General features: G+C 43.8%; 3 protein-coding genes across 4 annotated transcripts; 2 read left to right on the top strand and 1 right to left on the bottom strand.

The window, feature by feature from the left end:
* Window positions 1-7,212: 7,212 nt before the first annotated feature.
* On the top strand, window positions 7,213-8,547 carry LOC133911147 (uncharacterized). Its single transcript, XM_062353347.1, has 3 exons — window positions 7,213-7,635; window positions 7,757-7,848; window positions 8,242-8,547. The coding sequence occupies exons 1-3, from the start codon at window positions 7,269-7,271 to the stop codon at window positions 8,524-8,526; spliced, it is 744 nt and encodes a 247-aa protein (XP_062209331.1). The 5' UTR covers window positions 7,213-7,268; the 3' UTR covers window positions 8,527-8,547.
* Window positions 8,548-44,315: 35,768 nt separating this feature from the next.
* Window positions 44,316-50,386, top strand: LOC133912845 (uncharacterized). The gene is made up of 14 exons (XM_062355778.1): window positions 44,316-44,583; window positions 44,686-44,820; window positions 45,028-45,166; window positions 45,664-45,746; window positions 45,838-45,897; window positions 46,544-46,717; window positions 47,048-47,176; window positions 47,428-48,081; window positions 48,209-48,401; window positions 48,493-48,686; window positions 48,987-49,091; window positions 49,166-49,308; window positions 49,389-49,667; window positions 49,802-50,386. Exons 1-14 carry the CDS (start codon window positions 44,344-44,346, stop codon window positions 50,070-50,072), a joined length of 2,799 nt encoding a protein of 932 aa, XP_062211762.1. The 5' UTR covers window positions 44,316-44,343; the 3' UTR covers window positions 50,073-50,386.
* Window positions 50,387-50,579: 193 nt separating this feature from the next.
* On the bottom strand, window positions 50,580-54,534 carry LOC133912846 (ACT domain-containing protein ACR4-like). Of its 2 annotated transcripts, XR_009908908.1 has the most exons (10): window positions 54,308-54,534; window positions 53,878-53,950; window positions 53,683-53,728; window positions 53,470-53,584; window positions 53,286-53,365; window positions 52,596-53,195; window positions 52,384-52,488; window positions 51,846-52,298; window positions 50,835-51,578; window positions 50,580-50,755 (listed from the first exon to the last, which is right to left on the bottom strand). XR_009908908.1 is itself a non-coding variant. In XM_062355779.1 (8 exons), the coding sequence occupies exons 1-8, from the start codon at window positions 54,315-54,317 to the stop codon at window positions 51,966-51,968; spliced, it is 1,362 nt and encodes a 453-aa protein (XP_062211763.1). In that variant the 5' UTR covers window positions 54,318-54,534; the 3' UTR covers window positions 51,678-51,965. The 2 variants fall into 2 exon arrangements, 1 of the variants encoding a protein (XP_062211763.1); XM_062355779.1 differs by lacking the exons at window positions 50,580-50,755; window positions 50,835-51,578 and having other exon boundaries at window positions 51,678-52,298.
* Between the last annotated feature and the right edge of the window lie 17,555 nt (window positions 54,535-72,089).

The raw sequence follows: 72,089 nt of genomic DNA, 5'->3' as shown, positions 1-72,089 counted from the left end.
CTAATATGTGCCTTTCATTTGATATATAGCTTTGTATATATAGCTTTGAATATATAGCTTTGTATATATAGCTTTGTCATAAATTGGTATGTCATATGTGTTTTCCTATCCGTTTTGGATGGTTGTAGAACAATGACTGATGGTTCGGCGTGGACCATCGAAAAGATTGATGATATAGTTGTAGACCTAAGGAAGATGGCTAAGGAAAGCTTCGATCCCTGTTCGTGCAAGTGCTCTATGGATGCGAACCGGCTTGTACTCCAAATTGAGGAGGTAGTGAGAAGGCTTCAGAAGTTGTCCATTCAATTGGCCGAGGTGCTGGACCGTCAAGATGTTGGCCACCTTGAGGGCGATGATGTTGGCCACATTGAGGGCGATGAGTACTGGTGGTTGCCGAGTGATGATAGCGATGAGTAATTTGAATGTATAATGCTTGTGTGGACCTGATTATTATGTGTATAGTACTCTGGTTATGAACACTTGCATAACTGAAACTGATGTATGTTGTACTTATGGACCTGATCAATATGTTGTACTTTTGCATTTCTGTATGCCTTATGCCCTTGCATTTTACGTCCCTTTCTCCTCATTTCTTCTATGTTCCAGTATAGCATTCAGTTTTAGATTATCTCTAAATCAAGTGCTTCTTGTGTGTACAATGTTGATATAGAAATGACACGTACAAAATCCAACCGCCGTGCATGGCCCCGTCCCGTCCCCCCTCCGATACAAGGTCCCTCAAGTCCGGCTCCAGCCTCAGTACATGATGAGCTTGCAAACATGGAGCCGGACCAGACATGGGGCGGTAGCCCGAGGTTGTACTTGAACATGGAACAGTTTGAGTTGGAGACAGCCGCTGAGGCTGCGCAGGGCACGGCCGAAGGTGATGCACCGGAGGGTCAGATCGACCCTGATGCTGATGCTCCGGGTGGTGACGAGATGACTGGAGAAGAGAGGAGTGGACGAGGTCCCAGCAGGATGCCTGAGGGACGTTTCATCATCGCGGAGGTCAATGCGGTTGGGGAGCCCACGAGACCAAAAGTTATCCTGGGCCCGTACAAGACAGCAATCGGGTGTCTGGTGAGGGACCATGTCGCAATCACATACAGAACTTGGAGAGGCAGACGGGATGACGTGTGGGTGGTTCCCGAAAATATCAAGGATCTTATGTGGGGCAAGTTGTTGGCAAAGTTTGAGTTCCCTGAAGGATGCAGCATGGCGAAAGCGAAGAGTCGTGCCCTATCAACAATGTCCATCGCGTTCAAGAATTTCAAGAGTAAGCTGTGGAGAAATTATGGCTTGGTGGGCCAGACACCAAAATGGGACCATTATCCGACGGTTCAACCGTTCTGGAACGATTTCATAGAGCACAAGCGTTCAGAGGAAGCACAAAGACTAAGTGAGATCAACAAAGCCAACTCCAAGAAGAACGTGTACCCCCACAGAACTGGCTTGTGTGGGTACGTGAGGAAATACGATGAGTGGGATGAGATGGAAGAATAGGTAACCCGCAGTGGTGCCACACCTCAGATGGCTCCCTGGATTGAACGGGCGAAGCACTATCTGTACGCGAGAGGGGTGACCTTGGCGACAGATGGCAATCTGAACTTCAAAAGCGACAGAGAACAGGAAGTGATGCAGAGAATTGCAGATGCCCACACTCAGTCTTCCCAAGGCTCTTTCAGGCCAGATAGGGAGAACGACCAATTAACCTTGGCACTAGGAACCAAGGAGCACCCAGGTCGCACCAGAGGCAAGGGTGTGGTGCCCTGGAAAGAGGGATTCCCAGAATTCGCCAAAAGTTATAGGAGTCGGAAGAGAAGGAGAGAAGAGCTGGAAGACCTGCTGGCTGTAGTGCGACAAGAACTTGTGCAAGAGCGTCAGATGACAGACGCCAAAATCAGAGAAATCAAAGAATCATTTCAGCAAGGAATCAGACAGCAGCAAGGCAAAGAAAATGTTGTGAGCCCTAGTGATCGTCGGAGCAGCTGCGCATCCGTGGGGTTTGGAGAAGAAGAATTAGCCCGTTACCCCATGGATGACATCACAGAAAGCAAGGTGTGCAGGTTTGTCGTGCCCACTATGAACATTACCATCACGGTGGCTATGGGGCAGGTCGACCAATGCGTCGAAGGGGCTCTCTTGAACGATCTTCCGATACCACGGGGATACGCTAAGGTCCACGTGGACTCCATGCGAAAGCTGTACTGTAAGCTTGACATGGATTACCCCAGAGAGACGGGTTCCAAGAGGCTCGGATCAAACGTGGGTGGTTTCGTTTTGTGGCACAAGCGCTACATATTGTTTGAAGATGAGACAGACGAGTCGTCTGATGCGGAGTCAGACCCAGCACACAGAAGAGATCCAACTCCTCCACGGTCGGCGCCAGTGCCACCGTCACCAGGAAGAGATCCAACTCCTCCACTGTCGCCGCCACTGCCACCATCACTGAGAAGAGAGCCGACTCCTCCCCCACGCAAGTCGCCAACAAGAGAGTCAACTCCTCCCATTCCAAAGTCCGCAACAGTGCCACCAAGGGAGCCAACACCTCCCCCTCCGAAGTCAGCATCAGTGCCTCCAAGTGAGCCGACTCCTCCTCCGAAGTCAGCAACACTGCCACCAAAATTGCCAACTCCTCCGAAGTTGACAACACGCTCTCAGTCTAAGAAGGTGGTAGCACCTGAGAAGTTGCCTTATGAAAGAACTGCAGAGGAAAACAGAGCGATAGTGAACGCCGAAGTCAAGAAATTTTTTAAGAAGCGAGAGCCTGAGAAGAAAAAACCACTCACTAAGGAAACAAAAAAATTTCTCTTAACGCTGAGCAAACCTGCTGTGGCTAAGCGTCAATCAGACTACGAGTGTATCAAAGGAAAGAAATCCTTGAGGCAGGCTTCTATTGATCAGGTACGGGAAGAACAACAACTAGAAAGATTCCTTAAGGATGCCAATATGACAAAAGAGTAATTTTTTAACGAGTCTGTGGCACCCAAAGCAGTCGAGAGATGGCAATTTTAGCTGGGCAAACTATTGGTCGCGCCGGACGAGTGGGCCAAACTGACATATCAACTTCGGAAATTTCATGCGTGGTACATGAATGAGTCGAAGGAGGGTAGGGAAAGTTTTGAGGCCAGATTCAAAGAACAAGATCTCCTCCACGGGGACGGCAGTATTTTTATATTCTTCGAGGAAATGTATCGATTGTACCAGTATGATGCCCTCGATGTGTCTATCTTGAGTTGTTGGACTCTGTAAGTGTCGTATACGTAAAATTCACAATATACATTTCTGTACCATTGTATTGAATCTCTTAACTTATTCCTTGTGTAGAATGGAGGTACAAAGATGCAGAAAGGAGTGCATCATGCATGTGGGATTTATCGACCCATATCTTGTTAACCCAACAATGATGAAATATACCGACCTAAAGAAAACCGAGGACTACGTATTGAAGTGTCTTCTGGAGCTACAATTGAAGAAATACATACTTTTACCCTACCACTGGGGGTACGTGTTTCTACTCTTTTTAGCAATACATCGTTAGAAATTAGGACCAACTAACCTATAGTCACCTATGTACAGTTTTCACTGGATCCTTCTTGTCATCCAGTCAGATATTAGCAAGATCTTTATTTTCGACTCACTTGATAATCCGAAAGAAACCTACCAACCCATCATTGACTTGCTACAAAGGTAAAAACCGACCATTTCGTTACTGCTCTTGTAATATTTGATTTGATTGAATCTAAGTCTACTTACGGTAATAATCACACACATACAGAGTGTACCCGCGATACACCAAGAAGAGCGTTAGATACAGGCCATACACGAAAAATGGACAGTCCGACATGGCTTTCCTTGTAGGAAGTAGGGTCCGGGCAATAATTTATGTGGTTTTTATGTAATGGAATTTATGCACAGCTTCAACACAGAGGATTCGATCCTGCCGAAAGATCCTGAGGTAGGCGGTATACACATTGATGACTAATTTTCAGGTTCGATACGCCAAAATCATATGTATTGATTTATTCAATTCTTCAAATTGCAGATCCTCGAGCTGTCCAAAGAACGTCTCATGCCTCATGAAATCAACGCGCTTCAAGAACAACTTGTCGGGTTTATCAATGACGAAATCATCAATCCAACCGGCGAGTTCCATGAAATTGGATCGTCTTTCTCGTTACCTTCAACCCATAAAAAAGGGCAGAGTTCAAATCCATCGATTCACAAGAAATCTTAAACTCCATAATATTATTGTAATGAAACTTGGTAAGTATGCGGTATATATATATTGTGATGAGACTTGATTTTTTATAAATAAAATTTATATGCGGTTGTGTATATATGCTGTGATGAAACTTGATATGTATGCGTGTCTATTTCCGGCAACGTCGAAAATTTGAAAATGGCACTGTACTGGCGGCAACCGCCACGTTTTTAAAAAAAGGTGGGAAACACTTATCAGTGCCGGTTGGAAACAAACAACTGGCACTAATAGCACTCATATCAGTGCCGGTTGATTATACTAACCGGCATTGATAGTGCACCTATCAGTGCCGGTTCTAAATTAGAACCGGCACTGATAGTGATTTTCAGTGCCAGTTCCATACCCGGCACTGATAGTCACTGACTATCAGTGCCGATTAATCAGTACCAGTTCATAAACCGACACTGATCACGTTTTTGAACCGGCACTAATCACCTGTTCTGCGGTAGTGAAGTGGGGAGGGACAATTCAATCTTGACCTTTGGATGAAATGACATGGAGTCAATCGAATCTGGGTTAATGGATGTGTAACATTATTTACAAATGTTTACAGATTTGAGGGAGTTGGTTATCCCATGTGTATTTTTTGGGTGGACATAGAATTGTTTGTGTTCACTCTTTATAGTACAGGTCTTGTGGCAATATTTTCAAAGCGGTTCCATTTAAAAATTTACACTTTCAAATAGAAAAGGAAAGTTAGATTTAATTGTGATTTTGATATTCCAACTCAATGACTCATCTTTCAATGGAAAATTTCTAACTTTCTACTCGAGTTACAAACTTCTAACTCAAAACCCATACTCAACATATAATTAAACTTGCACCTAACAATATTCCAACCAGATGATGCTTATGTAGAGATTGTGGTGGTTGTTGAATAGGGAAAGGAGAAGGGGAGTACAAATCTGGGTTGGATGTAAGGTGAAACCAGATGACTAGACTAGGGTAAGTGCTTGACCACTTACAGTGTGCTTGTGTGCCTAGAAAATCAGATAATGTATAAGTCCATATAAGCCCATATATGTTAATTATTACTCCCTCCAGTCACAAGTACATGTCATTTTGAACATCGATATAGTCCTCAAAATACATCTTTGACTACTACCTTTTGTATAATATGTTATAAAATATAGTAAAGTTATATATTATAAAACTACTTTTCGAGACAAGTCTATCCATCTCATTTTTAAATATTCAAGCTTAATATATAAAGAATAATTTGTAGCCAATATTTGAAAATATTGAGTGTACCTAAGCCAAAACGATATTTATTTGTGATTGGAGGAAGTAGCATATCTGACGGCCTTTTTCCCTCAATATATGAGTAGATCTAATTTGACATAGGAATTCAGGTAAATTTTGTCGTTTTGAGATTCTTCTTGCTGTGCAATGTGTTAGCAGTACTTGAGAGTTAATATATTGGGACACGATAAAATGCAACTACAACACTCTGTGGACTTGCTATAGTGGATACTGCCCCGATCTCCAAAATAGTAGAAACGCCATTTTAGTTGAATTATAATAAATTGGAAAAAGGCAAAATTTGCAGTGTATATACATTTTTCCTTAAATAAATGTATAATATATTCGTAAAGGCACTATTGATCTACCAGTAAAAATATATATTGTCGATGAATGTTAACATATTTTGGGAACAAATACAAAGTAGCAATCGCCAAAAAAAAATAGAGGTAATACAAGGAAATTGAATCCGTGATAAATGTGTTTGATATCTCGCTCAAGAGCCAGAAAAGAAATTATTTTGTGCCCTCTTGCTTTTTGTTTCCTTTACATGATTGGGGATATCATGGGGGGATGGTGGAACCATCGAGCGATTCTTCTCAGAGTAAAAAGGGAGTGCACTAGAGAAAGGAAATTAAAGAAATTAAAGGCCAGCATCCATCCGAAGATATCGAAATTAAGGTCAGTGCTTCCGTGATTACAGGGTACATGCTGCAAGCTTTGCTGCACCCTCGCATCTCGAACCATATATTGCTGCAACCATCTCCATGCAGCAATATTGTTTGTGCCACGTCAAAAGAGAATGTGGTTTTTTTTAACCAAAAATGTGGTACGGTTTGAGCATCAGCCAGGACGGCGCGCGGATCTTCTCCGATACGTGCAGCTAGAGTAATACTGTGCCAGGTATCATCCCTCACTGTTATCTGAAAGACTGCCACCATGACGTACATATGATATATGCAACAACTCGATCATCGATCATATATTCGGTCGTGCGATACGAAATTCATCCCGTGTGTCCGTGCGATACACGGTACTAGCTATAGTAGCCAGTAGTAGTGGTGCACGCTAACACGCACATCCGTGTGGACTGTTGACATATATTCACGATTTACGATCGTACGAATCAAGAACGAGCCAATCATTTCCAAGAATCGTGCCAATATATGCACGAGCACGTATATATGGTGTATCGACCATACACGTACGCGCGTACAGCTTGTTGGATAGATATATATAGAGATTGAATTCCGGAGTACGTATGTACGTATATTTAGCCGTTGGCAGCTGTTAGTTGCCCATCGATCGCTAGTTTATTTGGGTAAGAATTTGTTGCCGGCAACTGCAACATCCACCGATCTACGTACGTATGTACATGCATCGTCCGCTACTTGGGTGACGAAGTGATCGAGATCACAATTATATCCCGAGGACCGCAGATTTTCACGCGCGAAAAATCACGAATCATATCGATCAAAGCGTCAATCATGCAATTTGATTGGCGCCCTACCCGTACTTGCATGCGTACGTGTGCATGCAGGGAATCACTAGGACTTGCCTAACCACTCCTTCAGTTCATGGCCTGCACGTCTACTGAGCTACTGTTAGGGCGTTAGCCACACTATTAGTTGTAGCATCTGCACGATCCTTTCCTTTCCTTTATATATATACCACTGCGACGAACTGCCGCTCTGTAGGGGCCTCCGCATTCCAGTTTGCAGCAGTATTTGCATCGAAGAGTTCGTCCTTGGGCGCCGGGACGATGGGCAGAAGGCTCCCGGCGTTGTGCGGCGGCCGGGCGGCGTCGCGGGTGAGGAACAAGCGAGTGCAGCGGCTGAGCTATTCCTACTCCTCCCCCAAGCCTCCTGCGGCGGCGCTGGCTGGAGGCGGCAGCAAGACCTCCAAGAGTAGTGCAGGAGGAGGAGCAGGTGGGTGCTATGTCGAAGGCAACGGCGCGTTGATAGTCGAGGTGGGCAGCGGCAAGAAGGACGGCGCCGGGCGGCGGGTGATGGTGGTGGTCGACGGCCGGACCGAGGCAGCAGGCGCGCTGCAGTGGGCGCTTTCGCAGGCCGTCCGGAGCAACGACACCGTCGTGCTCCTTGCCGTCGTCAAGCCGGTCGCCCAAGACGGTTGGTTCTGTGCTAGCTGCTTAATTCTCTTAATTTCTTCACTCATAAATTTGTTGATATTGTTAGTTGCATTACGAGCACGCTGATTAAGATTTCACTCACTTCTCTAATGTTTTTGCAGCGGTCAGTGATTCTTGTGTGAAGATACTGGGGACGAGGAGCTCTCAACACCTCGAGGCGATGAGGAGCATGTGCGAATCAACGCGGCCAGAGGTACACATGAGTGAACAGTATAATTTCACTGTAAACAATTTAAATAATCTCCGTTTATGTAAACTACCTCAATTAGTATGCAATTTCATAATAAGAAAAGGAATATAATTTCCATATAAATCTCGTGAAATTAATTCCAATGTTCCAAACGAGACAAAATCGTTGATATAATGAAATTCGTGTGCGTTCCAAACGGGCGAAGAAGTCAACAAATAGCTAGTAAGGAAGCACAATGATCACCTGCTGTCCAGCACGATGGAAAGCAATTAGCCACTTAGCGGATTTCGTGGAGTTGTAAATGAAAAGAATGTAAGCATGAACACATAGGAGTATAATATATTAATATACGTACCAGCGTGATGTCCTGCGCCAATTGATAAAGTCGTAATGCAGGTGAAGGTGGAGACTTGCGCCGTGGAGGCGGAGGAGCGCGCGCCGGCGGTGGTGGAGGCGGCGAGGCGGCACGGCGCGTCGCTGCTCGTGCTGGGCCAGCACCGGCGGAGCGTGGTGCACCGGTGGCTGCAAGTGCTGTGGCGCCGGCGGCGCAGGAGCTCCGGGGGGATGCTGGAGTACTGCATCGAGCACGCGCCTTGCGTGGCGCTGGGCGTGCGGCGGAGGAGCTCCGGCGGCTACCTCGTCTCCAGCAAGCGCCACAAGGACTTCTGGCTCCTCGCTTAGCTAGTTAATCAATTACCTGGCTTAATGCCTTAATGTGTACTCATATTTAGTTTGGCTCGAGTCTGATCTAGCCGGTGATGCTGTAAAATTAAGGTGTCCAACGGCAAACGACCAATCTGCTGGTCATGTTGTGCCACTTGAGCTCACATAAATCCAACAAATTGTTTCACTTTGTACATGCCCACCCTTACCTCCAATCCCCTTCAAGCTAACTTCCCATCTGAACGGACCACAATCATGCTTGAAAAAAAAAATGCAAGTCTCACCAGCAGTCTGGCATCATACACACAAAATACAATAAAAATCGGTCATATCAATATTTTTATGATGATGTTAGTATTTCAGTTCCGAGACATTTTGTCCAGAATGATGACACCAATACCCCAGTTATCCCTAAACCGCGCCCACAGAACGTAATAAGTACGGCAAGGAAAACTTCAAATCATGCATTAATTTACCACTAAGAAAACTAAAACTAAAAGAGTTAGAGCAAAAGGTGGGGTAAAGTGAAACAATAATTTGACATATTTAATTACATGTTGGTTTTTGGAAATCGTGACACATCTTTATACGAGGCAGAATTTCAAGCCCGTACATGAGCATATTCAGGTGCCCGACATAACAGGGCATCCAAAAATTAGGTGGCCCAAAAAATTACAAAGTATTACTCCTTTCAGTTTCATATTAAATAGGAGTATCATTGGAGAGTTTTTACGAGGTGTTTGAAAAGCTATCGTATAAAGATTTTAAGACATCTAACCTGTTTTACCTTTATAATTACTCTAGTCTTACATGTACTATTAATTTCATTCAACTATTGTTTGCTCTTCTCAAATCACTATTAATAGACATGCATAGCACATTTTCTACTTAGCAGTGCGGTGCATGGTAGGACTAGTACTACTAGCAGTAGTACAGTAGTAGCCTTGCATTGCACATTTCGCTTGAACCAGATTTTGCCCAAGACTCGTTTGAACTTGAGATTGTTCCAGACTCCCTTGAATCAGATTTTGCCAAAGACTCGCTTGAACCTGTGGTTGCCTCGGAATCGCTTGAAGTGGAGTGTATCATCAACGAGAACTGTATTAAGTGCAACGATGAGAAAGAAAGGTGTTATCCTGATGGCTTTGATGAATTACCAGCTTGGCACCAGGAAACCGCTAAGGCTATGCATAAAATTTGTATGCCCAGATTCTTTTCAAACAAGAACCTGATGCTAGTGCCTTAGACTTGATGTTTTGACAAACTCATGCAATCATGGACTAATACTGCTGTTCAATATTTCAGGTTAGGACGTTGTTACGTGAGACTCCATTTAAACGGGTACTTAAAAAGATAGGTTCGATGGAAACATATGACAGCCTGATCCTACGGATAATGAGTACTCCGTTAGACGAAACAAATTAAAATCAAAACTTTCCAGCAGAACTGCGAAGGCTATGTCATAGCTAATATCCAACCAACATCGAGTCGCGACTTAATCATTGAGCATCAGTCGCAACTTATTCATTGAGCATCGTCATAACATCTTGTACCAGCGCCGAGTCACGACTAATCTGCAACGGAAGGTGCCCTTTACTTTCTAGCATCTCTTTTTTCATATGTGGAATCTTGAATCCATTTTCATCTCCACTACGAAACCAGTAAAGTAGATACCGTATTAGTGACGGCTGCTCAACACGCATTACTAATATATTATTAGTGACGGGTCTAATAAAGACACGTCACTAATATCTCTTCTGATCGAAACCAGATATAGACTCATCATTAGCGATGAATCGTAACATGATCCATCACTGATGATAATAGTGACGGGTTAAGTTGTGATCCGTCACTGATGACTGGTCATCAGTGACGCGTCGTCCTAGATCAGTCATTAGTGACGGGTCAATTTGTGATCCGTCAGTAATGATAAGATCATCAGTAACGAGTCGTCCTAGACTAGTCATGTCACAACTTGACCCGTCACTAATGATCCACTCTTTAGTGACGGGTCAATTTGTGATTCGTCACTAATGATAAGGTCATCAGTGACGGATCGTCCTAGATCAGTTATTAGTGGCAGATCACAATTTGACCCGTCACTAATGATCCGCTCATTAGTGACGAGTCGTCCTATACCGGTCATTAGTGACGGGTCAACTTGTAACTCGTCACTAATGACCAACTCCAATCACTAATGACGGTATTCGTATATATTTTTTATTATTTTATTTTACTCTTATTTTTTTCTCATCTCAGTAGCACTAGAGTAGGAACTATTGTACATTTCTGGTCAAGTTTGATGTAAGGTGTGGCGGTTATGGACACAAGCGCGCGTTCCAAAAATAGTGTAGAAGCTTTCAGAGGCGAGAACTCAATCGTCCAAGCTGTTTTTTGCCTCGAAAAATTCTCCAAACCGATCTCGTTGGGGAGAAATGAATGCAACTTTTTTTAATGTCAGTAGAGTCAAAAAAAACATCAAAATCGAAATCCATATGCAAAAGTTATACCCGTTTTACTGAATGCACTCCGGGTCACCTATCAAATTATAATCCTTGACAAAATTTAACAAAATTAGTAATTAGTGGCGGCCATGGTTATGACGCTTCACTAATGACCTTCAGCAAAGAAGGTTAAAAGGATAAAGTATCCGGTTTTTATCATAACTATGTGATAGCAGAGGAGGTAAGGTGGTTACACGCGCGAGTAGGAGGTTATGAGTTTGATTTCCATGGAACACAAACTTGAAAATAATATGAAAAAAGTGTGGATTATGAGGCATATGGGATGGGCCTGCGTTGGGATGACTCGGGTGAAAAAATATTTTTTAAATTTTTTTTCAAAAAATACGAAAAATATTCATCGGTCATTAGTGACAGATCAAGATTACAACCTGTCACTAATGTTTAGTCAATAGTAACAGGTCACAGTTACAACCGTCACTAATGCTCAGTCACGGTTATGACCCGTTATTAGTGACCTTATTAGTGACAGGCCATCACCTATCACTAATAATTAATCTATTGTTAGTGACACAATAAAAATAACAGGACAGAACCCATCACTAATATCAATTATTATCCGTTATTAGTGACTTTTGTTTTATGCTTCATAGTCTCCATCATGACGAGGGAGCGTCAAAAAAATTCGGTTCGTCTTGCGTACTGGAAACTAGAGGAAGGCCTGCTTTATGTAAAAAAGATTAGCTCCAAACAAAATGGGTAGATCGATCATGAGTAGTGAATGTAAAAAAGGTGACACACCTCTTCATCTATAGGAACAACTTCATTTATTGTGATTCAACAACACGAAAATACCCTAATCTAAAATATTTAAATCCGGCGAATTTGCTTGTTGACAAATAAGCTGAATATTAAATTCATTTTGCTTCGTAGCTTCACAAAACAATGGATCAGTAGGTGTGATATGTTAGCATTATCTTATTGTATACAAATAAGTTTATTTATATCTTCACGTGACCACTTAGCTCGAATAGTAGTCAATACTTTTTCAATCAAAAAAGTTCTAGTGACTTCCTTGTGACCGTGATAGGCTTCATTTCTATTGTCCATCTAGCCTTATTCACACTTGCTCTCTTTGCAGGATCATAGGAAACTTGAGAAAAATAAATTTTTCCATCAAATATGCAATTTTCATCGGAATCAACCTTGGACGATCAATTACACACAAAAATATGATTTTGTAAATCGCGATCTTACGAACTTGTAGATGAAGTAGATGATACCCTTGTAAACGAATCACACAACACATACATAAGTTTTTACAGGTTTAGACATCTCTTAGGATAATAGTTATATGTCATATTTGTCTTGTATTGATCTCATAGACCGTTTATAAGGGGATTTTTAGTTAGGCTAGATGGATCTAAATCTAGTCGATGGGCTCCTCGTACGTAGTTGTAGAGGGTTGTTAATGTAGATTTAAAGTACAAAAGGCTTGAGGGTTAAGAGCTCATGTAGGCTTGAATGGCTTGTCTAGATGCGCATTGGCTTGTCCTCTGTATGGTCTCCTAGCTCCGTATATATAGAGGGTCATTATACGACCTCTAGAGTCTTTTTTTTCGCCATTCTTAGAGATAAACTTCCTTATTTATGAGATATTCTAGGTACATGTAGGTAGTTTTCATATATCCAGGTCCAAGAATATAGTAAACCCTAGGATATCCGAATATGATACTTTTAGTGCGAAATAACCAATTATATTCCTGTTAATCCAGACTCTACAAGCAAATAAACACACATTACACGTCAGGAAAATACAATCAACATCGATTTAGTGCGATATGATTTTCTTTATATGTGTACTCGCTTCTGACTTGTGAGAACGTTAAATTTTACAATTGCAAAAAGGATCTCATTGTTTTAAGCTATACATTTCCCCTCCTGTGCTATTGTAACTGCCCAAAATCCAAAACAAAAAGAAATAAACACTATTTTATAAATGAAATAAAACTTTTGCAAATAGTAAACAAAATCATAAGTATATATATGTATACATGCTTATGTGCATACATATATGGGTATGTATATATGTGTATAAACATATAAATATATATATATATATGAAAAAGGCTATTTTCTTTATATGAGTGTATATATATAGGTATATATCTATATATATAAATGATCGGTTGCTTTTTATATAAGTGTATATGTTGTTTAAGTATATACATAGGCATATAATACATGTACGTATACATATACATAGAAACATAAAGGAAAAAAGGAAAGGAACAAAGAGAAAGCATTTTGGGTCGACCCAAAATCCTAGCCCAAACCCTCTCCTATCTTCCTATTAGCCTACCGGCTCGCAGTGGTCGAGCTTGGACCCAAATTCAGGGGGGGGGGGGGCAGTGAAGCCAAATGAGCTCCAAATGAATCATAGGGGGGCAAATCAATGAAATATGAGAGTTTGGGCTCAAAATACATTACAAATACATAAAATTTGTTGAATCGAGAAAAAAATACATTATAAAATACATAAAATTTGTTAGGCCAGGGGGGCCACGGCCCCCCTTGACCACAACTGTCCTCCGCCCCTGCCGGCTCAAGCGACCCGCCTTCTATCCCTCTCTCCCGCTCTATCTTTTCTTTCATGGGCCACGCGCGCCGTTCCCTTCTCTACCCAATTCCACCCACGCGTCCGAGCTAGCCCACCAACACCTCTCTCTTCCTCTAGCAGATCCCATCCCCTCTCTATCTCTACTGTTCACCAGCAAAAAAGGCAACGGGATCCAGATGAATCCGCCTCGGCTACGAGCTATCGACTATTAGAAATAACAACTTGTATTACATAGAAGCTCTAGGCCAATATATATACACATATACATGTGATAATATACAAAGAATCCCTTATAGTCTGATGACATTACACAAAGCAATATATATATATATATATATATATATATATATATATATAGAAAAACTTGTATGTACTCTGAAAGTACATACTCCCGGTTCTATCCATAGTTGATCCCGTTATAATTGAAACATATACTACTTTCTGATATGTATATACTATTTTCTGAGATGTACATACTCTTTTCTGAACATCCATTAGAACTCATGTATATATATCGCTCTAGGATATAATTATATAGATAGTCATCTTTCTCTGAAGGCCATTTTCTGATACTCTATATTGTCTCTCTATTTCTCCTTCATTTTTTGCCGGATCTTCATCATATCTTCTCATCTTTCCTTTTCCTATGTCTACTTCCATTGCATTATCTGGATTATGCAATCCTAAATCTAGCTGCATATGACCCCATTGATTGACCAAATATCATAGGCATATAGAAAGGTTTGATAGTTCAGAAATATATACAAAATGAACATATATCAGAAATAAAGTAGAAGATATGATAACTTATTTATAAACATTTTTAGAGAGTCAACGAATGTTTTATAGGAGCAATGGGTATAAAATAACTCTAACATTTATGAATAGTTAAAAAGAGTATGTAGCAATCCAAATAATTTTGCAAATATAATATCGAATATTATAATAGCAGAAGACCTAAAATTAGGTTATTCTACATTACAAAATGAAAGGCTAAGAGAAATAAAGAAGTTGATATTAACAAACTATAAATGAATAAAGAATTCTTGTAACATTATTTATATAATACTACTACCGCAAAACAAGGTTATAAAAAGGGATGAGATGGATATTATTTTAATAAATTACCGGATCCCTTAGAAAGCAAGATATTTGAAGAATATAAAAAAGAAATTAAAGGGGCCCTCATCAATATATCTCAAGCTATAACTTTTGTATTGAAACAACTAAAGAAAATATGCATAAATATATAAACACAAATATACATGAAACACTCAGATTATATTTTTTGCAATAAAATAGTCCAAATACCATTAACCTATGGAGAAGAAAGATACAAGAATAAAAAATATCATAGACCTCAACGAAAGAGTAATAATAATTACAAAACTAAGAAAAGATATTTTCTAAGAAGATCAAATAATAAAGCTCTATTTTTACATAAGAAAAATGTAAGACGTATATTCCTAGAAAAAAATTACAATAAGGCATGTAGATGTTTCATATGCAATTTATCTAATTAACTAAGTAGGACATGTCCTAATAAGGATAAAAAAGATATTCTAGTAAATATGAAGAGCAAGAAAGAGTTTTAATAATAGATAGTGTAAATAAAAATATAATAGTTTGCGATGATGAAATTAAAGATGATGAGTCAATATATTTAATCATAGAAAATGATGAGATACAAAACAACAAAACTGACTATGAATCAACTAATGATGAAATAGAGTAAATATCCAGCAAAGTAAGAACTTAAAAAATAGAGTAAATAAATTAGAAGACTTGAAAACTAAAATTGACAATACAAGTTTGAAAGAAGATAAATTCACAAAAACACTGAATGTCAGGAGCAAACTATAACATTAAAATATACTAAAGGTGACAAAATAGTTCAGTTAAAAGATGTTATAACAAACTTTAAAAATAAGTATATAATTTAAGTTACAATTTTAAAAAATAGAAATAAGAATTCTAGTTAAGGTAAAACTAAGACCAAACATCACATATAAAATATTGGCATTAGTAGATACAGGATGCATAAAAAATATTATTCATGATAAATACTTTGTAAAATGCCTTGAAATAGTACAAATGATAGATGATGATAAAGCAAAAACATCTATTGATATATCAGGAATAAGAAAGATACATAATAAGTTAGCATATAACATTAAGATATTTATAAATAGCACAAAGTACATAATAAATGAAAATAAAATACAAGACATATCTATGATAAATGTTGACATGATAATTGAATAAGATTTTTATAACATTCTTTACAAACCACAATTATACATTAACAAGGTATTACATTTATTCCATACTAAACAATGTTTCATACATCTTAGAAGTACGAAGTGTGATGATTACCAATCTAGATCTTGAATATAGTGTAGACAATGAACTCTTAAAAAACATAAACAAAATGAGCATAATACAAGCATAGAAGAATATTACCTAGCAAATTCCGATATAGAATGCATAGGGTTACAATCATTTGCACCAAATTAGTATAGAGATATAAAATCTAAAAAGGATATAGAGAAGATTGTATAAAGATTGAAGGATATTCAAATAATTAGAGAAATATCAATGAAATATTAGAATAAGAACTCTATTGTATATAAGATAAACATAATAAACTCATATTACATAATTAAAACATGTCATATAGGAGCCATTCAAGAGAAGAAAATATCATTTACCTCATTTCCAAATAAGTATTGTAATGTATCCTTTGCACATAATCTCTTAATGTACCAATAGATTTATATTGAAATCACCAAGACGGAAATCACATTTTAGATTAGTGTGCTTTGACATCAACTTTACCATTGTCACTCTTCATAACCTGCATGCACTGTACAATCCAGCATAGGTACTTCCCGACAGTAACAGATGTTGCATCAGTTGTGCTAGCCTCCTCCGCGTCCTTCCACATTTACATAGCTGCACAATCCATCAGCCACCATAACCAAATCAAGAAGATAAAAGGAAATTGTCTAAATGAGAATTATTTTATATCAAGCAAATCTATTCTTTTTGTTGTAAAAAATGCACATGATTTTTTTTCTCCTGAATCTACTACATAAGCACCGAATAATTGCAATACATATAACCTACTAATAACCAATTGTTTAACCATACTGTTAACAAATTGCTCATGATTCTCAATAGGCTAAAAAAAATCATATTTAGATGGCACGTGAAATCCTCTTTGCACCAAAGGTAAAGCAAATTAGTAGTTAATGGGGGAAGAAAATTTTCTCTTCTCTTAAGAAACAACTGCCATTGTATCAATATTTCTAGGTCACCAAATATCTTCCTGATAAATGAATGCAGGGTGCATAAGTACAAACATTACTAAAAGAGAACAGTGAAAAACTTTCGTAGATCTTGGTTCTGTAAACGAAATATAATAAACAGCAACTGGCATTTTGGGTTAAGTAAAATATTTGGAAAGTTTCTAATATGCACCTAGAGCCAATCGACATATCATACAAGGTGCAGCTTACACAAAAAGAGAACATATCCACAACTGACATTTTTAAGCAGTCGAAGTATAGAGATAATGTTCCTGGATTAACCAGAGATGACGAAATAGGAATGACCGCAAATTTGGACTCCTTCACAGTGCAAGTGTGATCGAAAATGGTGCTAGATTCAGAAAAGGAAATGAGCACACATCAGCATGATTGGTTAGCCAAGCATAAGTTAGGCATCCAAGCATCCATTAACCAAGGAGTGATGAGAAAAATAACAGGGGTTAATTAAAATACATGTGTTTTAGGCATTTAAGCATTCTATCGAACATGTTTTAGGCAAGAGAACACTAATACCTTTATAGCTAAAGAAGATGACAAATTCTAGGGCCTCGAGGCGAGCATGAGGGAGAACGCTGCTGCATTGTCAGACCCTTGATTTTGGCCCCTTCTCCTCTCTCTCTCTCTCTCCTTCACTTCTATCTTCCTTCTCTCCCTTCCCCTCCCTGTGATCCTGCTACCCTGCCAGCGCCGCGCTGGCCTGTCGCCGCGCGTCATAGGTGGTCCTCGCGCCCCGTGCCGCCACCTCGCGCCACCTCGCCCCACGCGCCTGCCCGTCGCCAGCCCTATTTAAAGGGTGAACAGTGCACGATTTTCCTCATCCTCACCTCCGCTCTCCCCTCTGAGCACCTCCACCCCTCCCCTCCGAGCACCTCCGCCGCCTCCCTCCGAACACTGCCGCCGCCGGTGAGCTCCCCCCTGTTCTTCTCTCTCTCCCTCTCTTCTTCCCCTCCCCCTGTGGGACGTACCTGGGCATCTCATCACCGTCGGCCGCCGCTTCCCGTCGTTGGCTGAAGCCCCCCCACCCCGCCAGCCAGATCCGGCTGCCATCGCTTCAGTCCACCGGCCGGCGAGGCCCACCGGTGGCCTTCGCCAGCGCACCGCCGCCGCCTCGCCCCTTCCCTCTTCCTCTATCGCCCCCACATTCTCCCCGTTAGAGCAGCCGGTCGGCTCCTCTCCTCTCTCTCTCTCTTTTATCCCTCTCTCTCTCCCCTGCGGCTGACAGCTGAGCCCCACAAAAACTGAGCCGCCGCCAAAAAACCGAGCCGCTGCCATAAACTAAGCCTAGCCGCCATAAACCGAGCCGAGCCGCAGATAAAACCAAGCCGAGCCATTGAGGCCAAGGCTGAGCCCGAGCCCGAGCCCCGAGCCGAGGCCAGCCTCGAGCCGACCCAAACAGAATATTCCAAGAATATTCCTCTCTTTCCTTTTTTTCTAATTTTCTCTCCCGGCAAAACTTCCGAAGCCTGTTTCTCCTCCGTCCTAACTCCGTTTTCAACGATTCTTCCACTGATATTCATCTAAATTCAAGATCATGTCAATATCTTAATTTTTGTAAATTGTTTAGTCATTGTTTTAATCGTTTGATTGATTGTGTGCGTCTTTATTGTTGTTGCGATTATTAGAGGAAGGAGCATTTGAGGAAGACCCCGAGGATTCGGAGTTTGAAGAAGGAGCAGACGAGGACTTCAACGAAGGCAAGTCCTACAACTGTTGATCATATTGATCCTATATTTTTAAATACTACTCGTAGAGTCATTGTTTCAAGCAATAGGAATATGCATGATTAAGTTAATAGCTGTGATTTTAGAGAAATGCTAGAATAGTTCTGACGTAGCTTGTTTATGACATGCCTTGATGTTGTTACCTTTATTCTGTTAAAACCCTAGAAGGTTCCCAACATCATCTATAATGATTGTTTGGATGAATGCTTGTTTACTAGTATGCTTAGGATTGCTTTGTTCAAAAGAAAGAACTAGATTATTTACATATGTTAGTCATGCTTTTAAAAAATGTGAAGTGATGTGTGCTTGGTACGTGTGCGTGTAAAACTTGTGTTCTTGGGAAAAATTATAGAGTATTGTTGACGAGAGTGAGTAAGGTACCCCACAAAGGTGGGAACTACCTTGGGGCAAGGTTCGCCTTTGTGGTGTTCTTGCTGCGAGACTCTTGCCTCGGTCGTTGTCGGAGGGTGAACTCCTATCGCAGGGATCCTGGGGGACCCCTTTTTAGAGATTCGACCGGGGGATGATCCTGAATATGTTCGTCGGAGAAATAAATGGGTATGAATGCGATGGCCGGCGGTGCAGAGTGATCTAATGCGGAAAGGAGCAAATGCGCTGGTGTTTAGACAGGTTTGGGCCGCACGAGGGCGTAACACCCTACTCCTGTATGGATACTATAAATGCCCTAAGAAAGTCCCTCAAGGATGTTGCTGGTTACAAGAATGTTTATCTATCTTAGAGCCTGGGGCTCTTTGTTCTTCGGCCTGTGAGCAATTGTTTCGTCTTCTCAGCCGTTGTTTCTTTTGTGTCGCCAGCTGCTTTAAATACCCGCCGGCAGCAGCGTGCCCCGAATGGAAGGAGGAGCATGAGTTCCGAGGCACCATAAATGGAAATGGCGTCATCATTTCCTCTGGGCAAAGTGATCGGGGGTGGAAAATATGTCCCACGCCCGGTCATCCGTCACCATAAATGCACTGGCAACGGGCGCCGTAGAGAGGGCCCACCGGGCAGCCACAGAGTAGCTCGACGTGCCCGCCTTGTCTTGTTCCCCTGCCACAGCAGCACGGCAGACGGAACGCCTCGGCCCTTACGACGTTATCCCGAGACGGCCCGGATGGCACGGGATGGGACCCGTGCATTCAATGACCCCACGCCCCTCTGCCAGAACGTGGCAGGAACTGACACCGTGCGGGGCAGGAGCAGTTGGAGGTGATAGGCCACGCACATTCTTTAAATACGGCCTTGGGCCTTTGACTGGCTGACACCTCATCGGTGGGCCCCTCGGGGGCCACTGTCAGTGGGCTCTCTGGGTCGTCGGGGAACCGAGTGCTCGAGGGTCACTGTTCACCTCCCCGAGCACTCTCTCCCGAGAATGTCCTTTCTTGTCCTTGGGGAACCAAGTGCTCGGGGGTACTGTTCACCTCCCCGAGCACTCTCTCCCGGGCACACTTGTACGGATCCTCGGGGAACCGAGTGCTCGGGGGCCGCTGCACGTAACCCCGAGCACTCTCTCCCGGAACTTCCTTCGGTGGGTCCTCGGGATACTTGGGTGCCCAGGGGGCCACCGCTAGCGGCCCCGGGCACGTTTCTCCCGGTACTTAGCTTTCCTGGTCGTCGGGGGACTTGGGTGCTCGGAGGTCACCGCACACCTTCCTGAGCATGTTCTTCCCAGCATTTAGACTTTGTGGATCATCGGGGAACTGGGGTACTCGGGGACCACCGACTGTGGCCCCGAGCGCCCTCTCCCGGGACTCGATTTTTTTTACTTGGCAGTGGAGACTCCGCGGGATGGTGTTATGTGGCGGATTGCTGGCCTGGCCTCGGGATTCGGGGACCCCGGTTCCTGATACACCGACAGCAGCCCCCGGGCCCATTGGCAGGCAATGGCCCAAAGACTGTGGATGGGCCCTTCGTCATCAACGAGGCCGAAGCCGGTACTGACGCCACGTGACGAGCTTTTAGACGGTGGTCCTTCCGGTCCGGGCCTTTGGTACGGCACAACGGGGAGCCGAACGGACGCGCGTCCAAACGACTCCCGAGGCGTGTGACAACGGGACGGGCGGCGCCTGATAACGAGGCAGGCGGCACGCATGGCAACTGCGCAAATCGAGGAAAATACGCCTGGCAACTGCTGACACCGCACGACCTGTGGGAGATTCGCCTGGCGGTTGCGCTGACCGAGGAAACCGTCCCGCGGCAGGCGACGTTTGAATTTTCCTGGGGTATAAAAGGAGGAGGGGAGCGAACCGCCCCCCTCTTTACGCCATCTTGCGATCAAGCTCTTGCCTTCTTTGCGCTCCTAAGCCCTAGACTTTCCTTAGGCGATCAGAGCACCTTTCTTCCCCCACCGTCCAGATCATCCCCCACCCTGACGAGATGTCGAGAGCAGGAGGAAGCTGCCGTGACCAGACCCCCGACAGCATACTGCCGGAGTCCCGGCTGGTGAACGAGGAGGCGGCGGACAAGGTTCGGAAGCTGATGGTTCCCGAGGGCCAGCGGGGGGCCTTGGTGGTGGCGCCGGCGAGCTTCCCGCCGGTGACGAACCGGCCGGGGCGCATTGTTCTTTTTACTTCCTTCGTGGCGGCCGAGCTGGTGCTGCCATTTTCGACGTTTTTTCTCCAGATCCTGGATACGTTCGGGATCCAGTTGGTGCATCTCAGCCCCAACTCCGTCGTCATCCTGGTGGTCTTCGCCCACCTCTGCGAGATGTTCGTGGGGGTGCCGCCGTCGGTGACGCTCTTCCGGCACTTCTTCATGCTACGGTCGACCGGGAAGAAGAGGGGCCTCTCCACCGTGGACGTCGCCGGCTGCTGCAACTTTCAGCTGTGGGACGGCTTGGGGGAGCAATACATTCCCCAGGTGCTGCGGAGCAAGTGGGAGGACTGGCGGAGTGACTAGTTCTACGTCGATGTCAGCCCCCACAACAGTCTGACTCTACCGGAGATGGCGGCGGAACCCCAGAAGGCGACCTGGGAGGTGCCGCCGCAGATGGACGGGCGGATGGCACCGGTCCTGGAGCGCATCGACTTCCTGCGCCAGGCCGGGCTTACTTCGGTGATGGTGGTGGCGGACTACCTGCGCCGCCGCCTGGTGCCCCTGCGGGAACGGGCCCGGCCCTGCTGGTTTTACACCGGCCCCCAGGACATCACCCGGACCCAAATCGGCGAGGAGTGGGACCTAGGCAGGCCGGCGCTGAGGGGCCTACTCCGGGTGGTGATCGGGGTGGACGACCTGAGCCGAGCGGAGCTCCCGTGGAAGGAGCTAGCGCTCTGCGCCGATCCTGACCGGGTGGTGCTGTAGACAAGGCTGCCAGAGTTCGGCTGGTCGACAGGCCAGGGCGCCGAAACCCCGGGACCATTCAGATCCCTGGGGTGGACAAGGCGGCCGGCGAGGAGGCCGCATCGATCCGGCGCAGACCGGTGGCCCGGGCACCGCAGGCGGCGAGCCGTAGGCCAGCGGTGGGGCTGCTGCGGGCAGCAGCTGCCAAGCCGGAGAAGGAGGCGGCGCTGACAGCGGGGCGGCGATAGCGCCGGGGGACAGAGGGAAGCGCCCCTGGACTTTCGTTCCTACTCCGGCGTCCCCACCGTCGCCGTTGCCTGGCGAGGAGGGAGGCCGGGGCAGTCAGTCGTCTAGCGTGGGGCCGTCGGCGGGGGCGGCATCTATGGTTCTGGAACCAGACTTTGATCTGCTTGGGCTTGGTCTGGAGCCTGGAGACCGCACGGCGGCCCCACAGTGCCCCCCGCGGAAGAGGAGGAGGGAGGACTCCGGGGCCATGCCATCGGGCCCGGGGTATAGGATCCTGGCATCGAGATGGAAATACCGAGGACAGAAAATCTGCGTAAGTTTCCCCCCTTTCTTCGTGAATATACCCCGCCCGGAGCGGCTTTGGAGACTAACCTTCGTTTTTCTTCTGCAGGCCGCCAGCGGGCGCCGTCGGAGACCGAGGACGGCCAGAGGCGCCGAGGCCGGCTCCAGCCCCCGAGCCGAGCGCGCCTGAGCCAAGCGCGCCGGTGGAGCCGGAGCCGCCGAGCGCGCCGGCCGAGTCGGAAACACAAGCGCCGCCCAGCCCCGAACGGGTGGCAGCGGCCGTGCTCGAGCCGCCGGTGCCGGCTGAGTCCGCCTCGAGCGCGTCGAGCGTGGGGCGGTCGACCTCGTCGTGGGTGTTGCCTGCATGGCAATTTTCGGGGACCCCGAGCCCCTCGGAGGAGGCTCGCAGGGGACCCAGCGCCCAGCCGTCGCCCAGCCAGCCCGCTGACCCCCTCCCAGTCGTGCTGAGGAGCGCCCGGGAGGTGATCGGGCGACTGGAAGCGGCCGTGGCGGGGGAGATGACGCAGCTTGAGGCGAACCGCGTCACCCTTGCTGCGTAAAGGGAGCGGCTTGTCACGGGCTAGCGCCTTTTTGAGGCCCGTGTTGCCGCGGCGCACGCCGCCAATGAGGGCGAGCGGCGCGCTCTGGAGGAGGAGCGGAAGGCCCTAGAGGGCACCCGCGCGGAGGCCGCGCGGGAACGGGAAGAAGCCGCCCGTTTGGCCGAGGCGTCGCAGCAGCAGGCTGCCGAGGCGCTCACCAGGGAGAGGCAGGCGCAGGCGCGGGAGGAGGTGGTACTGGCCCGCAGAGGGCGGCGGAAGCCTCCCAGGCTGAATTGGCCGGCCTAAAAGGCGAGGCTGACCAGGTCCGCGCCGAACTCCAACACCAGGAGGAGGAGCTCGAGAGCCGGGAGGAGGACGTCGTGATCAGGGAGACCGATGCCAGCATCACGACGGCGGACCTGGAAGCCCGAGAGGAACTGCTAATCCTCCGGGAGATGGAGGCTGCTGAGGTGGTGCTGGCCTCGGCCGCTCGGGAGGAGCGGGCTGCCAAGTGGGAGTCCGAGCTGACCACCCGCGAGCAGGCCCTCTCCGCCCTTGCGGAGTGGGTGAAGCAGGCTGAAGCCCAGGCGTCTGGCACGACCGGGGGACAGGGCCTCGAGGAGCGACTGCAGAGCGCGACGGAGGAGCTCGAGGCCGCCGAGACCGAACGGGCCAACGTGAAGCGGATGTTGGAAGACATCCTCCGGCAGACGTGGAGGTCCATGAGGGTGGCTGGGCTCGGGCGAGTCCACATGGAGGCGAAGGGGACTGGCCTTGGCCGGGTTGCCCTTGGCTTTTAGAGGATCAGCCAGCGCCTCGAGGCGCTATCCCAGGCCGTCCAGGAGCTCGCCACCCAGGAAGGGCGTGGTTTGGCCCAGGCAGTGGCCGAACATGTCCTGGCCTGCTACCGAAGCCGGGACCCGAACTTCCCGCTGGAACCAGCTCGCGAAGGGGTGGTCGAAGCCGAGGAGGAGGCCTGCTTTGCGCGAGAGGCGCCGCTGACTCCAGACCCGGGGAGCGGCGGCGAGGGCTCCGACTTAGAGTAGGCTTTTGTAGTTTTTCTTTTTCTTTGTCTTGATGTCAATATGGGAGTGATCCCTCAGAATAGCTGTCCTTTTTTGTGAATATAATGGAAGCCTTTCTTTGGGGTCGCACCTCCAGTATCCTTCTGAGTGCTTGATGAAGTTTCTGCTATTTTCACTTGATGCCCCGAGGAGTACTCAGTCGGACCGAGCCCGACCTTTCCTTCCCCGAGAACGAAATCGCCCCGATCGGCCTTCTCAGCGCGTTTAGCCCCCGAGCCCTCGCGAGTCCGCAATGGCTAAGTCAAAAGACAAAGGCACGAACTTCCTTGCTCGGGAGATAGATCGATCCAACACGGAGCACGCCATGACCAGTGAACACTTTCCCACTCTGCGACCACTCAAACAAGTAGGCTAGAGACACGTATGGGCGGGAATGCGACCAAGAGTCCCCACGGTTTGGTGGTGCCCGGGCTAGGATGGACCGGATCGAGCACCGACAGCCCACCCCCAGGGTCTAGGCTCCCGACCGCTCGAGCAGCTCGAGCCGTGAGATAACTCGAGAACCCTAGAGGCTCGGTAGTGCCCGGGGCCTTTTAAGCGGACCGAACACCACGACCACCATGAAAGACTTCGGTCAGACATTGCCGTACATACGGTACACCTTTCTACTGTCTGTTCTGTCGTTCTAGGGAAAAGTGGACACGTGGCAGGGTTTTGTGCGCGAGGAGACCATCTCGCCGAATAGATTAGAGTACGAGGGCCCCCGAGGATGACTCGGGAACAATATATTACTGAATGTAAATTCGTATGAATTAACCACTCACCGGACAGCTGTCAGTTTTTTGGCCAACCGATCCAGGAGGGGAATGCGTTCCGAGCTCGGGGTGCCCGGGAAACTTGGTTCCCATGGCTGGGGTGCCCGAGCAGGGGAGGGCGCAAGGGGGCCCGGATCAGGTGATCCCGACCACTCATGCCTGAGCAGTAGGACCACCCGAGGACCCTTAGGGCCAAGCAGCGACCTGGGCGCTGAGGCCTTCGCGGTCGAGCTGCTTTTACTTTTGATTGTCGATCTATGACTTGAGAAAAATAGAGAAATTCCTTGCTTGGTGCGCTCTGTTAGTGCAGTACTTATTATGGACTGCTCTCATTTTTGACCCGAGACCTCTTGAATGCCCAAACCGGCGGACAAGAGCAGGCAGAGGCATAACCCAGAGGTCCTATGGTTCGGTGGCGCCCGGGTATGACAGACCAGACCGAGCACCGACAGCCAGCCCCTGGGGCCTAGGCTCCGGACTACTCGAGCAGCTCGAGCGATAGGATTACCCGAGAACCCCAGGGGCTCGGTAGTGCACGGGAGACTGTCACGACACCGAACACCACAGCCTACCACAACAGACGTAAGTCAGCGGCAACTGCCCACGCGCATACCGATCGAGATTCTTTTATCAACGGGGAAAATGAGAGAGCGAATTTTTCTCGCACAATCGAGCATCTCACCAGACAGATTAAACATATGGAATCCAGAAAAATGAAATTTAACATAAGGATTGCACATTGATATACATATTGTATTGACAATTTTTTTACAAGGTTGGGTGACTTACCCAGTTAGTGGGACCTGAGGAGTGGCCGACACGTAGAGCAGTAGTGGCTCGCCTTCGGACAGGGCCACCAGCACAGGTGGTGAGGTGAGGTACTTCTTCAAATCGCGGAAGGCCTGCTCGGCCTCCGGTGTCCAGTCGAAACGACCGGTCTTCTTCAGAAGCTTGAAGAGGGGGAGTCCTCGCTCCCCAAGTTTGGAGATGAAGCACCCAAGGGCCGTCATGCAGCCGGCGAGACGCTGAACCTCCTTGAGTCGAGTCGGGGGTCGCATCTGCTCGATGGCCCGGATCTTCTCTGGATTGGCCTCAATCCCTCGGCTGGAAACCAAGAAACCGAGGAGCTTGCCCGCAGGTACCCCAAAGACGCACTTCTCGGGGTTGAGCTTCAGGCGGGTAGTACGGAGACTATTGAAAGTCTCGGCAAGATCTTCGAGCAGGGTGGCGCGGTCTCGGGATTTGACCACGAGATCATCGATGTAGGCCTCAACGTTGCGGCCAACCTGCGAATCAAGGGTGATAAGGATAGCGCGCTGGAAAGAAGACCCAGCGTTGCGCAAACCAAAAGGCATCGACATATAGCAATAAGTCTCCACCGGAGTGGTAAAAGCAGTTTTTTCTTCATCCTCTACGGCCATGCGAGTCCGGTGATAACCAGAGTTTGCATCTAAAAAACACAAAAGATCACATCCCGCGGTTGCATCTACAATTTGATCTATGCGGGGCAAAGGAAAAGGATCTTTGGGGCAAGCCTTGTTTAGATCGGTGTAGTCCACGCACATGAGCTTGCCGTTAGCCTTCGGGACAATAACTGAGTTTACCAACCACTCGGGGTGGAGGACCTCTTGGATAAATCCTGCTTCAAGGAGCTTGCTGACTTGCTCCCAGATGAACTCCTGGCGCTCGGGCGCCTGCCGCCGGACCTTTTGCTTCACCGGGCGTGCGTCCGGACGCACAGCCAGGTGGTGCTCGATCACCTTCCTAGGGATCTCGGGCATATCGGACGGCTGCCATGCAAACACGTCGACGTTAGCCCGGAGGAAGGCGATGAGCGCACTTTCCTATTTGCCGCCCAAGTCACCGCCGATTCGGACGACCTGGGAGGTGCGTTCACCCACCACCACCTCCTTCGTAGGAATGGAGGTGTCAGCAGCGAGTCAGGGTTTGGATGTAGAGGGTCCCGGGCCCCCTGGATGACCTTCGACCTCGGCTCGGGCTGAGACCAAGGTCGAGTATAACTGCTCGGCGCAGGAGACGGCGCTGCTGGTCTCGGCGAACACGAAGATGGGGCCCGCTGGGCCCGGCATCTTGACCGTGAGGTACGCGTAGTGCGTAACCACCATGAACCGAGCGAGCATCGGGCGCCCGAGATTGGTGTTGTATGGGAGGGGGAGCTCCACGACGTCGAAGATGACGTTCTCCGTTCGGAAGTTGTCCCGGCTCCCAAATGTCACGGGCAACTCGACCTGCCCGAGGGGCAGGGAGTGCCTGGGCGTCACCACGTAAAATGGGAGCGACGGCTTTAGACGCCTAGAGGGCACCTGCAGCTTCTCGAAAGCCTCCTTGGAGAGGAGGTTAAGGCCTGCTACCCCGTCGATCAGCACCCTGCTGACCTTCACGTTGCAGATGGTGGGGGACACTACCAGGGGTAGTCGCCCCACGCCTGCAGTACTGGCAGGGTGGTCGGGCAAGCTGAACGTGATCGGTGCATCCAACCACTTCAGAGGCCTCGCGGCCTCTTCACTCGGGGTCGCCGAGCACACCTCACGCCGCACGGTTTTGACACTGCGGCGGGAGGAGGGTGTGTACACACCTCCGTCGATGAAGGCGACGGTGTGCTCAGGTTCCTGGAAGCCGAGTTCTGCGTTGTTGGGGGCGGCTTCATCGTCACCACCCCCGCGAAGCTCGTCGCGGTCCCTTTGGCGCTGCTCGACGAGGCCCTTGACCGTGCGGCACTCCGTGAGGTCATGCCATCTGGTCTGGTGGAACGGGCACCACTTCCCTAGCTCGGGCTCCGCAGGAGCGGAGGCTCTTGCCGGAGCGGGAGCCCTGGCGGGAGCCGGAGCCCTTGCGGGAGCCGGAGCCCTAGGAGGGGCTCGGGCCGGGGCTCTCGCGGGCACAGGCCGTCTGTCGGCAGCCGCCCGGCGTGCTTGCCGGCAGTCGGGCTCCTGGGTCGGCCCACGGGCGGGGCCCTGGGCCGGCTCGAAGGGGACAGCCTCGCGCCTCCTTCTCTTTTTCTTTTCCAGCCTGTCGGAGCGGGAAGGACCTGGTTGATCGGCGGTAGGGTGCTTAGGGCGCGGAACGTGCCAAGCCTAAGCTTCTGCTGCCTTAGTGCACTTGTCGGCCAGCGCGAAAAGTTCCGCGGTGGTCTCGACCTCATGCGTGCCTAGCTTCTCGAGCATCCGCTCATCGCGGACGCACTGCCGGAAAGTGACAATGATAGCGTGGGGGGTTATCCGCGGGATGGTGTTGCGGACCTGGCTGAAGCGCTGAATAAAGCACCGCAACGTCTCCCCCTCCTGCTGCTTGACGGCATGGAGGTCGCACTCCAGGCCGGGGCGCGTGAATGTGCCCTGAAAATTAGCCACGAACTGGTGGCAAAGATCATCCCAGGAGCTGATAGATCCTGGGGGTAAGCCATCACCTTTTCGCTGCCACCAGCCGCCTAGATAGTGGTGGTGTATATCTGGAGGAACTTGACGGGGACGATGGACCCGTCGTACTTCTATGGCAGCTCAGGGCGGAACTTGGTGGGCGGAACTTGGTGCCGTACCCTTCAGCGCGGGCAGCACCCTTGGGTGGTGAACACCGGCGAGCCGGGGAGCCCCGGCGATCATGGGCCGGCAAGGAGGAAGCCTGGTCCTCAGCTTCAGCCTCCTGCCGGGTCTCCCGCTGGTGCTCGAGAGTGACACGCGCGTCTTCGATGCCCCTCCGCTCATTGAGGTGTAAGCGGAGGTCCTGGGTTCCGAAAGCGGCCAGGGGGGGCGGCGCTCCGCCTGGAGGCACCCCGGCCAGCGCGAACGCCACCCGACGATGGGCCGGTCCCAGCGGCGCCACGCTGGGTGGTGCCGCGGGAACTCTCAGCTAGCACCTGGTGGCGGGCAGTGCCGACCAGGGCAGCGACTTCCTGGAGCCAACGGCCCTCCGGGTTTTCCCCCGCCGCCTGGACTGGCGGATGCATGAGGAGAGCGTGCGCTGCAAGCAGCGCGCTCCCGGGACTGGCCTCGTTCAAGGCGAGTCTACGCCGAAGAGGCGCCCGGCGCTGTCCAGACGTGGACCTGGCGGTAGGAGTTTCGGCCACCGGCTGGGGGTCGGATGGTGCACTGGCGACGGCGGCGGCGGCCCTGTTGGGCCCAATGCCCTGGTCCCCTTGAGAGGGAAATGCCATGCGTGCAGATCGCGGCTGCTGCTGGGACGCAGCAGCGACTGGGGCCTCCTGTGCGAGGGGCTGGAGCCGCAACGCTGGAGGCGATGACCACCGGCTATTTTTTCTGCGGAAGAAAACAAACAAACAGATTCAGGGATGCTTCCCCCCTACCTGGCGCGCCAGCTGTCGGAGGGTGAACTCCTGTCGCAGGGATCCTGGGGGACCCCTTTTTAGAGATTCGGCCGAGGGGATGAACCTGAATATGTTCGCCAAAGAAATAAATGGGTATGAATGCGATGGTCGGCAGTGCGGAGTGATCTAATGCGGAAAGGAGTAAATACGCTGGTGTTTAGACAGGTTCGGACCGCACGGGGGCGTAACACCTAACTCCTGTATGGATACTATAAATGCCCTGAGGAAGTCCCTCAGGGATGTTGCTGGTTACAAGAATGTTTATCTATCTTAGAGCCTGGGGCTCTTTGTTCTTCAGCCTGTGATCTTTTCTTCTCTGCCTATGAGCAATTGTTTCGTCTTCTCAGCCGTTGTTTCTTTTGTGCCGCCGGCTGCTTTAAATACCCGCCGGCAGCAGCGTGCCCTGAACGGAAGGAGGAGCACGAGTTCCAAGGCACCATAAATGGAAAGGGCATCATCATTTCCTCTGGGCGAAGTGACCGGGGGTGGAAAATGCGTCCCACGCCCGGTCATCCGTCACCATAAATGCACTGGCAACGGGCGCCTTGGAGAGGGCCCACCAGGCAGCCGCAGAGCGGCTCGGCGTGCCCGTCCTGTCTTGTTCCCCTGCCACAGCAGCGCGGCAGACGAAATGCCTCGGCCTTACGATGTTATCCCGAGACGGCCCGGATGGCACGAGATGGGACCCGTGCATTCAATGACCTCACGCCCCTCTGCCAGAATGTGGCAGGAACTGACAGGCCACGTACGCTCTTTAAATGCGGCCTTGGGCCTTTGACTGGCTGACACCTCATCGGTGGGCCCCTCGGGGGCCATTGTCAGTGGGCTCTCTGGGTCGTCGGGGAACCAAGTGCTCGGGGGGTCACTGTTCACCTCCCCGAGCACTCTCTCCCGAGAATGCCCTTTCTTGTCCTTGGGGAACCAAGTGCTCGGGGGTATTGTTCACCTCCCCGAGCACTCTCTCCCGAGCACACTTGTACGGATCCTCAGGGAACCGAGTGCTCGGGGGCCGCTGCACGTAACCTCGAGCACTCTCTCCCGGAACTTCCTTCGGTGGGTCCTCAGGATACTTGGGTGCCCACGGGGCCACCGCTAGCGGCCCCGGGCACGTTTCTCCCGGTACTTAGCTTTCCTGGTTGTCGAGGGACTTGGGTGCTCGGAGGTCACCGCACACCTTCCTGAGCATGTTCTTCCCAGCATTTAGACTTTGTGGATCATCGGGGAACTGGGGTACTCGGGGACCACCGACTGTGGCCCCGAGTGCCCTCTCCCGGGACTCGATCTTTTTTACCTGACGGTGGAGACTCCGCGGGATGGTGCATGTGGCGGATTGCTGGCCTGGCATCGGGATTCGGGGACTCTCGTTCCCTGATACACCGACAGTCGTATAAGGACCAGTTCGCTGTGACATCTTACCTAGTATCCACTCATACAACCACATGGCCTGAATGGGCAGGACTTGACCTAACCCTTCCGACTTAGTTCGGTACCCACCCGGAGGCTGGTTGTGGCAATGGGGACCAGGAGAAGACTTGGGTGGTACGTAGCCCGAGGTCCGACTGGTGATATTGTTAAGGCTATGTCAAAGCCTTTGGATTGCTAAGTGGTCCTTCCCGTGGATCTTCTAAGGCCCCTGGTATCTTAGTACCCTATTGGTGGATATTGTGACTACGTTGTGAGGTCGTTGCGTCTCGTTATGATAGCTCCACCAGTTGCTAAGGTGGGAGCATGTGCATATCTTGTGGGTAAAGTGTACAATCTCTGCAGAGTGTTAAACCTATCCAGATAGTCATGTCCTCGGTCAAGAACATGCTATGGTATGGTCACAATGATTAGTTTTTCAGCGTGAGTACCTCCTTGGCGTGTGAGTGGGCAGTGTGCTCGTGTTTTCGAAAAGAAGGGTTTGGCTTTGTGCCCTAAGCATCCTAGACTGTGTGCCCACTGACAAAAGACTTGTGGGAATTGGCGGGATGGAAGTATCTCCACTAGGGCCAACAACCCCCATAAGCTCAACTTACGTGTTCTCTTCGGAAATGCTTTTTAAAGGTAGTCTTTGCAAAATGAACCTTGTATCAAAAACTAGCTTTCTGCAAAACCTAAAAGACTCTACAGCCTTATCCTTGATCTACCCTTATGCATCTAATATCCCCCCTTGAGGTAGGACTTGCTGAGTACCTTATGTACTCACACTTGCTAATTATGGACCCAGATGATCCAGAGGCCGACTTCGTTGAAAGAGAAGATGAAGAATAGAGAAGCTGGTTTCGTCTGCACTCAAGCTGCCTGTAGGACATGGGTCGCTTTTGCATTGTTTCCGTTGTTCTGTGAGTGTTTGTTAATTATGCCTATGGGCCTTTATTGTAATGAACTCTGTGTTGTACCTTATTATCATACTTAATCGATGTATGTTTGTGATGTCTACTTCTGTTAGTAATTTGTGCGTACCAGCTACTGATCCAGGGACTGGTTTGAGCTATACAAGGTGACCCGAAGGAGGGGTCCGACACGCATCAAACTTGTCATATTTTTGTCGCTTCTCTGCGGCGGACAGGTGGCAAGCAACGTTGGCCAATGCTCGGAGTGCTGCATAGAAGGGCCGTGTCAGGAGGCGTGTGGAGAAAGGGCAGGCACATCGTCCTCATTGCAGTGACTAGAAACAAGGGTGGCTTACCAGGGCGGTGGAGTTAGTCCCTTGAGGCGAAGGCATGTGGGCAGACCAAGATGTCGGCAGCCGGTGGTGTCGGACCAGCACATCGGAGATCATCGTTGCTACATTAGGTGCGGGGAGCGTGCGGGTGTATTGGATGGCGGTGAGATGGTGGCGGACCAGGGCGATGTGTGGGCAGCTGGTGGCAGCGGTGGGAACGAAGAAGAGCGATTTGGTGGATTGGAAATGAATCGAAATGTCAGCTCCTATTTCTGATCGAGGAGGGAGATAGCGAGTCACCAGTGCAAATCAAGACATTAGTGCTGGATCTATGCTGGGAGGAGGAAGAAGACGTGTTGGCTGTCGGGTATCCAAAGGCTAGAGGCACGAGGAGGGCAGCCGGCACTTGGAGGGGGAGGACTGTGGCTGTGGCTGACAAGAGTAGTAGTAGCCAATTAAGGGAGAGGGGGTAACGCAACCAGTGCGTGGTAGGGGAAGAGGAGCAGGCGGGGTGGCGCGGGATGGGGAGGAGCGGAGAAGTGGAGCATGGCGCCAAAGGCAACAGGGAGTCACAACTGTAGCGTGTCTGCTGGAGTGCCATCGCTGGGCTACCGGGCTTGAGGTCGCTCAGAGGTGGTGGCGGCAGCGACGCAGTAGGTAGGCCGCGCGGGGGTGAGAACAGGTGCAATTAATTTTTTTGCCATCGTAACATACTCTCAAATATCATTGTTACCGAAAACATCAATAAAATATCATCTGAAGAGGAAAATGACTTATCTATCCTTATTCTTACATGAGAGGTTAGAGGGCAGCCATCGTATTGGCTGTGCCCTAGCCCCGGCCAACCTCTTCACCCCAGCCGAGCCCATCTCCACCCCTACCGACGCGCTACTGAGCCCGCCTGGCTCCGAGCCGTTGGCGAACTAGGCCTTCCCCTTTCCTTCATCTTCTCCCTCCTCTTTGGCCTCCTTCACCCCGGTCGGCCGCCTCTTTCTCTCCCCGGCGGCCCAAATCCAGCTCCCCTCTACCGCCCTTACAGTCCCCCTCTTCGGCCATCTCCCGCCCCTGGTGAGCCCCCCTCTCCCAGTGCGCCTCCTCTCTCCCTCCGGTGGACGGCTCACTCCGTCGGTGTCCTCAATGCTGTCAGTGACGAAGGTCGTGGCCGCACCAGCGCCTCCACCGGAGTTGAGCTTGGCGAGCGTGAGGAGCTACGGGGAGAGGCTGAAAATGAGGAGCTTGCACGGCGCCCGCACGACGACGAGGGAGTGGAGCAGCACGAGCTCCTTGGTCGCGAGCACGCTCTTGCCGGGGAGGGGGAGGGCGAGGGGGCCTGCGCACGTCTTCCCTCGGCCGAAGAAGCACGAGCATGTTTGGGAGGTGGTCACAGCGGCAAGTGACGAAGAAGGGAGGAAGAAAGAAGAGGAAGCGCAATTGAGTCAATTTGTAGAGGAATATTCCTTTAAACATACCGTCACGTCAGCGAAAATAGAAATAAATCAACAATCCAGTGGTCCCTAGTGGCATTTTGTCAAAGTTTCTGGTAACGATGATATTTAAGAACATACCATTGGTAAGGTTGGCAAAAGGTTAATTACCCAGCAGCTGAAAGTAGCTCGAATTTTCTTAGCGGCCGGCCGAGTGGAGAAGGTCCCTGAAGCCTCAGGAAACTAGGGAGACGAGGCGGAGCACACAGACTATATCAGACGGTTCTGAGTTGCCAGTGGTTTAATTGGACAGGGTGCAAGAAATAACAGACGTGGACATCTCCACCGGCCTGCGCTTGTAGTTCCAGGGGTAGAAAGGTTGGTCCAAAATTATTGCTGCATGCCTCCATCTATTTATTTAATGTAGAAGAATTTGAATATTAGAATTGAAGGTTCATAATATTAGACTTCCCAGCTCTATTTATAAAGGGATCTATGTAGAGGCCATCTATGTAGAGCACGCATGTTAGCTCTCCCTCTCCCTACTATATAAAGGGATGAAGAGCCCGTTGTAACCAGAGGAGATCAATTCTGGCAATCTTCTAGAATACTGCTATAACCAAGTGAGATCTACTATAACACAAAAACAGCACGTAGGGTTGTTATCCTCCAGGAGACCCGAACCTGTATAACCCTCGGTGTCCTCAAATCCTTCGTTTACACGCATAGACACATTCTCTCCCTGAAACGTCATTCACGCACCCATCATCCGACCTACCCTGGAATCACTATCAGGGATTACCCTTGATACTTACCAAACAAGCGCTAATAGAAAAAAGAGTCCATGTATGACAGGCATAACATCCAATATTGGATTCAAAATGGCATAAGCTTTGGGTAATTTGGAGAAGAAAATGTTAAGAAATTGCTGCTACCGAGTGTAGTCCAGCTATTCCTCGAGAGAATAATTACAAAAGAAGACATAATGTAAGGGAAATGATGTCTATTCTTTATACATCTGTTTACAATGACGAGTGATATCCCGTATATATAGTGCTAAAAACCTCTAAGAGATAAAATCGAATCTTTCAAGAGTTCGAGACGGACCCACATTCGATTGTGAAACTCTAGGTTTCCTAACACCCCCTTAGGTACTTCTCGCGAAATGCATATGTCTCATCAGAACTCCCTAAAAACCCAGTGAGAAAAATTGGAAGAAATAGTACATAGCTCGCGACATGGTCACACAAATTGTCTCATTAAAAACCTTAACATGAGAAACTTCAGGAAAACTCATTTAAGGGAAAAAGAGTACAATTCACCAAAAAATGATTCATATTCATAATTAACTTCGGGCACTTAATCTTCTTGACTAAGATTTAATTTTTCATATCGATATTATGTGAAAATTCTTCCCCTGAAATATGCAACTCTCTAAGCCTCATCATTCTAATGCCACGAATACATCTGTCAAAACTAGATGCGGGGAGAGACTTAGTGAATAAATCTACAAGATTTTCACATGACTTGGTATGCATTACCTTTATTTCGTTCTTCTTATGCAATTCAGGAGCATAAAAGAATTTGGGTTGATATGCTTCGTTAAGTTGCTTTTCACATATCCCAATTGCACATGTGAGACACATGTAGCATTATCCTCATAGATATTGGTAGGGGTGTTAGTAGTGTTCAAACCACACGACTGCTGGATATGATTGGTCACTCTTCTAAGCTATGCATATTCCCGTGCGGTTTCATATAAAGCTATTATTTTCGAGTGGTTCGTCGAAATAGATACAAGACTTTGCTTTGATGATTTCCAGAAAGTTGTTGTTCTGCCACATAGGAAAACATAGCCAGTCTGTGCTTTTGCTGTATGCGGGTCTGACAGTTACCCAGCATCTGCGTATTCAACCAGACTTAGGTCATGATTCTTTCTGTAGAATAGTCCCAAATCTTTGCTACCTTGCAAGTAGCATAGATTATCCTTGAAACCCTTCCAATACCTTTTATTAGGCTCTGCACTATATCGTGTAAGTAGGTTTACTGCAAACACTATGTCTGGTCTCGTGCAATTAGCCAGATACATCAGGGCACCTATTGCACTTAAGTGTGGGAATTTCAGTCTCAATACTTCCTCCCCCCTCTTCTCTAGGTTTATAGGGATCTTTATCTACTTGCAATGATCTTCCGACCATGGGGGTTTTAGCGGGAAATGATTTTTCGAAATCAAACCACTCTAACACCTTCTGAGTTTAGTTTGATTGATGTACAAAGATTTCTTCTGTCACATGCCCTAGCTGCAGGCCTAAGCAGAACTTGGTTTTACCCAAATCTTTCATTTTGAATTCAGACTTCAACTTCAAGTATGAACTTTCTTCTTCTATTTCTACTTCTGTACCATGATATTCATATCATCTATATATATAGATATTATCCAAAATCCATTATGTGACAGGGACAATCTGTGCTATTTGTGTAGCCTTGTTTTCTAAGAAATTCATTCAACCGATTGTACCACATTCTACCTGATTGTTTTACCTATATAGCGACTTCTTCAACTGTACGCTATAAAGGCATCTATTTCTTCTATCCTTATTCAGCAATGCTATTCTTTCAGGTACATTCATATAAATATTCGAATATAGGCTCCCATAAAGATATGTGGTCACAACATCCATCAATTGCATTTTCAACTCCACGTTGATTGCCATTGAGATTAAATATCTAAAGGTAATACCACCTATCACCGGGGAATAGGTTTCTTCATAATCAAAACCTGGTGGTTGAGTGAAACCTTATGCCACTAGTCATGTTTTGTACTGAAATGTCGCCTAGAGGGGGGTGAATAGGCGAAACCTAAAATTCTGAAAAATCTAAATGCAGCTAATCAGAAAAAGTGCAGATTCTCCGCAGATATGTCCGGAACCTTCGCAAATGTGCAGAGGTTCCGCAGAAATCTGTGGATTCTCCGGACTTTCTGGAAAAAAAAACTAAATTGACTTCTATGTAAAGATGACGTGACTCAATTCCACATATTACTAAGCACTCGGGAATATATATCAACATGTATGACCAAGTACCTGCAGCTCAAACCTTATAAAGAGATAGATCGGGTTGAAACCTTAAAATTCAACTATAGCAAGATGATGTAACAAATCACAAGAAATTGACAAAAGAGACATATGAATTTGTTTACCAGAGTTCGATCACTCCACAAAGAAGTACCTACGTCTCCGTTGAGGAGCTTACAAAGAGTCGGGTCTCTTTCAACCTTTTTCTCACCTAAGCGACCACAAAGATCGAGCTAGGGTTTCTTACTAAATTCGTCGGGATGATACAAACGTCCCAGGGCTCACCACAAAATTGGGAGCTCAACAGGCGATGCCTAGCCATCTAGGTGGATGAACCACCAAGAGTAATAAACATGAAATCACCGGCTTGAAAAAGAAAACGAGTGGTCAAATGATGGATTTTTATCTCACTAGCACTACTCCTTACTCTCACTCAATCCTACCAAAGATTTCTCCAAGAATCACAAAGGGAAGAGAAGAGGGGAGCTTTGAATGAGCTAGAGCTTTTTGTCTCAAGTATGGTCGAAAATGAATGCCTGCTTCCTGTTGGATTGAAAAGGTATAGAGTATAAATACCCCACTCTCAAAACTAGCCATTACACCTGGAAAGTGCGGATACTCCGCAAAAGTACGGACCTTCCATGGGTTAACCCAAAACTGCCAAAGTGCGGACTATCCGCACAAGTATGCAGATACTCCATATTTCCTTGTTTTAAAAGGATTAAGGTTAACATAGGTGAAAATCTTGTGTTCTATGTCTCTCATAGGTTTATTGGATCTTTTGAGCACTGTTTCTACGCAAACAAGTAAATTTCGCATCCCTCTTTATAGTACGACATCCTAAACTCAAATTGAAAAGATAAAAGAATTTAAAAACTATAAGATCCATGTGTCTCTTTCCTTTTTCCCTTTTGGGGGTTTCACCATGCGTCAAATTCTTGCTTGATGAAATTACACCTGTCCATACTTCATAAAACTCATTAGTTCTTTAATTGTTTTATCATTATCACCAAAACCCACTTAGGGGTCTAGATGCACTTTCAATCTCCCCCTTGTTAGTGATTGATGACAGCCCAATTAAAGGTTACAAAATATGTATATTATTAAAGAGTTTGAATACTTATGATATAGAGAGCTCCCCCTAAAATTGTGCATTTGAATGAACTTCCAAAATTTTGGCCTAAAATACCAATTGCACAATTTTTTAGGATAGTGTGGAGACTCCCCCTCTATCATAGAATCCATGGGGTGCAACAATAATATGTGTGTACAATGTCAATGTGCGGACTCTCCGTAGAATTCTGTGGAGTATTCGCAAATATGCGGGCTATCCGTAGATTTATGTGGACTATCCGCACTTTGACAGATTCTACTCTATAAACATATCTCAGCACAAGAATTTTTTAAAATCATACTAACATAATATAACTTAGTTCCAACGTAGAGTAGTAGTTCTAGCACACCACAAACACACAAGTTCTCATGTCCACCACCACACGATAGATAGAGTTATTACAAAACGAAACGATTACACTAATAGATAGATAGATAAGCTTTTCACTCCCCCTTTGGCATCAAGCGCCAAAAAGGGAGAAAAGGAAAGACTTTGAAGAGCAGCATCTACTCGTCATCATCTTCTTCCTCGCCCTCATCATCATCACCTTCTTCTTCATACACAGCCTTTTCTTCACTTTCTTCTTCTATTTCACTATGAGTAGAGCGAGCACGGCGAGAGCGGGGAAACGGAGGAGCCTCTTCTTCTTCTTCTTCCGCTGCCTCCCACTCGGCAAATGGATCACCGAAATCAAGCATTGCACGAGGAGGGGAGGTAGGAAGTGCTAAATGCGCCTTGATTTCCCTCTTCTCATCTCATTCACTGCTGTGACATTGTACTTGCACATGTTGAAGATAGAGCGAAGCACACTCTTGATGTACTTGCCACGTACGCGAGAGCCACCACCATGAGATTGTGAAGATGATGCACGAGAAGGAGGTGGGGCTGCACGGGATGAACTTGTATCATGAGATGCCTTCTTCTTCATCATATGGTAAGGCTCGTGAATACAATCCTTTGGGAAGGAGATCTTGGTGACGTTCTCAATGATGTACATGATATATGGAGCATATGGGAGACTCTTCCTTGCATCCTTCATAGCGTCACATAGCTCAACCCATATGAAGTCACCAACACTGAAAGGTCTCCCACCGGTACCCATCCTGAGGAGAACTTTCCTTCATATGCTATGAATTTTAGTCACATCTCCCTTCATAGGATAAATGGTCTAGCGGAACAAAAGATTGAGAGAGTGATAGAATGGCTTCAAACCATGAGTGGTGCCATCGGCCATCCTTGGATCCTCATACAAATCAAACATGTCATATTCCTTGATCTTTTTCTCAACATGAATGGAACCATGCTCATCATCCTTTGTTTCAAGAGCAAGAAGGCGAGAGAACGTCATGTAACCAATGCAATAGTGGATGCCAAGACTTGTCCAATGAATTTCATTCTTTTGAGTGTGGAGGAAGAAAGAAGCATGGAATTGAGCGATGATTTCTTCATTCCAATTGTACTTGAACCCCATGACTTCCTTCAAACCTTTCTCAGTGCAAGCATCTATCACTTCATCAAAGATGGGATCCTCGGCTTTTTCCATATATTTCCAATCAATGTATTGCATAGGCACGATTGGCTTGATTTTGCTTCGATAGATGACCGTGGGATAAAAGTCAAAGTGAAACTGATTCCAAAACCTTCCATCCAAAGATTCATCTTTAGGCCAAATGAAGGGATGATTCTTTCTTTCTTACTTGACCACTAGACTTTGATTCTTGTAACTCTTTGGTTGTCGAGGATCATAGGGAAGATTAACTTGAGGAGCTTGCATCTTTGGAAACTCATTGTATTGCACTTGATCCCTTCCAAAGTTGAGCTCAATGTGAGGAGGAGTGCGAGGGCACGTCCTTGGATCTATCTTCTTGTCCAAACGTTCTTCATCCCTCTCAGCTTGGGTCTTAAAACCCCTGGCTCTCTGAGCAGTGACTGCAGCGGGCGGCATCACCACCACCACTTGGCTCACCAATGCAAATGCCTTGAGTGCTGCTCCTCGCACCTCGCCTAGCCACTTGCTTCTTTGCGGCGATCTTGACACGACCACCTCTAGTTGTGTGAGAACACCAACATCATCTCCCCCCCCCCCTGAGCTTGAGGGTCAAGGCGGCGTTTGGTGCTGGCTTCCTTCTCTGAATCCCTTGGATCAGGATGCATCATCATAGCTGAAAGATAACGGGGGCGCATAAGCTATTAAAGAAGTTGGAACAAGATTGAAGAACGAAATCACGACTTAGAATTAGTTCTACAGACTGCGGAATAACCAAAGAAATTTGCAGACTATCCACAAATGTGCAGAGTATCTGCAAATGTGTGGATTATCCGTAGATTGCATATCAGACCCTAAATCACAATTTCAAAGGATTTTTCCATGGGATGCAATGCCACTAGAGGTATGAGATCAAAGACACCTAAGGAAGATATCTACCAAAGGAATATCACTCTAGGGCATCCAATTTGGAGATCGGGCAAAAACTCGATTTGTACCTTGAGAGAGAGAGAGAGAGAGAGAGGAGATGAACTTGAGGTCGATCTTGAGGAACTTCATGGAGAATCCGCACTTGGGTTGATGATCTTGATGAAGATGTGGAGCCTCCGAAGATTTTCCCTCCAAAACACCCAAGATTTGGATTTGAGTGGAGGAACTTGAGTTGAGGAGAAGAGGGCATGAGAGAGAGAGAGAGAGGTGCCGATGAAAAGGAATTACTACAGGGAGAGAGGAGATTTTAACCCCAAGGGTGGGTTAAAAGGGTGAAAACTTTCAAACTGTGGAGTATCCGAAGAATTATGGTTAGTATCCGCAAATATGCGGACTATCCATAGAATTACGCGGATTATTCGCACTTTGACTAGTAGCAGAGAAAAGATAGATAAGGAGGAGAAAAAGAAAGAGATGTGTATTGATGGACATGAGAGATCATATCACTTGTGATTAGCCAGCAACAAACCAATCAAAACCATAACCACAAGTGACATGACGTGATTAAAGATCAAAGATTCAAATTTTTATTAAAACACACAACTCTAAGTCTATCTTTTGAAAACTCCTATCTAAAATCCAGAAATCTACAACAATCAATTTTATACAACGATTGAAGCTACATTGCGAGAATCTAGGATATTTAGCTCACTTCTCAACGCACAAAACCTTGCTCATCTAGTGGCTTGGTGAGGATATCGGCTAGTTGTTTTTTGGTTCTCACATGGTGAATATCGATATCCCCTTTGATTGAGTGGTCTCTCAAGAAGTGGTGTCGTATGTCTATATATTTGGTTTTTAAGTGTTGCACGGGATTGTTGGCTATTTTGATGACACTCTCATTATCACACAAAAGTGGAACTTTGATCATGTTATAGCTATAGTCTCTCAAGGTTTGCCTCATCTAAAGAAGTTGAGCACAATAAGCTCCCGTGGCGATATACTCGGCTTTGGCGGTGGATAGAGCTACGAAATTTTGTTTCTTTGAGGACCAAGACACCAAGGGCCTACCCAAGAATTGGCAAGTTCCCGAGGTGCTCTTCCTATCGACTTTGCACCGGCATAATCGGAATCTAAATAGCCGATAAGGTCAAAGGATGAACCTTTAGGATACCACAAGCCAAGGTAAGGTATATGAACCAAATATCTAAGTATTCTCCTAACGGCCACTAAATGGCACTCTTTTAGAGCAGCTTGAAATCCTGCACATATGCACACACTAAGCATAATATCGGACCTAGATGCATAAAGGTAAAATAAAGAACCAATCATGAAGCGATATACCTTTTGATCCACGGCCTTGCTATTTAGATCGAGATGCCTATTTGCTTGCATAGGGGTCTTGATGGGCTTGGCATTCTCCATGTCAAACTTTTTAAGCATATCCTTGATATATTTGGTTTGACAAATGAAAGTCCATTCCTTAAGTTGTTTGATTTGGAATCCTAGGAAGAACTTCAATCCACTCATCATAGACATCTCGAACCTTTTGGTCATGATCCTACTAAATTCTTCACAAAAGAGTTGATTAGTAGAACCAAATATAATGTTATCGACATATATTTGGCAAACAAATAAATCATTATCAACCTTCTTTTGTAAAGAGAGTAGTATCAGCCTTTTCCGATTTCAAAGCCCTTTTTTAACAAGAAAATCGCTAAGGCATGCATACTATGCTCCAGGTATTTGCTTAAGTCCATAGAGCGCCTTATGGAGCTTATATACATGATAAGGATGCTTAGGATCTTCAAATCTGAGTGGTTGCTCCACATACACCAATTCAGAGATTGGCCCATTGAGAAAAGCACTCTTCACGTCTATTTGGTATAGCTTGAGATCATGGTGAGTAGCATAGACAAGTAATATACGAATTGACTCAAGCCTAGATACGGGAGCATAAGCTTCACCAAAATCCAAACCTTTTATTTGCGTGAAGCCTTGAGCAACCAACCTTGCCTTATTTCTTGTCATGATCCCATTCTCATCTTATTTATTGTGAAAGACCCATTTTGAACTAATCACATTTTTTATTGGATCTTTCCACTAAGGACCAGACTTCATTCCTCTTGAAATTGTTCAATTTTTCTTACATAGCCATTACCCAATCCGGATCACCAAGTGCATCTTCCACCTTCAAAAATTCTAAAGAAGAAACAAATGAGTAATATTCATAAAAATTTACAGTTCTTGAACGAGTAGTTACCCCATTTTGTATATCACCAAGGATGTTGTCGACTGGGTGACCTTTTTGAATGCTTTGATAGACTCTTAGATGTGGCACTTGGGAATGAGCTTGATTTGGTCCTTCATCTTCATCATCATGAATAAGTCGATCATTATTGCCATGATTTTGTCCTTGAGTGTCACCTTTTTCAATTATTTGATCTTCAGCTTGAGTTTGTGCTTGATCTTGTACACGTACATAGCTCTTTCTTCTTTTCTGGCAATGTGCGGACTCTCCGCACATTTCTGCGGAGTCTACGCAGATTTGTCCGGAGTCTCCGCACTTAGCCGTAGCTAAAGAATTTTCACAAATTTCTTCGACCTCCTTTTGATCTTGAGCTTCCTTGGGCCTTGCTTCACCAATGGCTAGCTTCTTGATAGCTTCACAAGGAGATTCTTCGTTACCTACAATATTTAGGTCAACTTGCTCCACTTGAGAGCCGTTAGATTTATCAAACGTCACATCACGCATGATTTCAACACAACCGGTGGTTTTATTGAAAACACGGTAGGTGTAAGTATTTGATCCATAACCAAGCATATAACCATCATCTACCTTAGGAGCAAATTTAGAATTTTTAGCTTTCTTATTTAGAATAAAGCATTTACTGCCAAAAACTTTAAAGTAGGATACATTTGGCTTGTTACCGGTTAGAAGCTCATAGACGGTCTTCTTTAAGATCGTGTGTAGATATAAACGATTGATGGCATAGAATGCGGTGTTGATCGCCTCCACCCAAAATTGATCGGAGATCTTATACTCATCAAGCATTGTTCTTGCCGATTCTATGAGGGTCCTATTCTTCCTCTCGACAACCCCATTTTGTTGAGAGGAGTAGGGTACCGAGAATTCGTGCTTGATCCCTTATTTATTAAGAAACTCTTCAACTTGTGTATTCTTGAACTCGCTTTCGTTTTCTCTTCTCACCCTTTTTATCTTCACATCAAACTCATTTTGCTCTTCTCACGAATTTCTTAAATGTGGCTTGCGTTTCACTCTTATCATGCAAAAAGAATACCCAAGTGAAACGAGAATAATCATCAACAATAACCAAGCCATATTTGTTACCGCCAATATTTGGATTAATGCAAATTTTCCAATATTTTCTATGCTATTATATGAATTTTACTGAATTTAAATGCATAACATGCAATTTAAATAGTAAAAATAATAATTAACAGCATAATAACAATAATAACTAAATTAAGTACTTCATAATTGCTAAAACATGTACAAAATTTGAATTCTAGGTACTTCTATGAAAAACAGAGTAGTTGAATGATTTTTAGAATATCTAGGGGCCTAAACGTAAAACTTCAGAGACTGCGCTCAATTAACCATAAAACCCAAGGAGATAAATGTAAAAAAGTTTTTTCTCTACTTTTCCTTTTTCTTTTTCCACTGGTTTTACCCATGGGTTGGCGTGCTTAATCTTTTGGTTGGCCTGGCCCAATATTGCCCGCATATTTGAGAGGGCGGCTAGGGTTGGAAACCCTAGCCGCCATTCCTTTCGGTGGCCGGTCGGCGACACATGACACTGGTTTGCTGACCGGCGGCGCTTGGTGGTGGCTGTAGGCCCCACCAATGCGATGCCATCTGTTTGCTACTGTTGCGATTAGTACTGTCCATATGATCGATTTTCACAGCGACGATGCTACACGATACTATAGATTTGTTTGCTACTGTTAATTGCTACGGGCTACTGTTCGTAGATCTATTTACTCACGAAAACGGTAGCATCAAGAAAACATATCAGATGATCTCGTATCTTTCAATCCTTACGAGCGAGACGATCTGATTCTCTAGCTTCTCCTAGCAGAATCTCGTGCTGATAACTGTTAAAAAACTGTTACTACCGAGTATAGTCAATAATCACTCGAGAGAACAACTAAAAAAAAAAGACATAATATAGAGAAAAAACTATCTATTTTTTATTCATCTGTTTATAATGAGATATGCTACTTCATATATATAGTAAAAAATTATAAAAAATAGAATCGAATTTTTAAAAGGATCAAGACAGACTCACGTTCAGTAGAGGAATCTAACGGAAAAACTAGTTCGATAAAATATGTTTAATATACATGGATAAGGACTAGAAAAAAATTATGAGGCACGCGGTCGTGGGCCGAGCTGGGCTGACGGTTATCAAATCATATAAATACAGGAGAAACCTGCACTAAACCTAGTAGCACAGTCCTCCCCTCCCGGCCATGGCGAAGAGGAAGCCCATGGCGGCGGCGGCGGCTGGCGAGAAGAAGAGCAAAGGCAAGAAGGGCAAGAACGGCCCGGCCAAGGTGGCCATGAAGGCGCGCGGCGTTGCGTCGGCGGCGGCGGAGCGGAGCAACCCGTTCGAGGCCATCTGGTCGCGCCGCAAGTTCGACGTCCTCGGCAAGAAGCGGAAGGGCGAGGAGCGACGCGTCGCGCGTTCCCGCTCCGAGGCCATCCGCAAGGTAAGTGACTACTGGGCCTAGCAGCGCTTGCTACCGGAAGCGGTGGGGACTTCACGCTCTTTCTCCGCCTGTTGATTTGGTGACTGATTCGGCTTGCTGCAGAGGGAGAACACGCTGCTCAAGGAGTTCGAGGAGAGCGCCAAGTCGTCCGTGTTCCACGACCGGCGTATCGGCGAGAGGGACGACACCCTGCCCGAGTTCGACAAGGCCATCCTCCGCCAGCAGCGCGAGCGCTTGGTATGTGTTTCTTCTTTTCCTGAGCGAAGAGATTGTTCGTTTAGATTCTTAGAGCCCCTCCTACAATTCTACTATTTCTCTAACATTGACATGCTTGGGCCAAAAGAGAATAAGCAACTACTGGATAAAATCTCATGCTAGTACTTGTTAAAATGCTGGGTTCTAATGCATAGTTTTTCAATCTCCCCATTTTCTGATGATTTCTAGGTGAAGTTGAAACGAGAAAGCAAATACAATCTGTCTGATGAGGATGAAGACGAAATCAATGTTCACGATGCTTACACGCTCTCGGAAAAAGATGATTTTGATGAAGAGGTGCCTCTTGATGATGAGAGTGACGAGGAAGGTATGCTATTGCTCGTCTTGTCTGCTCTTATTGCCGTATTGGAGTACAATCCAGTCCTGTTTTCTCCGTCATTTTTTACTGTAGACCAAGCGATGTCTTTTAGAATATGTATATCTGCATTGTATATGGTTTGCGAAGCTGCATTATGGTTTCCAATTTCACGTGGGTTCTCCATATTCATCTTTAGGTTCACTTTTCGTTGATACTGAGAGCAAAACATAATTTCGTTTTGATGTTGATGTATATTGCATGAGTACTTGTGATGGTTCAATACCTAAATCTCCTGTAGTTAACGAGTTGCTTTACAACAATCGTGTGCTGAATTTAGTTCTGACATTTTGAGTTGGTAACCTCAACATTAGAAAGAATAAGAATGATCATCAGACTAAATGCTTCTAATGTAAAATTATGGCATTAAAAGGACTTATACTTCCCATCCATTTGAATCGATGTTATTGTTTTTTATGTTCATTGTGTCCAATCTTTGATAATTTCAGGTAAAATGATTCTCTCAAAGAAACGCTTATCTCTTCAAAGTGGTGATCGATCTTCAGAGACTGCTCTGCCCGAAGAAGCACATGTAAGTGGCATAGCTATAGTTTGAAGTTCAGATCGGGATTCTATTATGTGATCCATATGTTGTGACCTCATTCCAATTACTGTGTTTTCAGGGCCATAAGAGCAAGAAGGAAGTTATGATGGAGATTATTTCAAAGAGTAAATTTTATAAGGTAGAGCGTCTTGTGCGACTTCTATTAATTGAACTATCATATTTATTAGGGATCATTGCTCCCCTTTTCTCGGTTGATGCCTTTTTGGTCTAGTACACCTTTAGGTCTAGTACTGTTAGCTAGAACAGCATATTTCCTTTAGTATAACCTAAGGGTCAATTCTTAGTTTGCTCTTCTGCTGAAATCTCCTGTCACTCTGAAGCCTAAAAAAAAAACTAGGCTTATTTCAACATAACTCTTGGTACATCCATTTCAATGTGTTTAACTCTTGGCACTTCTGCTTTTTTTCACAAACCTTTTTCTGATTTTATGCCCGACTTCTCTGACTTCTTCCCCTGGATATATACCAGAGAAACCTGAATGTAGCTTTTGTATGCCTGTTTTTCTTGGCATTGATTATCATGCATTCATCAAGGTGTCCACTTATGCACTATGCTATAGCATACTTTTAATGAATTATGCTATATTTCTGCTGCTTTATGCTCGACCACATTATGTGCGCTGCCTGGGTCCTTAGCTGTACCTGATTTTCACATAGAATACTTGCTGTTCTATGTTCGGTCTTTTATTTTTCATATTTCTCAAAAAAAAAGTGGTGTGTGGCATGCAGAGTGCGGCTTAAAACAATTTGCTTGTATTGATGCAGGCCCAAAAAGCAAAGGAGAGGGAAGAGGATGAACATCTCGTGGATAAGTTAGACAGTGATTTTGCATCGTTGGCCCAGACACAGGCGTTACTGTCCTTAACTGAGTCAGCTAAGGTCAAGGTGAACAAAAATGATTCAAGTACTGGCTTGACAGGGAAAGAAATTTTAAACAAGGTAGTCAGTTTTTAGATCACCCACAATTGCAAGGCTCTTAATTTTTTCATAGCTCTCTATCAAAATTTCTGGTAGCATGAGTGAAACTGTAGATTGATGAGGATGGAATGGGCTCAATGGCTCATTTGAACCATTGATTCTGATAAAGCACGTAAGATCTGGCTATGCGTAATGAGTGTTTCTGCTGGATGTTTGTCCACATAGCTATTCATCTCTTTTTTTTCACAGGTTTTGGCTGTCTGTCATGGACAATCTGCATGTTTAACATCGAGTTGTAATTTTTCAGTTCATGATACTAAAGTTGCATATATTTTGTTATTTACATGTCAGGCAAAGGCAGACACATATGACAAACTGGTGAAAGAAATGGTAATGGATCAACGTGCTCGCCCATCAGACAGGACAAAAACCCCAGAGGAAATAGCGCAGGAAGAAAAAGAACGTCTTGAGAAGTTGGAGGTTTGTTCGATGACTTTGGCATTGGACTTAACCATTGTTGCGTTCTTATTTAAAGCTTGTCATTTCTTATCTTACATACATTTTGAGTTTCTGTATCTGAATTATTCTAGTGTGAGTATTGTTTTGCTATCCAAAATTCAACATGGCTTTTTTTTTTTGTTTGTAGTCCTACCACATGACTAGATTTTTGGTTTGGGGAGTAGTGAAGTGCTGATATTGAAATTTCTCTCTGATGCTGGTCTTCTCTGTAGAAGGAACGCCAAAAAAGAATGTTTGGAACTGCTGATTCATCTGATGAGGATGATGACAACGAGGATGATCACCACATGAAGCTGGACAACTCAAAACCTATATCTGGTGATGATCTTGGTGATTCCTTTACTTTGGATGAGTCAAAAAGAAAGAAAAAAGGCTGGGTTGATGAAATTTATGAAAAGGAGGGTAGAGAGATTGGTGATGATGCAGCAGCATCTGATGATGGAGAAAGTGATGATGAACATGCTGGTGATGATGAGGCTGCTAATGAAGAATATGATGATGAAGATGTTGATGAAGAAGATTCAAGTGACAATGACTTAGGTAATATATCTGCTAGAGATTGGGAGCAAAGTGATGACGATGAGGTTGATGTAGGAGAAGATGAAATTGAGGATTTCAAGGAGAAGGAACACGGGATCAATGGCAAAGTGGTTAAAAACGATGTACAAACTTTGAAGAGAGAATCAAATGCAGCACCACAAGTCAAGGATAGTGACCTTCCTTTTGTGATAGATGCACCAAATAACCTAAAAGATCTATCCTCCTTGCTAGATGGTCATTCAGAAATTGAAATAATTGAGATTCTTAGGCGAATACGTACATGCAATTCAATAAGGCTTGCAGCTGAAAACCGACGAAAAATGCAAGTATGTGACATGTTTCCTAAGTTCATTGTGTTGACACTTGTACTAGTTTAACATTTTTATGATATCACATTAAATCCCTCTGCACCTTTTGAACTCTTATTTTCTAATATTTAGATCCCTTTGGCAGGTTTTCTATGGTGTTCTCCTGCAGTACTTTGCAGTTTTAGCTACTCAAAGACCAGTGAAGTTCAAAATAATTGACACACTCGTTAAGCCTTTAATTGAGATGAGTGGAGAGACTCCATATTTCGCTGCTATCTGTGCGAGAGAGCGGCTTATTCATACACGCACTCGTCTATGTGAAGATATTAAAGTTCCAGGTTTGTGAGATAAGAATTGTATGATTTATGGGAAACTGATTTTGTTCTCATTAATGTGCCGTTTGCCATGTTGTCTCCTTAAATCTTACAGGAATGAGCAGCTGGCCAAATTTGAAGACATTACTTCTCCTGAGGTTATGGTCTCTTATTTTTCCCTGCTCCGACTTCCGACATGTTGTAGCAACTCCTATGCTTCTACTGATGTGCGAATATCTGATGCGCTGTCCTATACAATCGGGTCGAGATGTAGCTGTTGGTTCTTTCTTGTGTTCCATGGTGCTTGCGGTATGCTCTTAAACTTCGTACAACCTTGTGTTTAAAGTTCCTTTTTTTCCAAAGAGTAAAGATTGTATTCTCAGAGTCCATGAAAGATCTTTTACCCAATTAAATAAATAGTTAAATCTTAGGAGTTGTTAGCTGAATTTCCCTTTTCATTCAGTACGAAGCAGGACCTGAAACTTCTTTGGAAGTGATTAATCGCTTCCTGAATGGCTCTTGTATTAACTAATGTATATGGCCTAGTTTTTCCATTTCCTTTTTCATAGCAGCATAAACTCATTTTCTCCTTCAAATTTACATCTGTAGGCTACTAAAGAATCTAAGAAGTTCTGCCCTGAAGCTATTGTTTTTCTGCAATCTCTTCTGGTAACATCTCTTAAAGGAAATGTGGGAACTCAACTACACAATCAGGTAAGCTGAATTCAGGTGTTGAGCATGTTTTCTGCTCGTTGGTTAATATTAAGCAGAATATCTATTGGGTGTAGATTAACGATCAATTTATGGAGCTCAAGACATCGAAACCATGGCTCAGTATCTGTGAAAAAGTGCATGACGTGAATCCAGTGAATGTCCTGGAAATCACTTGCATGAATCCTGACGCCCCTTATTTCTCATCTGATAGTTTTAAGTAAGCATGTGTTCGTAATTTCTTCATGATTGGACACTGAATATTTCTCTCTCTTGTTAAGCCAATACATTTTCCTGCAGGGCTGGTGTACTTCTATCTGTGGCTGAATGTTTGAGGGGCTTTGTTATTATACATGAAGAACTATGCTCATTCCCAGAAATCTTCCTTCCAATATCTTCTCTACTGCACGAAATTCTGGATAAATCCGACTTACCAGGCCTGTTACAAGACATTTTCCGGGAAGTAATTGACTTGATTAAAAAGAAGAGTGATGAACACAATGCTTCAAGAGAGCCACTCCGAATGCGAAAGAAGAAGCCCGAACCGATCAAACAGTTGACTCCAAAATTTGAAGAAAAGTATGTATTTGTTGGTATTCTGTATTGCCTATGCCATTTTTTTCTCTTTTGTTCTTGAAATGTCCAATCATCAGTCTATTGAAAAAAAATGTTACCCTATTTTTTCTGAACCTCCTATCTTCTCTTTTTTGCAGTTACATTAAGGGTCTTGATTATGATCCTGATCGAGAAAGGGCACAAATGAAGAAGCTGAAGAAACGCCTCAAGAGTGAGAAGAAGGGAGCAGTGCGTGAGCTGCGCAAGGATAATTATTTCCTGTCTGCTGTGAAGGAGAAAGAGAGGGTGAAACAAGAGCAAGAGAGGGCTGAGAAGTATGGGAAAGCCATGGCTTTCCTTCAAGAACAGGAAAGTGCTTTTAAATCTGGACAATTGGGGAAGGGGAAAGGTCAAAAAAGGAGGCGGTGATATTTTCTCCATATTCAGCTGTTTGGCCTGTGTACAACATACATTGATTATGTTGCTCTTGCCACTCGGTTCTTGGTCAGTGCTGGTAGTAGATCTAGCTGACGAACTTAGCATGCACATGATGCAGTGCATTGTCTAACTTCAAGTTGGACACACCGAACTAAAAAAGCAGATGGTCAAGATACCCCTGTTAGCTGTATGAAGCATTCCCTCTTGTATATAGCTTGGCTAGAACAAGTGCCATAACTATCTGCAATGCCTCCAGCACTTCAGAAGGCATCTCTTCTACCAACTATCAAAGGCTTTATTTCTCTTGCTCTCCAGAGTGAGTTGCTCTCCATTGTGCTATACGATCGCAAAATTTTCTTAGCACAGTGGAGTTTTTATTACTTTTCAGTTTTTTTTTGTACTGTCACATATCAGCTGTTGTATGTCAATGTTAAAACACGACAGTTTTGTAGTCATGTCATTTTTGCCGAAACCAAAGGGAAACTTCATCAGAAATTGAAGTGCTGTTACATTCGATACCAATCAATTTGCCAATTACCAGAATGTTACTTCTCGATACAATCAATTTGCCAATTACCAGAATGTTTTCCAAACCTGCTTTTGCACTCGGTTTTCTCCTCTACCGAAGGATAAAATTGTGTTGGTACCTTGAATCTGCACAAATGCTTGGATTCCTACATGTGGAGAACAGCAACGTAATAATTATATTCATACCGCCTGGCTCTTGACACTTGCATCTGCCTAATTCCTTACCGGATAAGGCACTTGGTGGCACTTTGCCATTGTTCAGACCATTCCACTGGATCCCTGGCGAGCAAGGCGTGCTTCTAATGGCTCCTTTGCGCCTCTTTGCAAAGCAAACAAAAGCTGCTTTTGCCGTTCAGCAATGTCATGCTGTTGAAAGGATCCACTTCTGCTTGACCTCAATGTGAATTATTGGTGCTGCAGCCCTTATCATTCATGCCTTTGTGGATCAAATGTCACCATTCAAAAGCGGAAATATGTGCTATCAGCCAATCATCACAGGAGCCAAAAGCAGCACTATTGACAGGCAAAGGGAGGATAGAGAGGACCCAGAATGTGACAAACATTCCGAGCTAACTCTTGTGCTACCTATTTCTAGATTCTCATTTCAGCTACTCTTATGGCTCCCCACTGAACTTTCAGGCACAGACCGACACATCTGTAGGCTGCTCCAAGGCAATGAGAGCAGGATGCGACGTCACAACTGCCTCATCGTCATCCTCAATCGGAGATCACATACCGGAGTGAATGTGATAGATGACAGGATCACAGATCAGCCACAGAAGCTGATTTGGTTTTGATGCACTTTTGTCTGCGTCAGCCCATCAGCGCAACTTGATGTATTGTGTCTCGATCACCAAAGCTTCAGGTAAGGGGATAACCGCATGCTTTTGAATACTGACTCGCGTCTGACCTCCCACCACAGAATTTGAAGCGACCATTGCTGTCATGCGGATTCCAGTGGCAGGACAGCTGCAATAATTCGAAAGCAAAGTGAGCTGACTTGACCTCTCAATTTTAGTATCATGGAAGATATAAAGGAATTGTCGCTTGTCTTTTTGCATGGAAATATTTGGGAAAAAGGCACTGGCTGCCTGAGGTAGTATCAATCTGCGATTTAATCATATTTTGCACAGTTTATATTTACACCCTTCGTCTACACTATATGTACAACGTGGGGATGGCGAAATTCAGTATATTTACAAACAATGATGATATATAAATATCCCCATATGCTACCTATATCCAATCCTGACCAATGAAGCAGAATGGAGGCTTTGCTCTTTCTGACCCCGATTTTCCTGGATCGCTTCATGAATAATGGATTTACAGGGCGATTTTCAGAACGGGACGATGCAATCAACGCATGAATAGCCCGAAACTGTAGAGAGACCTCGGCCGAAACAAGTTAGCGAAGAGGAACCATGTGGGGGACTCTTTCCTCTGTGGCTCCGGTGGCTCAGGCTGGCCTTTCACCTGAATGTTCTGGCCTATGGCTTGCCTGATGGAGTCTATTGTCTTCTGATCAACTGCCTCTCCTGCAGAACCGCGAACATAGAAGGTGTTGACAGCCATCCTGCCTCTCGTGCTCACCTCTGCTCTTGTGACAGTCAGGCTGTTCTCGCGGAAGATGCGGGTGACCTCGGATAGTAGGCCGACTTTGTCATTAGTGCACAGCTCAAGTTTGACACCCTGGGACAACCAATATGAGGAAAGGGTGACTAGTAGTTTTGCATTTTTGGTGATATGATTTCAGATAAGTGCACGGAATTGTTACCTCAGATACCCTCCGTTCAATAGCTGCTTCAAGGCACTGGATGACTCGCAATCTCTCAGTTTCAGTGTTCATTGGCGATCCGTTGATATGCCTTACATAGAATTCCTTCAGAAGAGCATCCATGTAAATGTCATACGGTTTTATTGAACCAAATTTGACGAATATACATAATGTCAATGACGAGTGGGAGATGTTTGGATCAGTGTATTCACCTGGTAAGCTTGATTATCCTTGGCATCAATGTTTGCATGGAAAACAACATAGTGTAGGTCTGTCAGAGTGCAAACCGTATCAAACAGAAGCTTGGGCCTGTCCTTGCACCGGATGGTCACCACCGAGTAGTCCTTGTCATTCCAATTCCTTACGGTAACATTAGGTCTCAGAGAATGGTCTGGAGCATGCTGTTGGAGCTGTTCATAGTCGCCATCATCAAGCATCATCTGGTGCAGCCTTCTATCAGTATGCGTTGTGGCAGTCCCTGACGACTCCGCCATGGCGGCTCCCCGGGAAAGATTGCTTCCTCGGAGCAGGTAAGATAGCCTCTCCTTGATCCTCTCCACCCTCTCGGTGTCTGTGACTGCCAATCCGGTGTCCTCATCGGTGACTTGCATCACGGCTGCAGCTCTGGTGTTATGGGTCCAGATCTCAGCACTGACCACGTTGCACTTAAGGCTGACAAGCACCGCGCTGACTTCAGAGAGAAGGCCTGGCCGGTCTGTCCCTGTCAACTCGATGACATTGTGGTCAGCTGCAGCGGCAACGCCTACCGATCTCCGGCGTGAAGGTATATATCTTGAATCTGCACCCAAGGACTAGATGTTCCAAGATTGTGTTAAATTGTTAGCCACCAAATGCTCTTTGGATGGAAAGCGTGACTGCTCCACATGATTGTAGAGTTATACCTTTCTAATGTAGTCTTCGATTTGCGCAATGGCTTCCTTATCTTTCAGCTTCTTTCCTTCCTTATCAGTTACATTAAAGACTGGAAACCTCAAGAAAGCTGAATTATTAAGTCTGGCTTTGGTTGAGACTAAAGAAACCAAGAAAAATACAGGTACAATGAGGCTATTTATAACACAAGCTTACCATCCATGAACCATCCACCATCTGAGGTTATATAGGCCTTACTTATCACCAGGTTCAGATCAATCAGGACCTGGATCACTTCTAGTAATATCCCATATTCATTTGCACTGTCAACCTACAATAAAGTTGAAAGAAAAGGCGAAAGAAACGAATTGGTAAATACTGATATCGCAAGAATGAAATTGCACAGTTCAGAAAACTAGAGTAACATACCCTGACAATTGTCGCATCGGCGCAAGAATCGTTATCGATCACGATCCTGCAGTTACCAAAATCGACCAGAATGATTAAGAAACAAGATTTATAGAACCCTTCAGTGTTAGCAAACAAAAATTCTGTGTTATACTGGGGGATTGATCCTTGTGGCATGCAGGAGAGGATAGAGCAGCATGTGAATTGCGAATGCACCTTGGCGGGTTCATCTTGCGTATGAAGTTGTCGTATTCGTCGTCGCTGTCCCAGGTAGGGCCATAGCCTTCATCTGCGCCCACACCACATGAAACCATTAACTCCGGCACAATTTTCTTGCTGCACAAAACGGCGAAAGAAAAAAAAATAGCAGGTGGAGATAATAGAAAGTATAAGAGAAACGGGTGCACGGAGAATCGCATGATCGTTTCTGGAAAACCAAGCGCCATGGATTGCAGGAAACTGCTAGTTCCAACTTCCAAGAACCAAGAGCAGGGCAGGGCCGAGCAGAACCCTAGCACCGCCATCGCCACCGAGGAAAAGGCGGAGGGACGGCTAGCAGTAGCGCTCCAATCCATCAGAGGAAGTGAAGAGACAGCAGTACGCCATAGGAAGAAAGAATCTCGAGGCAAGATGAGCAGAAAGATACCCATGGACATGGCAGGGGAAGCCACGAAGCAGCAAGAAACAGGCAGGCACTGCAGTCCTGGACGAATGCTTCCTCCGCCCCCTTCTCTTCTGTTCGTCTCTTATTTGTGCGCAGCGAAAAGGGTAGTATCCTCTGAGAGAGAGAGAGAGAGGGCCGACTAGGTGGTGGAGAAGAGAGGAATGGCCTCTGCTCTGCTCTCTGGAAGGGAGAGAGAGAGAGGAGGGGGGAGTTGTTGTGCAGAGCGCTTTCTTTGGCGCCGATCTCTTGGCTGGGATTGGATCACGGCCTGTTCCACATGTCCACCCTTTTTTACACATACACCCCCAGCTTCTCTCGAATTTATCTAATCAAAGATCTATACTCGATCTCAACCAAATTGTTAGGAGTCGTTTGGTACGAGAGTGATTTTGTGATAGAAATAAGGTGGAAGTGATTTTGTGGTGGAAGTGATTCTGTTTGTAAAATTGTTTGGTATATTAGTGGTGGAAGTAATTCCTAAGATAATATTACATTAAAATCGAGGAGAATTAATCAAAAATCAGGTGAAAACTAGATTTTTTAACTCCCACTTCATAATATAAATCGTGAAGTGATTCCTACGCAGAATCACTCCACATAGCGTTACTAAACAGGGCCTTAGTGTTATGGATATCCGGCACTTGTCCGCTCCACGGATTCACGCCTGTGCCGTGTTGTCCCTTGTAGTAAAAAGGAGCGAGAAACGGGAGGCAGGATACACGAGTGTACATGTCAGATACTGCCCCTTTTGGGTCGGCATGCCATTTATGTCCTTGCGCTGTATGTTCATCGTCATGGACGACGGCGGTGTGGTTTTGTCTTGGCTCACTCACACGCACGTGTCACTTCGAAATGAAGTTACTTGATCCTTCTGAGATGAAGGCTGTGGCCTTATCCTTTTGGTGTGGTTTTGTATTGGCTCACTCTCACCCACACGTCTCACTTCATTGTACGTATAGTATATTTTATGTTTAATTAATTATTCTAGTATCCAAAACTCAATTGTATTAAAGTTACCATAAGCAAATGAGCAATATACTTGTATACTCACGTGAAAAGAGTTATATTAGAACGAAATCGGAGAAATTATGCTCATTAAAACTTCTATTAATTAATATATCAATAACTTTAAATGAAAAGTATGAACTACAAACTTATAGATGTTATTGAGAACTATAATTTTTATAGCCTTCGTTCAACCCCATATAAAAAAGTTATAAGCTACCTGTTGGCTAATCTATAAATCAAAGGGCTCAAGGTACCTGGTTGTACAGAGTTGTACAAGTAGATTATATTGTATGCGAATTATTTCCCTCTTGGAAATTATCATCGGTTTATTACTGCTCGAATTCATGTTCTGCTTCCGAAAATAATCAATGCCAGTTGGTGGACCACAAGTACTTATACATGACAAATGTACCATACACAAAATGTGAATTCTACTTCATGCAGTTCTACCAACGACTTTGGACGAGTAAGAAATGCAGTCTCAAACTAAAGATACTGAATGGTTTAGGGCCGATAATCCGGTCTCAAAGTGTTACAGCGACAAGGAAGCAGTTGGGACAAACTACATATATGTATCTATACTAGGTTCAGGCACACTGAGCCACGACGGTCCTGCATCCTACAAGGGCCAGATTTTAATGATCAAGCCAAATGTCACTGGAGCATACAGTGTCTTGGTAAGATCGAGAGTGACAACTAGAGAATAAATAGACATATCAATAGATTTTTTGGTAAATTGATAGTCTTCTCTTATTTATCACTTAAAAACTGCACCTACCAAAAAGAGAGCCTAACAAAATGCAACATAAACACGCAAAAAAAAACTACACCTACCCAAAAAGTTAGGAGACGAGACCGGAGAGTCTGGAGTTTTCGAGAAGAATCAAAAACCAAATTTGAAGTTTCAATAAAAGGTGGGTCTCATGGTTAAAATCGAACACTAAGTTTCACAGCAACCCAATTCATAACCCATCCTCATATTTTGTGTTGAATCTTGAGAAAAGATCACTTAAAAATCAAAAGATGAACAACGGGTGAAGAAGATCTCCAAGATAATAGTCTAAAGGCAAGGGAATTTTCAAGATACTATCACATACGCATGTGTATGTGAATTTTATGCCTTTAACAACAAGAAGAACAACCTCCCAAGATATTAAAATTTTAGCTTAAAAAGAAAAAAGAAAATCAACACAAAAAAAAACTTACACACAAGTCAATAAACCAAGAGAGGGAAACTAGAAGGAGGGAAATTCAAGCATATGTAACAAAATAAATTTCATTACTCAAAGTTGTTAACCTTATTTTAAGCGGATTACAAAGATTTTACTCTCAAAATTCTCATCTATTACATAGGCTAAGCACTCATCCTCATCTCCTCTAAAACCCTAGTACAATACTCTCATATGAGTGGCATAAGAGGCTCAAATGATTGGTTCATCATCTCTCATAGCCTTATCCCTCTATTTATAGGCATAGAAAACTTAACTCCCAAGTTAGCACAAACATCTCCAGGTTAGCACAAAATCAAAAACTTCAACTCAGAGCACATTTTGTAGAAAACGTGAACACCAGATGTTCTGATGTGTTCTGCTTCTGAATACCAGACCATCCGGTGAGTGTAGCACTATCTGTTATAGAAAAATTTTACTCTCTACAAGAAAAGGTCCAGAGAAGCTTCCGGTGATCTCATGTACATCACCGAATAATCCGGCATATGCCAATCCACTGAACTACCCTTCTGCAACCTCTCTGCAATAAAAAGTTTGACACATTGTCCGGTGTTCACAAACTCACACCGAATCATCCAGCGTACATATTCAAACTTGGCGCAAAAAATCTCCTCTCTGTAGAAAATACTCCAGCGCTCTCTAAGTCTATCACCAGACCATCTAATGTTTGCTTCTATTTCTTTTTTAGCACTGAAAATACTCTGGTGCTCACTTCACCGTAACACCAGACTATCCGGTGTAGTCAAAAATCCACACACCAGATGTTCTGGTGAGGTATAATTTCCTAGACTCTGAAATAGTCTGCTCCAATTCAAACTTTGATTAGCTATAAATAAGATCACACACAAACAAGCTCATGTCAACTAAAATCATTTCAAATCCAACATTGTCAATGACTCATCACATAAAAACCAAGTCACATTTCAACTTGATTTCTCAATTTTCCTCTTGATGAGTGCATTAACAATCCTCAAAACACAAAAAATTGGGTTTGAAGAATTGAAACACGTCCAAGTGACCAAAACTCGAGAAAGAGCAAGAACTATATCACTTGGCATAAGAAAGATTGCAAAAGGCCAAACAGAGGCAAAGAGAAACCACAAACCTCAAAAGAACGAGAAAAACTCAAGGACTAAAAAACAAATGCTCCTCCTTAATGAATGCATATTTTTTATTTTTCTTTGAGGTTTGTTGCAAATATTCTCAGTTCTCTTCCTTTGAAGCATGTTTATGCATATTCTCATCTTTGTGCATATGCTCTCCCCCTTTGATAATGCAAAAATCAAGGATAATATTATGAACATGCAAATCTAAATGAGCTTTTACATGTATACCATAAAGCATTTGCGAGAGCTAGAAATATCAAAGGGCTCCAAAAGGTAGAACATAGAGCGCACAATCGCATAGAGGCTAAAAAGAGATAGTGACATAAGATCATGAATCTTGACAAGCTAAACTCAAAGAATTTGTTGGCGTATTTAATTTTACATAGCCGAATCATTTTCAAAGTGACCACCACATAAGCATCACTCGTGCCAAGACAATATAAGCATTTAGAACTAGCCAATTTCAACCTCAAAATAGGCAAACAAGTGTTCATGACAGTAGGCTTTGCAAACGCTCATATATAAAATCAAGACTTAGATTGATCAAGTGATTAAAAAGATTTAAACAGTTAGGCATATTTCTTTGAATTTTATTTTATCCTCAAGTTGCCTCTTATCCAAATAAAGTGTCGCACAACTGAGTATGACAAACAACTTGAAGCTTCAAGACAACCATACTAGATCATATTTTAGCACAAGAGACTTTATTTTTCATGATTATTCAATTTATATAAGTTATAAATATAGTCACAAGATCAAGTTAAGTAGTGCCTTTGTGATATAAGGAACACATGTTCTCTCAAGGTTCTATCATGAGCTAAACATTTAACAAAGACAGAAAATATAGTGCAATATTCCCTAATCCACTGTCTTGAACCAAGAAGACCTAGAGAAAGATATTCATCAAACTAGCCTTAACACAAATATTAACTAAGCCTAAGCAATTACGAACATAGTGATCAAGAATGTAGCATTTCATAGCCTACATGATTCATAAAATTACCAAATTTCATCTTAAGGAAAACAAATATGCTTAAAATATAGCATGTCAAAGCATCAAAAAGAGCCTAAGATTAAAAAATTGCTCCACACAACTACTCAACTTAGTCCAAATTCAAATCTAACAATCGAAAATACTAAAGACATACAAGTCAAAACTCAACTACTATGATTATCTTACATAATAAAATATATTACAAATACAACAAAAGTAACATAGAGTATGTACAAATGATAACTCCCCCTCACACAATATCATAGGGATGGTACACACTAAGCTCTCCTCTCAAATAGATAAATCTTGTAGCATCTAGAGGCTTGTTGAATATATCGGCTAGCTGGTGTTGAGTATCTATGTAGCTCAACTCAATGTATCCCTTCTTATTGTGGTCTCTCAGAGAGCGGAATCTCACATCTATGTGTTTGGTTCTGGAGTATTAAACTGGGTTGTTGGCTAAGTTTATGGCACTGGTGTTATCACACAAAAGTGGTACACTCCTGAAGTTCAACCTAAAATCTCTCGAAGTAGCATAATTTTCTGGACTCTGAAACAGTCTGCTTCAATTCAAACTTTAGTTAGCCATAAACAAGATCACATACAAATAAGCTCATGCCAACCAAAATCTTTTCAAATCCAACGTTGTCAATGAATCATGACATGCAAATCAAGACATATTTGAACTTGGTTTCTCAGTCTTAATATATGTTTTTTAGGCAAACATAATAAGGATTAATCATACACCGCAAAAAAATTTAGTCCAAAATAGATAGCCTTGTCACATGATGTACATACACTTTTCACAAAATACACTACCACAGATTTAGTGAAAGTAGACGAAACATCATGTATGGTTTCTTAGAATTTATCACTGACAAAAAAAACCCACAAACTGTTGCTAAGACAGATGTATCTGTAACATGACTGTAGTTTGGGGTGTCAGAACTCACAAACGATTTTTACAAATCCATCTGTCTCTATCATACAGACACATACGAAGTTTAGAAAAACCCATCCATAATATTATCATAAATAGTTTCTTGTAAGATCCGTCCGTGTCTGTACTATAGACACAGACGAATTTCTAAAAACCCGTATGTAGTTAAAAACTCATGTACTATTTTAAATTTGACCTATTGCTCTTCCGCTTTCCACTACCCCCATAGACACAAACCACTCGTCTCCCTCACTAAAGTGATGAGAAGTTGATCTCCCTCGCTCTCCTCGTTGCCATCCAAGCCCCTTCCACAAAGGTTTTTTAGGATTTGTTTTTGCGAGGGAGGTTCGAGATCTGGTCTTCGAATCCCCTTCCCTGCACTAAGGTGAGTAGGGCTTGCATCATGGTTTTGTCAGGATTTGTTAGGGTTTGATTCAATCTGTGTACTGAGGGTAATGTGGCGTTTGTGTGTCACAGATCTGTAATGGAATGTCTTTGTTCACTGCTATCAAGCGCTAAGAAGATAGGGTTATTCCTATGACTACTTCCACGGTTTGGATGCTTGGCATCGATTTTGATCTTGTAGAATATGTGTTTTCGCTACTATAAAGGGCACCACTATGGACCTAGTTTATGATATGTATCGTGCTCTATTGTCTCTTATTTCTGATGAAAATTTTCCTATTGTTGTTCGTTATAATTGAGACATTTTCGTGAACTGCAAGACCGATTTGAACCATCATCTCTTACTTAACAAGGGCAGGAGATTTGGAAGCAATATAGTTTGGTTCTGGAGCATGACTGGATTAGTCAGGATGTAGCATGATCTAGATGATAGTGATATGATGACTGAAGACAATACTTAAGTTAAGATTGCGGTGAAACGCAAGCGGATGACATGATGTCAATAATCTCATCCTTCGGAAGATGACGTCGATGATATCAATCATCTCATCTTTCTGGAAGACAAAATGATATAATTAGGGATTGCGTATATATATGTTTATGTTACGAACAATGTGTGCTGTTAAGATTATGTATATAGAATAATATGTTCGTATGTGTTTTGTATATCTATGTTCTTATGTATATGTTTGTAATGTTATTATTTATGTGACGTATGACATATTATGAAGTCAGTCAGGAAGCAAAATAGTTTCTTATAGGGGCGAAGGATCACTCATATGGTTTTTTTTTTTAAAATGTGACACTTTATACAGACGGTTTTTGAGAGAAAAAAAATTGTATGTGTGTATTAGGAAGCTGACATGTATAGCTATATTACATACGCAAGTCTTATTTAGTCCTATCTATGTGTAGCTCAATATCACAAATATTTTATAACCGTCTATGATATAGTTTAAATTTCGTTCATAATAATCCATCTGAGGCAGTGACAAGAAATGATAGTATAATTTTGGTCAAAAGTTGTATGCATTTAGAGTGCTCATTAGCAACACGTTATATATGGTGATCTGATTGCCTTGCACTTCTTAAAAGATAGCACAGTTTTCTTTTCCAAACACGCAGAAACTTTGCGTGTCGATTTTACAGAAGGAAAAGTCCAAGATGGACACACATTTAATAACGTTCGTTAGGCAGAGCTCATATGCTGATCGAGTAGCACAATTTTTGTCTCATGCCTGCTGAAATGCAATTAAAATATAAAATTTGTCACTTTTCTGAGCAAACACTGAGTCACAATGGGGTCAGCTCTTCATTTAATCTAAAGAAGGTTCTTGTAAGCTTGAGCTGGTTACTGAACAAGACAAGTATCAAGGAGAACAAAATGATTCAGATACTTTCACTAGTCCTACCATGACAAAGTTGATAACGACACATAATCACAGAAGAAAGCCTGCAAAGATTAAAGATATCAGGATATGACTAGGCCATTGAGTTATTAGTTGCACTATTAGCACAAAAAGGGAAATCCTACCTTTGGTACTTGGAAGCATATTCAGAGATTAACTTTTTCCTTGACAAGTTGAATACGTGCATCAACAGTAAAAGGGCCATGTCGCTTGATGGCACTGAACAGAATCAGCAAAGAAATATCATTGAGATCAATCTTACTTGAACAATCGATTCATTACCTATTTACTAAGTGCCACTTGCATTTTTGAAGTAGAATCTTAGTAGGATTAGCAAGATGTCATCAGTGGTCACATTACTCCAATGCTTATATGCTGGATCTGTCGGAGCCACCGAAAGTAGCTTTACAATTGGAAAATAACATTGGTGTCATGCTAATAATCTCTCCGTAATATCGAACTGAGTTTTTTTCATAGCACTGAATTATTACAGGTAATTGTGTTATCTTTTTGGAAGTATCTTAAAGACATTTGCTCGAGTTTTGTTGCTTATAGCCTATTGGAAGCAACTGGGCACACTATGTATTGTATTCAGGTTCAGGAGCACCGAGCGCGATGAGACCCTACGTCCTACCAAGCGGCAGACTTTTATGATCAAGCCAGACTCCATTGGAGGATATAGTAATTGAACTTATGCTTTGTGCATGAAAAATAGCACTTGAGGATTCTCTTTGGGTGCGTCTAGATCAACTTTTAGAAGTGAAAGAAAATATATCATTAAGAACGGTTTGGAACATGTGATCTTTTATTTCTGATTCTTGGGGAAACTGAACTGTTTACTAATGAAATTCCTACGTTTCAAAAGAGGCCCAAGGGGTTTACTATGTTTAACTTACGTTTCTAGACAAAAATTATACGATTAATCATATATACAACAAAGAATAATGCTGACTGAAAATAGAGGCCTCGTCAGGGACGACTACAATGAATATGTATATGCATTTAGAATCTTTCTTAAGAGCACAATGCATATGTTGATCGAGGCCCCTCCACTTGTGAAAAGTCAGTAGATTTTTTTCGTCAAAGATTGCACGCGCTCTGAAGTGGCAATAAAGTGGCGTCACCTTCTGAGCAACCCCTGAGTCACAAGCTAACGATAGGGTCATCTCTACACCTAATTTAGAGAAGATTCTGGTAAGATGAGATGGCTACCGAACAGGACATGAATCAAAGGGAGAACAAAATGATTCAGATACTTTCACTAGTCCTAGCATGACAAGTTTGATAATGACGCATTACCATGCATAGACGAAAGCTTGCAAAGACTAAAGGTGTCAGCGTATGACTAGAGTTGCATCATTTAGAGTGTTCTGTTAGAATATACGACACTTTTAAATTTAATTTAATTCATAAATAATTAATGAGCGTAAATTGATAAATTAATATCATAATATAATCCAGTTATATATATATATATATATATGAAAATGCTACATATGCTTAGATCTACTGTACTCTAAATTAGTAACCGTAGGAAATAAAGTAACATATTTTTTACGTACCGATGCTGCGTTGTAGAGGTTGCTGAAGATGCTGGTTGCATCGTGTTGATATCACGATCGATCCTGCTAATGATGCATCAAATTTGTTGATGATGATAGCGGGTGGCGCCCAAACGTCCAGAAAGACGAGTCGTGATGTGAAACTTGAGCAGTCACACGGAGTGTTTCCTAAAAACCTTATTTATCCTTTCCCTGAGCAGGATTTCAAGAGTAAGGATTTCGGAGACCTGCTCTCCTAGTTATCGGCGCACGTTGACGTCAGAATGAAATAGACTATAACGGCAGCATAACAGAAAGAGAAAGATACAAAACCCTAACTCTTATACTGACTCACGTAATGAGAGCGTTTCTAATTTAAGAGCTATTATCAATTAGTAGTCTTTTTTTTTTTTATCCAATGAGTTAGCAGTCTATTTTTTTTTATCCAATAAGGTGAGAATCCTTGCATATATATAAGGAGAAAATCTCACACATCCATCTCTATTAATAATATAATACTAATAAAGAATAGATTTTATCATAAATCATCTCTTCGTAATATAAGCCTTTAAGATTTATTATAGGTCTCCTGCCCGATAATTATAACATGTTCATTAGCAACACGGTAGTTAGCAACACGCATTACTTTCGAAGGCTATTCAGATCAACTTTACAATCGACAAGTTGCAGCAGTAGTAAAAGGGGCAAGTTGATCGATGACTGACAACGATCGAAAAGAGCTATCAAATTGGAAATATACAACAAAATTCCATATCACTTACATCCGAAAGTATCTTAAAGACATCTACGCTAATTTTCTTGCTTATCGCCTAGTTGAATCACACACATGATGGTCACAAGGGCTATGTTGGAAAGTAAACATCCACATCCTATACATACTCCTGTTCTAGATCTGTGGGTCTTATTAAATCTGCAATGCCAGTACGTGCGCCATCTTGAACACTGGATCAGTTCGGCCATTCGTAGTACGCGCGGCAAGTGGATCTTAATTGTGAGCCATCACCAAACCCACTCATTTGTGCAGATGATGCAAGCTCTCTTATCCTAGTAGCCACTGAAGTGTTTGGCAATGAGCAAGTAATCAAATCTTTGCATGTTGGGAATTTTGGACTACTTTCCCAACATCTTTGCATGTTAGGAATTTGGGCAATATCGTCGTTCGTCACGAATTGACACCTAAATATATTTTCCGACAAATTGTATGGTCGATTACTTACTAAATAGGCAATATGAGGGCAAGGTTTGACTTACCGTTTGAGGCTTGGTTACCGAGCCTGATCGATAACCGAAAATACGTGGTTATCACGGTAACCGTTCGAAATTAGACTGAAATTTGTATAAAATTCATTTACTAAAATTTAAAATTTGTTCAAAAATTTATTAGAATCGTCTCTCGGTAACCGGTCGAATCGGACTGGTTACCGAGCGATTTTCTCGATTTATCGAGCGGTTTTCTCGAATTTTCTGTATTATCAATAACCGCTCGATTTTATCGATAACCACTTAGTTTTCTCAATTTATCAAACGATTTTCTCGATTTTCAGTGAAGTTTAACAAAAAAAAATCCAAAATTGGCTTAATCTTTAAAATCAATAACTAATTCATCTGAGCTTCAAATCAAGTGAAACAAATTTTGTTGGTTTCCTTGTAATATGATCTACATGATAAAAGTATTTGTACTCATAAAAAATTTGAAAATTTTCTGTGAGAAAATGTATTTGTTAAACCAAATTAAATGTATAGTTTACTCTTTGCTAATCCAAAAATTATGAAACTAATTTTGTTAGTCTTTTTACATAATCCTATATCTTTTAAAAATACATGAATTCATGAATTAGTTATTGTAACATGCAAGATTGTGTAAATATATTGCGAATAGATTAATTCATAACTGACCCATCACACCTCTAAAATTAGTGAAACCACTTCTATTAGTTTATTTATACTATGATTTATGTAGGAAAAATAATGGTAGACATAAAAAAGTTAATTATAGTGTTGTTTCTTAACATATTCACTTTATACTTGTGAACTTTGTAAAAATCATAGAGAAATTAATAAAACTCTAAATGAAGTGAAATCAATTTTAAAGATACTTTTAAGATATGTCCTACACAAGAAAAATATGTGTTTGCATGTTAAGATTTTCCTTAACATGAGTTAATAACTGAGCCGCACACTTCAACTTTTTTCTTTTTTTTTCAAACTTACTCCCTATAGAATATGATGCAAACGGCATTATTTTTTAAAACAAAAATATAGAAGATCTTAGAAGTGTCTCTAGTTTTTTTAGGATTTTTTTTTATTTTTTTAGTTTTTCGAATTTTTTAATTGAAATTCGGTTACCGTTCGGTTTTTGAAACCGGACCGGAGCGGTAAGCTTGGTAACCGCGAATTTTGAATGGTTACTGTCGATAAATTGAATCATGTTTGAGGGGTGAATAATTGCGGAAGTTAAATCCAAAATTTAAATCACCCTGATAAAAAATCATATTAATCTCGTATTCCGCTTTAGACAGACTACTATCATGTTACTAAAAATGATGTATAGAAAGATTTGTTGGTACAATTAACATTATATTTAAACTAGACAATGTTATGGAACTAATGCAACAAGAATCAGATCAATCGGATCTCTAGATTAAGAGTTAGCAAGCAAACTATGGTAGATGGTGATAAGAATTGATTAAACTATAATTTCATGATTATGCAAGAATTACAAACATTCAATGCATCAAAATTTTCAAAATCTTACCTAGATGCTTAGAATGATTTTAGATAGATCAAATCAAGATAAATTATATTAAACCAAAAGATCCATAAAAAGCTAATCTGAAAAACAAAACAAAGATTGTGAAAAAAAAACTTACAAAACTTAATCTTTATTACATAAATAAGTTCACAAGATGAGCATCCATACAAGAACTTATATGAAATCCCAAACTCTAGATTTTCTTTCTAATCTCTCTTTCTGTCTTGACTTATGCTCTGCCCGTCGATCTGCACATGTAGCTTGCCTCTCTGTTTTTTTATTAGAGTAAATTTCGTAAAACTACATTATAATCGTCAAAACTATCACAAAACTATAATTTTTTTTCCTATTTCATAAAACTATACTTACTTTAATTCACTTTATCACAAAACTATACTTCTTTTAGTTTAATTATCACAAAACTATACTTCTGTTACTGTGAATAGATCTGACAAGATGGGTCCACGTGTCATATTTATAGGCTTCAGCTCCCACCGTTTGCTAACGTGATCGACTACATTATGTCACAATTGCTTACCAAGTTAGCAGATCTTACGTGACCTTTGGGCTCCTTCTCTTGGAAGCTATCAATCTAGTATGAGTTGAATTCCTAGATGCGAAAAATAGTGCTGGTGAGGGTTGGCATGACACCATTTGAATTCCTACATGCTTCAGCTCTCACCATTTGGTACAATGCCAACCCCCACCAGCACCAATTTTTTGCACCCAAGAATTCAACTCGCGCCAGATCGGTAGCTTCCAAGAGAATAAGCCCAAAGAACACGTAGGATCTGCTAACTTGGCAAGCAATTGTGACATGAGGTATTCGCCTACGTCAACAAACGGTGAGAGCTGTAGCCTGTAAGTATGACTCGTGGATCCATCTTGTCAAATCTGTTCACAGTAACAAAAATATAGTTTTGTGATAAAGTAATGCAAAGTAAATGTGATTTTATGAAATAAGAGAGAAAAAATGTAGTTTATAATAGTTAAACTATAAGAAGTGTAGTTTTATAATAAAATGATGCAAAATAAGTATGGTTTTATAAAATAGAAAGGGAAAAATATAGTTTTGTGATAATTTTGACGATCGTAACACTACTACACAACTGGTAAAAAGTAGCGACACATTAGTGTCGGTTGTACAGGAACTAAAACTGAAGATGTATCAGTGTCGTTTCTTAAGTTTCCACGTGGGAACAATGATCGAGGTGTTAAGAACCGACACTAAAAGTGACTATCAATACCGGTTTGTGTTACCAATCAGCACTGATAGTGTACTATCAGTACCGATTCCAGTGACAACCGCCACTAAAAATTAGTTGGATCCGAAATTTCCTTGAATCGCGTTTTGGCTCATCCTCACATTCATTCGGCTGATAAATCAGTGCTGATTCCGATGACAACCACCACTGAAAGCAAGCGAGATCTGAAATTTTCTTGAATCGCGTTTGGGCTCATCTTGTGTCCGTTCGCTGATAGCTCCACCTTATCTCTTTCTCAGTCCTCACACGTCTTTTTCTTCGGTCTTTATCTCTCTCTACCTTATCTCTTCCCCTCTCTCTCTCTCTCCCTCCCCTCACTCCTGCCTCGTCGCTGCTTCTCCTCCTCTTCGTTGTGTCATCATCATCCACTCCGGGTCCCTGGCCTCCGGCTAAACATGTTCTTAAACCCGTTGACTAGCTGTGACTTGAAGCTCCGGCTTGCTGCTGCTGCTCGGAGCCACGCAAGTGGATGCGGAGGCTGAAGAGCTTGAGCTCAAGGGTCTCGATGCGGTGGCTCGATACCAACACGAAGCAGCTACTACGTTGCACCAAGTTTCTGCATGTTCTCTATGTGTATCTTGTTCATCGTCTCCCAGGTGAGCTCGCATGTGTACTAATGCTAGTTGTTTTGGGTGTACCTTGTTCATCATTTCCAAGGTGAGCTCGCGTGTGCTAGTGCTAGTTGTTTTAGGGTTGCCGGTGGAGCAAGTTAGTAATACCCGTTGTTGTATTGAATTTGATTGTGAGATGTGTTGTATGGACGAGATAAGTCAATTATTGTTTTGTTGTATTGAATTTTATTGTGAGATGTGTTGTAGGGATGAAATGTGTTCGATTTGAGCATGCTGTGGCGGCAGTGAGAGCACCGTGGCGGCAGGAGCAGCAGTCGAGCCTGCTCTTTCGAGCTGGATCGTTTATTTTTTTGCTCGAAAACCTTTTTAGTGCCAGTTGGAGGCATGAATTGACACTAAAAAAACTTTCAGTGTCAGTTCTAAATCCGACACTAATAATTAGTGACTATCAGTATCAAATAAAGAGAGCCGGTTGAAAAACTGGTATTACTTTTATACTTTTTTTAGTAGTGTAATTTAATTTTTTGAAATTTACTCTTTTATTGGGCAGCTTCACGAGCCACTAGTGAACATATTTTAACCTTATATACATGCAAATCCAGTAGCTTCCCTACCGAGCTGCATGCATATCTACTTTTTATTCTGGCTGAGCTTCCTTGCCCAGCGTTTGTCTGGTCTTGTGCACACATGCATCTCTTGACCAACCGCGCCTGACACAAGCCTTTTCTATTACTACTATATAGCACACAGTCATGCTCTATATAATATACCCTCACACCGTACTCTGACAGATAAGCCTGATCATGGCAGTCTGGCCCAAAAAACCCGATCCAGCTAGTGTTCACCTATATCGGGCCGAAACTTTTTTTTTAAAAAAAAAGCCTCAAACCCGGCCTGAAAAACTGTACTGTTCACTATATCGGGCCGGGCTTAGGCCTGAAACCTAGCCCAGGGTGGCTCTGGGCTTTTGAGCCTGACCCAAAGCCTGATCTAGCCCGGCATTTGAATAGGTCTACTCCTCCTAACACGATTTTCTGTATCATAGACTGGACACCTCCCATGTGTATGTTATGGTGCAATTCATCTCTAACATACCATAGCCCGTACAACTCTCTTATATGTCTCATAGTGTGATCATCTTTATGTGCATTGTTTCTTAATCCAAACATCTCGTGTGACTTCATGACCGTCTTGATCCCAGTTTCTCCCTGAACCTAGTCTCAGTCTATGCCACCGACCACGCCCGTCCTCACGACGTACTTACACACGAACAAACAAAACAACCAATTTCGAGTACAAGTTTCTTAAAACTTTAACTCAATATCAGTCCATGCAACACCACTCACATAATTATATTGCATATATTAAAATCAAAAATATTATTATGCTACCACAAGTATATCCAAAGAATATATTAGCAGCAACACATGCATATCACTTATGACATAATACTAAATCATTTTCGTCGATGATTAGTAGATCTTATGAATAAGATATTAGAGTAGGGGATACTCTCTACTGCCAAATCATGCACTGGCAAATAGAGATTTGTACAAGTTTAGTCCTCCCAAAGGATAATAGCCCGGCATCTTATGTTCTTGTATTAATCTTCGAGACAGATTACAATGGAAGTCTTGGCTATCCTAAATGGGATGTAAACCTGGTCGAGGTATTCTCGTGTGTAGTCTCGGTGAGATGTTAATGTAGATTATGATTGCAGAAGGCTTGAGGCTTGTGGAGCATTTGGTTTGTTGCTTCCTGCTTTTACTTTTCCTTCGCAAGGTCTCCTGGCTCTGTATATCTATGAGGGTTGATGTGTAGCCTCTGAACTCCTTTTCAAGTAGGATTTTGTTATCCTTAGAGATATAATTTTTTTACGAGATACCCTGATACATGTGGGCAGTTTTCATACATCTAAGAATTTCTTTTTTAGACACAAACGTATGCTCTGAGAATACAGGAAACCTAGGGGATCTATATACGTATAGAATAATCATATATAGTAGTTTTTATACTACCTCTGAGTCAACTTTGTTTTTGTCAATTTCAACACTAAATCTAGTTTTTCATCATATATATCTCATAGAATCAATATATGGCAACTTACTCTTTTTAGGGTAGTTTGTCATGGTTCCTGCCACTGGGAAGTTCCCCACCTGCCATGAATACCTGTGAATTCTAATGTGAAGCTCGGCAATCAATCAAATGGGGCTGTGCATGGAAATACACGGTTACCTGATTTCCATGTTTGATTTGCTAAGGACCAAGTTTCTGCGCTAGAATTTGTCGAGCAGAAAATGACTTTGGCATGCAAGTGGTGCGTCATTAGTACATCAAGTGGATGGATCTTAGGACAAGGATCCAGCAAGCATGCATGCATTCATCCATGCGAAAATCTGCCTACAATTCAGTGGCATGTAACGGATATGATTGAGAGACCAGGGACGAAGAGCACCAAGACGAGCATTGGCAAGTTGAGTTGGTCTGTCAGCGTATCACTACATCAGATCAGATTATCACAGACAGTTCTTAAATCCTATCACAGTATGAGTTTCATCTCTGCAAAAGTATTTATAATCTCGATCTTATCACAAACAGGTATCACTCCGTCTGTGACATTGCTCCACACAAATAGTTCTACATAAGAACTTCGTCTATAATATAGCTGAACTCGTGTCAATTCTAGACGTCTCACAGTCCGTTTTTGTTAAGGAACCTTCTTTGTTGGGGGTGGGGGGGGGGCAGATCTCAGATGGTTGTTCTTAACAATTCGTCTATGACCAAAAGAGAGTAACCGACAATTGTTGTAAGAAACTGTCTATGTCACATAACATAGACTACCTTTCAGTCAAATTTGCACACACGGATTTCTTTAAAAACTTTGTGTTCCTCCCCACCACCTGCCATTTTGCCCCTGGCTGCTTACTGGACATTACATAATCTAAGTATGATATAAACATAGAGTTTAGCTAGATGAAAAGTATAAACTAAAAATAGTATAGATGCTAAATATATTACATAAACCTAGTGTATCGAATATTACACAGTTTAAAAAGAGGTTATAATATGACATTACACAATTCGACGGCAGACAATACATAACATAAGTTTTACGTCACACAGTTCAACGGCAAACATAATATGGTGCGGAGGTTACAATATGATGCTAATTAATCATATAAACCCTTGGTCTGGAAGAAGACAACATGTCAGGTCTAGAAGAAGATGGCATGTCAGGGCTAAAAGAAGATGGCACCTTAGGATGATCCTTCGTGCCTTCGTATTTGGTGCTGCTTTAGAAATGCGTATGAGATGTATTATATGGGTATAATTAAACAAACTTTTGAGAAGCTATTATCAACTTTATGTACCTGACTACGTGTTATGTGAACAATCGTAATGCTGTTGTCATAGCCCTAGAACTCGAGCATGCAGAGATCTCCTATGGTTAGACCGTTGTCATCTACGAATGCTTTCCATCCTTTGACCAACCTTTTGAACTTGCACTTTCCTCTGACCTGACACTCAACAACCCACTGAACATCATTGTGTTCAAACTACACTACACTACACAGATCAAATCAAATCAGCACTTAGAAACTAGATGTCGAATGTACCTTTGTTGAAGGGGCCGATCTCGGATGGCAACGAGGAGCGTGAGAGCAAGGGAGACGACCAGTTTCATGAGGAGAGTGAAGGAGATGAGTGGTCTCTTGAACTTATCGTTGCTTTAGTGGGGTAGTGGAAAGCAAGTGGTCACATTTAAATAGTTACTTGGGTCTTTAACTATAGACAGAGCTTAAAAGACACAGTCTATGACACTATCACAAATGCGTTTTCCTCAACACCGTCTGTGTCTTGTGCCCAAATACACAGACAATTTTAGATAAAACCGGTCTACGATCGTTTCACAGACGGGTTTTTCTCAACACCATCTATATCTTGTGCCCGAACACACAGAAGGGTTTAGATAAAACCCGTATATGACACTAGCATAGATGGGTTTTCCTCAAAACCGTCTATGCATTTGTCATATACACATACGGATTATAAAAGTCATCTATGAGTTCTGGCACACCCAGACAGGAGGTCATGTTATAGACACGTCTTCTTAGTAACCATCTCTATGTATTTTCATCAATGGTGGGTCGTAGGAAACCGCATTGATACTCTGTTTGCTTCACTATTTCTATGGTAGTGTATATTTCCATTCTCCAGCTGTGACGCCATGTTGAATCTAATCACCAACCTTTACTTGAACTTTTCAAAATGGCATGTTAAAGATCCACCGGATCACAATTTCCCAAGTGTTAGGAAATGTTTAGAGCATCTAGAGGGTCCATCAGGAAAGTAGAATGGCAGTTTTTGGTCGTTCATGTTTCAGTCAGTAGCTCGAAGAAAGGTGAGGTGGTGAGTGTGGCCCCTGGTAAGGCAGTTAGGACCACCATCGTCCATCGCCATTTCTAGTGGAATGAAGCATAGAGGGTCAATCGCAAAGTTGGCCATGGTGGGGAACCAGCTC

This window comes from Phragmites australis, chromosome 3, assembly GCF_958298935.1.
Source record: "Phragmites australis chromosome 3, lpPhrAust1.1, whole genome shotgun sequence".
NCBI lineage: Eukaryota > Viridiplantae > Streptophyta > Magnoliopsida > Poales > Poaceae > Phragmites > Phragmites australis.
The sequence above is the reverse complement of the archived record's forward strand: the minus strand, read 5'-3'. Positions and strand labels throughout refer to the sequence as shown.

Excerpts from the sequence above, each read along its gene's own strand:
- LOC133911147 (XM_062353347.1), top strand. The coding sequence starts at position 7,269 with ATGGGCAGAAGGCTCCCGGCGTTGTGCGGCGGCCGGGCGGCGTCGCGG. Across the intron at positions 7,636-7,756 it reads CAAGCCGGTCGCCCAAGACG|CGGTCAGTGATTCTTGTGTG; the intron begins GTTGGTTCTGTG and ends ATGTTTTTGCAG. Across the intron at positions 7,849-8,241 it reads GCGAATCAACGCGGCCAGAG|GTGAAGGTGGAGACTTGCGC; the intron begins GTACACATGAGT and ends GTCGTAATGCAG.
- LOC133912845 (XM_062355778.1), top strand. The coding sequence starts at position 44,344 with ATGGCGAAGAGGAAGCCCATGGCGGCGGCGGCGGCTGGCGAGAAGAAG. Across the intron at positions 45,747-45,837 it reads CTCTGCCCGAAGAAGCACAT|GGCCATAAGAGCAAGAAGGA; the intron begins GTAAGTGGCATA and ends CTGTGTTTTCAG. Across the intron at positions 49,092-49,165 it reads GAACTCAACTACACAATCAG|ATTAACGATCAATTTATGGA; the intron begins GTAAGCTGAATT and ends TATTGGGTGTAG.
- LOC133912846 (XM_062355779.1), bottom strand. Across the intron at positions 53,366-53,469 it reads TGGTGGATGGTTCATGGATG|TCTTTAATGTAACTGATAAG; the intron begins GTAAGCTTGTGT and ends TGAGGTTTCCAG. Across the intron at positions 52,489-52,595 it reads AGGATAATCAAGCTTACCAG|GAATTCTATGTAAGGCATAT; the intron begins GTGAATACACTG and ends GCTCTTCTGAAG.